Source organism: Pinus tabuliformis, chromosome Q (genome assembly GCF_031772625.1).
Source record: "Pinus tabuliformis cultivar Carrire ecotype Pingquan chromosome Q, CPIR1, whole genome shotgun sequence".
Taxonomy (NCBI): domain Eukaryota; kingdom Viridiplantae; phylum Streptophyta; class Pinopsida; order Pinales; family Pinaceae; genus Pinus; species Pinus tabuliformis.
Window position 1 is genome coordinate 42,498,314 of NC_142296.1, and position 72,089 is coordinate 42,570,402.

The 72,089-nt window shown below is 36.1% G+C and overlaps 1 pseudogene; it reads right to left on the minus strand.

Moving 5' to 3' along the window:
• Positions 1-23,784: 23,784 nt before the first annotated feature.
• LOC149218194 (fatty acid elongase 3-like pseudogene) lies at positions 23,785-25,415 on the minus strand (annotated as a pseudogene).
• Positions 25,416-72,089: the final 46,674 nt, after the last annotated feature.

Consider the following 72,089-nt stretch of genomic DNA (forward strand, 5'->3'; position numbering starts at 1 on the left):
GAGAGAACCTGCGTCCCCAGAGATAAATACATTTAGAAAGACTTTCTCTCTTTTTTTGGAGTTTGACATGGAGAGCAGAGGCATAAGACTTGCCTAAGAGGGTAGCATGACCGTTGATAGAGCTATACTAACTGTAAATAGTCATGGTGACATTTTTTAGTGTAACAGTATCCCGGGGAAAGCATCTCGCTAAAAACCCCAACTATCTGTATATTAATGATTGAGTCATGTAACATTACACATCATAATACTTCTCACAAGTATCTCCACCTCTGTTACACACAATACAGCTCAGATCTGATCTCCAAATCTCTTCCACTGCTTGCCTGCCTCCACTGCTCAATACCTGCTCAAGAACTGATGAGAATGGCTCACCAAACTTGTTTTTCACCTGCAAAATAGTCACTCACTCTTTGTTGGACATGAGCACAAGCTATAATGTGGGCAAATACGTGAGCAAACTCATTGGCATACTCAATCCCTTGATTGTGCAAGATCTGGTGCACAACTATAGTCACAACTGATAGCAATCTGATTCTCTACCACCTGTCCCTGTTGAACTGAACATGCACTGACATGCAACTGAGTTAACTGATATATTCATTAGTTGTATTATGAGTTAATAACTTGTGAATTAATTAATAACTAATTCACCCAACTCATCTCTAGTCTATTTGCCAGTTAGACTAAATACAACCAGTTTAACCAAGTCAAACTGAACACAACTCCATCAACTCCACAATCAACTCCACCAAACTCAACTGATTGAGTTCTAACTGAAGTCATGCATGCAACAACTCAACTGACTCATAAGAAAAGCGCATTTCCTTCTGACAGCTGCATGTGCCACCTCTGTAGCTCAAACTGAAGTGCTCCAAGAGAATAAGATTAAGTTTATAGTCCAAATATTATTGTGAGATAATAATATTTGACTTTTCTATTTTTGACAGCCAGTCTAAAAATAGACTTTGATCACTCACACTGTGATCACTCACACTTTCATCAAAAATAGAAGTCCATCTATTTTTCCCAACTTGATCAATCATCCATAAACAGCAACCTGCAATCCATAGACATGATCCATATGTCTAAAAATAGACATAGTCTAAAAATAGACTTGCGCCAAAAATAGCCTGCGGGCCCACTTAGTGAAGGCGACTCTTTTCACTAAGCTCCATCATCTTGTTGCAATCTCAACATAAGTCACACACCATTGTACAATTTGTACACTCTATTCAAGAAATACACACCTAGGAAAGGATGTGCCTTTTCTTGTTTGATAGTTTTAAGCTAACGTTTAATGTATCCATTTGATTTATGGTTAGCAAAAGACTCAATTCATTAAAATAATGTAAAGGTAATGCATTGAGTGAATGTGATACAAACATATTAAGGAGAAAATTGTCATTTGAAGAGAGCTAAAATGGAATACAAACCACATATCCATGGCATTATAAATTCCTTGAGATTATGCCAATCTACCTTAGCATCTTCTCTACACATGAACTATATCAATCATGGTTGAAATTTTGTAATATTTTAACTAGCAAAGTAGAGTTGATTATTTTGTTCCTCTTTCAAGGTTTGATCAATGCATTTATATTTATGTTTTTTCGTGTCTCATGCATGAGATATGAAGGAAGAGTGCATTGAATGCGGAGTCTTGTGGTTGTTGGAAATTAATGCTATAAAGATACTTTGGCTGCTAAGTTGTTGCATAAAGCTACAAACTTATACTGGAACCATTCTTGCAGTCTTGCATTTCCAAGTTATTGTTTTATAATCATGAAAGAAATGGTCCCTTATCACTTGAGGAGAGGTATTAAAATGCCATTGCAATTATCATTGGAAGATTCAATTCTAGAACTAGATTGATTTTAAAAGAGTATGTGTACATGTGAGCCTATCCTTGTGTTAAAACTACAAATAAGGGGTTTCTCTCTCTCATTGCTAAAGCAATACTACACTTGTTGTTTGTTGGCTTTAATGTTAGAGTAATCGCTTACATTGTTGTTGGATTGTTGGGAAATGAAACCTTTGAGTAGAGTCTTATTAGCTTCATTCATGTTGGAATGTTTTACTCTTTTTCCATAACTAAATTAATATCTATATATTTTAAAATTGTTGGTTTATATTTACATACATATATATAAGTGTTGGGTATCTTTGCCACATTTTTTTATGATTAGAGGATAGTTGGTATGGTTATTATTCAATCACATAAAGATATATTCATTACCTTGTTTTAATTAAATAAATTATGGACACAAGCATTGTTGTGGGAGTGAGTGTTCAATGTAATCTAGCATTTAATTGAGCAAAAGATATTTGATTGAGCATACTTTTATGTTTTTCCCATTACTAACATTTGGCTTGACTAATTTACCAAGCTTACAAAGAAAACCAACCTCACATGCCTTCAGAAAAATAGTGGGCATGAGATGTTGTAGAAAAGTAACACTTACAATTGCATTAAACATAGAAACCTTAGAAATCAATTATAAAAATGAAGATATTTGTATACCACGAAAAATAAATACCAGATATATGTTTTTGTAGAAAATCATGTGGGGCAGAAAACAAGTTATAAGTCTCTCATTTATGAATACTCTTTGCATAAAAATACCTCCCTACGACCATGTAAAGATTCTTAAAAAAAAAAACTTTAAACCAATTCCATTATACCTGATTTTAATTTATTTATTTTTTTTTTTTGGGTAAAAATCACAATTTTATATCCAATTTGAAAAAAAATATTAATAAAAAATTAATTCAACAATCACATTAAAAAAAAATGCTTTTCAATAATTATACCAATCCTATGATAAAGTTCAAACATCTCTAATAAATTCAAAACTTTTGAAATAAAGATATGAAAACCCTTATACCATAAATATAAACCAACCAACCCCTCGACCTACATCAATATATTCCCACAAAATAAACCATGCCATTGGATAAGCAAACATATCCTTAAAAAATATTATCACAAAAAGATTTGACTTTCAACATTACCTTGCACTAGCAAAATAGTGCCCAACATTGCCCCTCTTCTAAAGGGTTTTAGCTCAAGCCCTTGAAGCATCGGACTAATAGATGGAAATTTATGCAATCGACAAATGTCATCCCTTGGTTTTTGAGACCTCCTTCCACATAAGCATGTCTATCGTTTTGGTTTGGTTTGTCATGGATCTTTGTTGGGTTACCTTTGACTCTTAATTAATAATGATACATTTTGTGGATATTTTTACATAAATGGAATTCTATTTTTTCCTTTATAATTAAGTTGAGATTTTTGTTTGGTTATGTTTGACTCTTAAATAATAATGATATATTTTGTGGATATTTTTACATAAATCGAATTATTTTTTTCTTAGAATTTAGATTAGGATAGATTAGGATATTTTTAATGTTGGATGGAAGAATTATTTCCTTTTAGGATGTTCTAATCAGAATTATGTTTCATTATTAATACCTTTTGGTATAATTTAATTATTCAAATATGACTTTTATACTCAATTCTTTCTCATAAAATTTAAACTTAAATTTAATAAAAACTAAACCCTACACAAACTAACTAATTTAAATTTTTAATGAACAATAATATCATTATAAATGTTTTCACATAAATCAAAATATATTTTAAATTTTAATAAATTCATTTTTGTTAATAACAAACTTAAATGTAATGTTTAACATTTAACATTTTTAATCTAATGTCAACCCTATTTAAAAATCAATCAAATTATTATTATGTATAAACACAATATAAATTTAAAATATAAAGAGGTAACACTAAAAAAAGTATGGTAAATAAATAAAAATATAAATAAACGAGAAGTATGGTCAATAAATAAAATGTTTTTTTAAATTTACTCCAGAGATATGGTAAATAAATAAACTAGAGGTATGGTAAATAAATAAATCTTTTTTTTTTTATATTTACTCCATAAACTTATTTATATTTTTGAAAACTCAAAAAATAGGTTTTATTTAGGTGAAGCTAATAGGCCAAATACCATGGGACAAATAATTATCAATACCATGGGCCAAATACCATATTTATAAAAGAGGTATGGTAAATAAATAAAAATATATGAGATAGGATTAGAAATCAACATCTAACTATATACCAAACCTATGGGCCAAATTCCATGGTAAATAAAAGAGATACGATAAATATATATAAATATAAATAAACTAGAGGTATCGTAAATAAATAAAACATTTTTTTATATTTACTCCATAAACCTCTTTTTACTTACTAACACTCAAAAAAGAAGTTTTAATTAAGTGAAGACTATGGGCCAAATTATTGGGCGAGAGGCACTCTACAACCCAGTTTAGGGTGAACCTGAGAGCATTAGATGTGTGAGACTTAGATGAGTTAGCGTTACATGTGTGAGCGTTAATGGGTCAACTTTAGATGGGTGAACATTAGATGTGTGAGGGTTAGATGTGATATGTTATATGTGTAAACCTTCTACAACCGAGTTTAGGATGGACGTGAGAGCGTTAGATGTGTGATTGTTAGATGAGTTAGCTAGCGTTAGATGTGTGAGCGTTAGATGAGTTAGCCTTAGATGTGTGAGGGTTGGATGGGTCAACGTTAGATTGGTGAACATTAGATGTGTGAGTGTTACATGTGATATGTTATATGTGTAAACCCTCTACAACAATTTAGGATGGACGTGAGAGGGTTAGATGTATGAGTGTTAGATGAGTCAGCTTTAGTTGTGTGAGCGTTAGATGAGTCAGTGTTAGATGTGTGAGGGTTAGATGGGTCAACCTTAGATGGGTGAACATTAGATGTGTGAGTGTTAGATGAGTCACATGTGTGAGGGTTAGATGGGTCAACCTTAGATGGGTGAACATTAGATGTGTGAATGTTAGATGGGTCAACTATAGATGGGTGAACGTTAGATGTGTGAGCGTTAGATGGGTCAACCTCAGATGGGTGAACTTTAGATGTGTGAGCGTTAGATGTGATACGTTATATGTGTAAGTGTTAGATAAGTGAGTGTTAGATGGGTGAGTGTAGTGAAAATAATAATATTACTATAACAAAAATAATACGTTTAGGGTGGATGTGAGAGCCTTAGATGGGTTGAGTGTTAGATGGGTGACTGTAGTGAAAATAATAACATTACTATAACAAAAATAATACTTACACTATATTTAATCGAGCTCATACATATCTGATATTTACCAAATTACCAAAAAAATTCCCACTTTAACTCCACCTAATTTTTGGTAAAAATAATTCCACGGTAAATTGAATTTTCCAATGAATAGTCGGGGAGAAATTCAAATGGATATAAATAATAATTGTTTGGTATTTCAAATTTCCAAATGTTTTTTCTTTATAAACTAGTGATTTTATTTGACCATTAAAATTTTTCAAATAGATATAAATAATATTTACCATGGATATTATTAGCTTCTAAATAGAATTTTTTACAATACCATGGGCCAATACTAAAGAGAGGGAGGGAGATGAGGGAAAAAAATCATAATACCATGGTTTATCAATACCATGGGCCATCTACGCTTTTGATTATTATGTTATGGATCTAGGCTTTTAATTAATCTATTACAATACCATGGGCCAATACTATGGCTATTGGCATATCAATACCGCATTCCCAAAAACCATAACTTATTTCAAAATCAAAATATTTTACAAATACTTTATTTTAATTTAATTTAATAAAATAACATGTTTTAATTAAACCTAAAAGCAAAAAGGTTATAATTACATTTGAGGTATATCTAAACCCACCATCCTCACGACTACTAAAAACATTCCCATAGAGATTAATAAATTAAAGATGAGAATACTTTTATATATAGAAATATGAAATTTATATAATATAAATAATATTATAAAGAATGAGGAAAGATGCATTTTAACCAAAGATCCAAGCAAAGAGAGAAATAAAAGTGACTAAGAATGATAGAGGAAAGATAGTGCATGATTATTTTAAATTTTTTATTTTTGTATTTTCTTTGACATGATTGATCCAAAATATAGGTTTAATATTTTACAACCAATTATGTTTTTGTTTTTTTAGATACTTTCTTAAATAAAATACAATGGGATCATATTTGAGAGAGAGTGAGTGAGGTGGAGGGGGAATAGAGTGGGGGAGAGAGACATAGAGGTGGGAGAGACAGGAGAGAGGAAGGAAGAGAGAGAGGAGGGGGGAGAGGTAGGGGGAGAGAGATGGATTTGGAGGGGGAAGAGAGGGAGGGAAGAACAAAGACATTGAGAGATAGAGGTGGAGAGAGAGAGGGAGTGATAAGGGAGAGATGAAGATGGAATGAGGGAGAGAGGAGACGAGGGAAGTGAGAGAAAAAGATATGATACAAATAGGGAAAGAAGGGGAAGAGAGAGACATGGATACATAGATATGGAGGGGGGAGAGAGGGGGAGAGTGAGAAGTACAGAGAGAGGGAGATAGTGACAGAGTTGGAGGGTGGAGAGAGAGAGTGTGTGTGTGTGATGTCGGGGAGAGACACAGGGAGGTGGGAGAGAAAGGGAGAGAGAAGAAGGAAAAGAGAGGGGACTTGAGGGAGAGGAGAGAGAGATGGAGTTGGAAGGGGGAAAGAGAGGGAGGTAAGAACAAAGACATTGAGAGATAGAGGTGGAGAGAGAGAGAGGGAATGATAAGGGAGAGATGAAGATAGAATGATGAAGAGAGGAGATGAGGGAATGGGGAGAAAAGGAGAGGATAGACATGGGGAAAGAAGGGGAAGAGAGAGATAAGGAGACATAGACATAGAGGGGGAGAGAGGGGGAGTGAAAGAAGGAGAGAGAGGGGGAGATAGTGACAAAGTTAGAGGGTGGAAAGAGAGAGAGTGTGTGTGATAGGGGGGAGAGACAGAGGAAGGTGAGAGAGAAATGGAGAGAGAGGAAGGAAGAGAGATATGACTTGAGAGAGAGGAGAGAGAGGGGGGAAGAGAGAGATGGAGTTGGAAGAGGAAGAAAGACATAGAGAGAGAGATATACGGAGAGAGAGTGTGTATGTTTTGGGGGTGAGGAGGAGAGACAAGGGGAGATAGAGGTATAGATGGAGGGGAGAGAGAGGGAAGAAGATAGAGGCAAAGAGAGGGATGGGGGAAGAGAGAGAGGGGGGGGGGAGGAAGAGGGAGGGGGAGTGAGGGAGGGAGAGAGAGATAGAGATAGATATATATGGAGAGAGTGTGTATGTTTGGGGGATGAGATACAAATATAGATGGAGGGGGTATAGAGAGAGAGAGAGAGAGAGAGAGAGAGAGAGAGAGAGAGAGAGAGAAGAGATAGACAGGGAAAGGAAGAGGGAGAGATATATAGATAGATATATATGGAGAGAGAGTGTGTGTATGCAGGCTGATATAGAGATATAAAGAAGGAGAGACAGAGGGAGATAGAGATATAGATGGATGGGGCAAGAGGGGAGAGAGAGAGAGAAAGAGATGTGTTTAGGGGTTGATACAGAGAGACAAATAAGGAGAGATGGAGGGAGGTATAGATGTAGATGGCAGGGGGGAGAGGGAATAAGGGAAATATAGAGAAAGGGAGGGAAAGGTGGAGAGAGAGAGAGATGAAGGAGAGAGGGAAGGGGAGAGAGAGAAGGATAGAGGGAGGGAGATAAACATAGAATGAGAGGTTGAGAGAGAGGGAAGAAGAAAGTGACACACAAAGACAACTACAGACATAGAAGTTAAATCTAGAAAGTCATCAATATTTTGGTTTTTCACTAAAATTGATGTATGATTTCAGTGTAGTTGTTGATTTCTAATCCTATTTGATCGTTTGCACTAGATGCATTTATTTCAGTGTATGCATTGATTTCTAATCCTATTTAATACCTTACACCAGATGCATTGATTCCAGTGTAGATGTTTATTTCTACTCCTATTTGATTGCTTGCACAAGATGCATTGGTTTTAGTGTAGATATTCATTTCAAATCGTATTTGATCTCTTGCACTAGATGCATTGATTTTAGTGTAGATGTTGATTTCTAATCCTATTTAATACCTTACACTGGATGCATTGATTTCAGTGTAGATATTGATTTCCACTCCTATTTGATTGCTTGCACAAGATGCATTGGTTTTAGTGTAGATATTGATAGATGTATGATTTCAATGTAGTTGTTGATTTCTAATCCTTAATGGTCGCTTGCACTAGATGCATTGATTTTAGTGTAGTTGTTGATCTATAACCCTATTTAATACCTTACACTAGATTCATTGATTTTAGTGTAGATGTTGATTTCTACTCCTATTTGCTTGCTTGCTCTTGATGCATTGATTTTCAGTGCAGATGTCGATTTCTAATCCTATTTAATACCTTACACTAGAAGCATTGATTTAAGTGTAGATGCTGATTTAGACTAGAATTATTTGATTTCTTACACTGGATGCTTTCGTTTTAGTGTAGATATTGATTTCTAATCCTATTTTATTGCTTGCAGTAGATGCATTTATTTTAGTGTAGATGTTGGTTTCTAATCCTATTTGATTTTTTGCACTACATACATTGATTTTAATGTAGATGTTGATTTCTAATCCTATTTGATTGTTTGCACTAGATGCATTGATTTTAGTGTAGACATTAATTTTTGATTTGATGCAACTAAATGTATGATGTACATTAATTTCAAAATAATTAGATTAATAATGTGCATTGATTTTATTGTAAGCACATCTCTACCCCCTCCATCTATATCTATATCTCCCATTGTCTCTCATTCTTTATCTCTATTCTCACCCCCCAAACAGACACTCTCTCTTTCCATATCTATTTATCTCTCTCTCCCTCCCTTTTCCACTCCCTCTCTCTCTCTTCCCCTTCTTTCTCTCTCTAACACTTCTCTTTCAATATCTATATCTCTTCCTCCCTCCCTATCTTTTCCTCTCTTCGCCCCTCCATTTTGAAAATAGCAACAAGAAATGCTAAAAATAGCATTTCTATAAATAGCATTTCAGGATATACTCCAACTCTGTTGGAATCAAACATGAAGTCTATGTGAAGACATACAACAGTTATCCCTTTGATTGAGGAAGTTATCCCTTAATTAAAGAGATAAGAATGAGTTGTATTTGAGTTGAAATTAGTTAGCTCAGTTAACTGAGTTAAGTCCAGTTAAATTAGTTCCAAACAATTGGAGGAACTAATTATAAGTTCAGTCAGTTAATGCATACATGCATGCAACTAGTGTTCTCCAGATAATTGAATGTTCTCTCATAAATAACTCATGCATGTCAGTTCAGAGAAAGACCCAGTTGAGATTAAAGGAAGGGATAGTGTACTATCAGTTGGAGGAATTTTCCTATAAAGGAAACTCATCCATGCAGAAGGAATTATCTCCTTCAGGATTGCGCAGTTATTTCAAAGGTCAGTGTTGTGTGTGAGGTGAGAATCACACAGGTTGCAGCTGAAGGACCCAGGAGAAACTGCGCAAGGAAATAAGAGGTTTGGAGGACTGAAGGAAGGCATATGTGTTGTCTATTCTGTCTATGAGCAGCAGTGAGGGATTGTACTGAGAGCTGGATAGCTTGTGAGCTAAATCTTTGTGTAATCCTGAGATATTTCCACTTGTATGATAATATAGATAGCAGGGTTTTTAGCTGAGGCTTTCCCCAGTGTATTCTTCTATGTTTCATGTGTGATTGAATCTTCTTCTCTATTATATGTGTTCCGATTGATCTTGCTCAAATTGATTAAGCTTCCGCAAAGTTTGATTTTAGAAGTAGATATAGTATTTTGCTATAGTACATTGCATAATCAGTTTTAATCTACAGTGAAATTTCTACATGGTATCAGAGTGAGGTTTTGTAGAAAAAGTTCTACATGGTATCGGAGCAAAGGTGATCAAAGCAGTGAACAATATGCGAAGAAGAAAATTCTAAGTAAAAAAAAAGATTGGGTCGCGAGTTTGCAGAGCATATCTAAACGTTTTTGTGCAAAATTTTCAAAAACAAATAGTATATCTGGATTCCTTGCAAACAAATACCCAAATTCAAAAAAAAATTGGCTGAATCAGAGTTTGGATGAGAGAGATATCACTGATTTAAAATTATTTCTTTTTCCAAAAAATTTCGTGAAAACGAGAAGGATGAAATAGATTGGTGTGCTAGCCAAGAACCTGTATGCACTTGAGGTACAAGATGCATACAAAGCCTTGAGGAGAAAGGCAAAGGTTAGATACTTGGTCGTTGAGAGGGAGAGTAAATTACCTCTCAACATGCAGTGCTAGAAGAAGTCTCAGAAAATTATGGAGGATCCACAATTGGTGAAGCAGCTTCAGGAGGTTGTGGAGTAGCCACAACTGGAGAAGCAGAGAGGAGACCGAGTGGAGGCATCCACTCATGCAGAGACTTCCATCAAGGGATAATTTCGAGCCAAGTGGGTAGAGGGATCACATGCATCCATACCTCTAGGTGGGAGGTGGGGCGATGTGGAGTGATAGTCCCAAGAAGGCTGAAATAGGGGTAGGATCCTTGAGGTACCTAGCCTCTTTGATTAGAGCTTGCTACGAGAACCCCGATGAGGAGTAGCAGGACTGGCTAAGTGGGTAGAGACAGATGCAGATGGAGCAGCAGAGAGAGCTACAGTGCAGGAGTCCCAAGACAGCGCTGAGCTACTAGGCTGCAACAATGCGAGAGGCACAGCAGTGTTGCACCAGTGCAGGATGGCATAGAGAGGTGTGCAATGGTACAAGATGCAGGGATTTGTTGCAGTAGCGCAAAGGTCAGAGAGGGAGCACTTATCAGCGACAGAGAGAGCTTCAGCATCAGAGGGTGTTTCTAGCCCAACAAGGAGGTTAGTTGGGAAATCTGTTACTACTTCTCAGTAACTGAGTTATAGTGCAGCAGTGGGAAACACGATGCAACATGATGAGAGGAGGTGTAGTGCGGATGCAGTGTTGGGAGACAGGAGCAGCAGCAGCACGGATGCAGTAGGAGGAATCAATGTGATTGATGCAGCCAGAGATCAAAGTGACAGAGGCTAGAGCAATCAGATACTGAAGAGCACAAAGGTGCAGAGTTTTTAGTCGGCTGAGGAAATAGCAATCAGAGACTTTGATGACAGAGGCATCATTCTAATTCAGGTTGGATATTTTTGTGTTCCTAGAGTTGCTGGAGCAACAACACTTGAGAGAAGTGTTGCATGCAAAACATTCCAAAGGTTCAGGATCGGGTTCGAGTTGAATGTATTTCTTGTTAAGAGGGAGTGTTGAAAATAGCAACAAGAAATGCTAAAAATAGCATTGCTATAAATAGAATTTCAGGATATACTCCAACTTTGTTGGAAATAGCAAAAAATAGAAATGCTAAAAATAACATTGCTATAAATAGCATTTCGGGATAGATTCCAATTTTAATTAGTCCCTGAATTAAAATTGAGAATTAAAAATTGAATTTGGTCTCAGCGGTTGTTTGAAAATTAATTAATTAATTCATCTTGAGTTAATTAGTTGGAGAAAATCAAACATGAAGTCTATGTGAAGACATGCAATAGTTATCCCTTTGATTGAGGAAGTTATCCCTTAATTAAGGAGATAAGGGTGAGTTGTATTTGAGTTGTAATTAGTTAGCTCAGTTAACTGAGTTAAGTCCAGTTAAATTAGTTTCAAAAAATTGGAGGAACTAATTGTGAGTTCAGTCAGTTAATGCATGCATGTATGCAACTAGCATTCTCTAGATAATTGAATATTCTCTTATAAATAACTCATGCATGTCAATTCAGAGAAAGACCCAGTTGAGATTAAAGGAATGGACAATTTACTATCACTTGGAGGAATTTTCCTATAAAGGAAATTCATCCATGCAAAAGGAATTATCTCCTTCAGGATTGCGTAGTTATTTCAGAGGTTAGTGTTGTGTGTGATGTGAGAATCACACAAGTTGCGGCTGAAGGACACAGGAGAAATTGCGCAAGGAAATAGGAGGCTTGGAGGACTGAAGGAAGGCATATGTGTTGTCTATTCTATGTATGAACAACAATGAGAGATTGTACTGAGAGCTGGATAGCTTGTGAGCTAGAGCTTTGTGTAATCCTGTGATATTTCCACTTGTATGATAATATACATAATGGGGTTTTTAGCTGAGGCTTTCCCCAGAGTATTCTTTTTTGTTTCATGTGTGATTGAATCTTCTTCTTTGTTATATGTGTTCCGATTGATCTTGCTCAAATTGATTAAGCTTCCGCAAAGTTTGATTGTAGAAGTAGATCTAGTATTTTGCTTTAGTACATTGCATAATCAGTTTTCATCTACAGTGAAATTTCTACATCCATCTATATCTTTATTTCATCCCCAAAACATACGCACTCTCTCTCAATGTAAGCACATAAACATTATTCATGACATGAATTGACTTTTGTGTTACAGTAATTCAACCATAAATACAATACTTGAATTTTCATCCTAAATAAAATGTAAACTATACAAAACAATAGCTTGATTGATTTGGTGGAATAATAAGAATGTAGCCAATTGAAAATAGTTTACAGTTTTAGGAAATGTTGAATGATGGAAAATGGGAATAATAATAATGTAACCAATTACAAATAGCTTATAGTTTTAGGAAAAATACATTTCAGGTAAGTGATCATTTTGAATATTCGAAATACTTTCTAAATAAATCACATTTAGAAAAGTTTGGTGGATGTGTTTCGAACCAACCAATGTGGTTCATCATCGGGACAAGACGAAGAATTAGATCGTGGCACTAGGTTAAATAGGAAGATATATCATTCTAACGGCTATAAGGAAACGACTATAAAAGAAACGACATTGATTTCAATGTAGCTAGTGATTTCTATTCTTATTCGATTGCTTGCACTAGATGCATTGATTTCAATGTAGATGTTGATTTCTAATAATATTTGATTGCTTGCACTAGATGCATTGATTTCAATATAGATGATTTATAATCATATTCGATTGCTTGCACTAAATGCATTGATTTCAATGTAGATTGTGATTTATAATCCTATTTGATTGCTTGCACTAGATACATTGATTTCAGTGTAGATGTTGATTTATAATCCTATTTGCTTACTTTCACTAGATGCATTGATTTTAGTGTAGATGTTTATTTATAATCCTATTTGCTTACTTGCACTAGATGCATTGATTTCAATGTAGATGTTGATTTATAATCCTATTTTATTACTTGCACTAGTAATTGTTGATTTATAATCCTATTTGATTGCTTGCATTAGATGCATTTATTTCAGTGTAAATGTTTTGTTCTAATCTTATTTGATTGCTTGCATTATATGCATTGATTTAAGTGTAGATGTTGATTTATGATTTGGTGTAATTGGATGTATGATGGTACATTAATTTTAAAGTGATTGGATTAACATTGTGCATTGATTTCAATGTAAGCACAAAAAATTGTTGACAATGCAAATTGATTTTTGTGTTATAGTAATTCAACCTATTAATATTAGAGAGAAAGAGAGACAAGGTATGATGTTTACTACATTAGCTCAAGCTAAATATTTAAATGGTTTACGATTTAACCTGACCTTTTCATATAATCAATATGAAAAGATGACAAAAGTAACATTGGTGACAATAAGAATAGTGGAAGAAACTAGTTTGAGAATCATCACAATGAAGACTATTTGTAATTGACTATATTATTATTATTCACATTTTCTATCATTCAGCACTATTACATTGTCACTTTACATTCAAAATTTTTATTTCATCGTTAAAGTTATTAACAATATTTATCATCTCAACAAACTGAGGTAACTAAGAAAATTTAAAATTAAAATGACCAGATTAATCTAAGAAATATTTAGCATATTTAAAATGGTTATATTAATATTAGATGAATTTACATGTTATTAATAAAATTAATCATATGTTCGTTAGATTTCCTTTGGCCGCACATGACTAAAACCAGCCTAGATCCACCTTAACTTCGGATCTATCAAGTGCCGAGAGAGATCAAATCTCTCGAGGTGCAAACATCTTTTTTGAGTGCAAAACTTGAGGAAAGGTTTGCACATCGAGAGATTTGATCCCTCTCGACACTTGATAGATTCAGAGTTAAGATGGGTCTAGTATGGTTAATGAACAATAATATCATTATGAATGTTTTATATAAATCAAAATATATTTTAAAATTTCAATGAATTCATTTTTGTTAATAATAAAATAAAGTTGCAATAAATTCATTTATATTCATAATGAAAATATATTACTTGAATCAATTGATAAATTGATTCCCTTGCAAATCTCCCCTGCATTTTAAATGGTGTATTTACATCTCATTCATTAGCAAATTTCATATTCTAGATTGTAGTGTAACTAGGGGGGTATTATGGGGTACAAAGGGAGGTGCCCTAGGGAATAATGTAATAATGTGATGGGCTATATTTAATAAATAAAGTGGTTAACCCACATTATGTAAGGGACCAAAAGTGGTTACGAAATAATGTGATAAGCTCATGGTATTGAATGTATGGTATTTAGAGACCTATAGTAATGACCCGTGGTATTGTATGTATGAAGCCTATATAGAGGTTCGAGACTCTCCATTGAGGTTGTTAAGGATTATTGTATTGACAAGCATATGGCTTGTGGAGTGATCTCATTCCTTAAGGAGTGATTGTATGGTGTTGCCCTACCTCATGGGTTTTGATTAATAATGATTTGAAGATTCTATATTATGTTCTTGTATTTCTTGGGATTATTTGCAATATTGGAAATATTTTGCATTTTAATATATTTGCAGGTCAGATCTACTACAAGTGGTATTAGAGCTCTTTCTTAGGCAAAACGGGGAGAATATTCTTTTCAATTTTTGTAGGAATTTTTTGGATGGCAAGTTTGCAAATTTGAAATTTTTGCTGAAAAAATGAAAAAAACAAATAGAATATTTGAATTCCTTGCAAAAAAATACCCAATTTCAAAAATAAAATCGGTCAAATCGTAGTCTGGATGAGGAAGATATCGTTGATTTAAAATCAGTTGTTTTGCAGAAATGTTTCTGACGATAATTCGTGGACGATGGCTCTGCAATATCTTTTTTTAGTTTTTGTGGGGAATTTTGGAAAAATAGTTTCATATCTGATATTCTATTGAAAAATCACCCAAATTCAAAAAAAAATTGGTCGAAACGGAGGCCTAATGAGGGAGATATCGTTGATTTAAAATTAGCTCTTTTTTTAGAATTTTTTGTAACGAATAGATAGTTGCAGCGCGAGTCTGAATTTCCGAAGTGCCCAGATCAGGCTTTCAATTATATGAGAAGATGCAGAATGACTATTACATTTCTGAAAACAAGTTGTAATAAGGATTCTGAGCCATATCGACTGAGTTATGGCCATTTAAATTTGTTGCACAAAGTAAGTGATTTTCTTCAAAACCCTTGCTCTGTTTTAGGGATTCTAGCAAGATGAAGTTTACAGGAAAAGATGATGGCCCTACTATTGAAGAATTTATACAAGATTGCAAGTCTAAATCGTTTACAGGAAAAGATGATGGCCCTACTATTGAAGAATTTATACAAGATCGCAAGTCTAAATCTTTAGACTTGCAATCTCGTATAAATTCTTCAATAGTAGGGCCATCATCTTTTCCTCTAAACTTCATCTTTCTAGAACCCCTATAACAGAGTAAGGGTTTTGAAGAAAATCACTTACTTTGTGAGGCAAATTTAAATGGCCATAACTCGGCCAATATGGCTCAAAATCTCTATTATAGTCTGTTTTCGGAAATGGAACGACCATTCTGCATCTTCCCATATGATTAAAATCTCGATCTGGCACTTTGGAAATTCAAACTTGTGCTGCAACTGTCCCATTGTCACAAAAAAATATTAAAAGAGTTGATCTTAAATCAGTGATGTGTCCCTCATCCAAACTCCGTTTCGACCGATTTGTTTTTTGAATTTGGGTGATTTTTCAATATGATCTCAGATATGCAATTATTTTTCCAAAATTCCCTACAAAAACTACAAAACTTTATTAGGGAGCCATTATCCATGAATTGTTGTCAGAAAATTTTCTCACAAAAAACTAATTTTAAATTAGCGATATCACCTTCATCCGAACTGTGATTCGATTGATTTTTTTTTTTTTTAATTGAGTATTTTTTTGCAAGAATTCAGATCTGCTATTTTTTTTGCAAAATTTTTACCAAAACTTTCAAATCTGATTTGCAAACTCGCTGCCCAAAAAATTCTTGCAAAAATTTTAAAAAATATTTTCCCCACTTTGCCCAAGAAAGAGCTTTGATACCACTTGTGGTAGATCTGACCTGCAAATATATTAAAATGTAAAATATGCTCAATATTGCAAATAATTTCAAGAGAAATACAAGAACAAAATATAGAATCTTCAGATCTTTATTAATCAAAACCCTTGAGGAAGGGAGACACCATATAATCATTCATTAAGGAAAGAGGTCACTCCACAAGCCATATGTTTGTCAATACAATAATCCTTAACATCCTTAATGGGGAGTCTCTAGCCTCTATATAGGCTTGATACATACAATACCATGAGTCATTATCATGGGTCTCTAAATACCATACATCCAATACCATGGGCTTATCACATTATTTCTTAACTACTTGTGGTCCCTTACATAATGTGGGTTAACCACTTTATTTATTAAATATGGTTCATCACATTATTACATTATTCCCTTGGGTACCTCCCTATGTACCCCATAATATCCCTTAGGTGTACTACAATATGGAATATGAAATTTGTTAATGAATGAGATGTAAATACCCCATTTAAAATGCAAAGAAGATTTGCAATGGAATCAATTTATCAATTGGTTCAAGTAATTTATTTTCATTATGAATAGACATGAATTATTGCAACTTTATTTTATTATTAACAAAAATGAATTCATTGAAATTTTAAAATATATTTTGATTTATATAAAACATTTATAATGATATTATTCTTCATTAAAAATTTAAAAATTTAGAACTTTATTTTATTATTAACAAAAATGAATTTATTAAAGTTTAAAATATATTTTGATTTATGTAAAAACATTTATAATGATATTATTGATCGTTAAAAATTTAAAAATTTAAATTAGTTGGTTTGTGTAGGGTTTAGTTTTTATCAAATTTAGGTTTAAATTTTATGAGTTGAGCATAAAAGTAATATTTGAGGAATTAAATTATACCAAAAGGCATTGATAATGAACCATAATTCTTAATGGTGATTGCTTAGTTACCTCAGTTTGTTGAGATGATAAAAACTGTTAATAACTTTAATGATGAAAATAAAAATTGAATGTAAAGTGACAATGTAATAGTGTTGAATGATAGAAAATTTGAATAATAAAAATATAGTCAATTACAAATAATCATCATTGCGATGATTCCCAAACTATTTTCTTCTACTATTCTTATTGTCACCCTTGTTACTTTTGTCATCTTTTCATATCGATTATATGAAAATGACAGGTTAAATCGTAAACCATTTAAATCTTTAGCTCGAGCTATTGTAGTAAACATCACATCTTGTCTCTCTTTCTCTCCAATATTAATAGGTTGAATTACTATAACAAAAAAATCAATGTACATTGTCAATATTTTTTGTGCTTACACTGAAATCAATGCACAATGTTAATCCAATCACTTTAAAATTAAAGTACCATCATGCATCAAATTACATCAAATAAAAAATCATCTATACTGAAATCAATGCGTCTAATGCAAGCAATCAAATAAGATTAGAAAACAAAATTTACACTGAAATCAATGCATCTAATGCAAACAATCAAATAAGATTAGAAATCAACATTTACTAGTGCAAGTAAGCAAATAGGATTATAAACCAACATCTACACTGAAATCAATGCATCTAGTGCAAGTAAGCAAATAGAATTATAAACCATCATCTACACTAAAATCAATGCATCTAGTGCAAGCAATCAAATAGGATTGGAAATCACAATCTACACTGAAATCAATGCATTTAGTGCAAGCAATCAAATAGGATTAGAAATCATATACATTGAAATCAATGCATCTAGTGCAAGCAATCAAATATTATTAGAAACCAACATCTACATTGAAATCAATGCATCTAGTGCAAGCAATCAAATAGGATTAGAAATCACCATTAAGAATTATTCCACCATTAGCAATCAAATTATTGTTTTGTATAGTGAACATTTTATTTATGATGAAAATTCAAGTATTGTATTTATAGTTGAAGTATTGTAATGCATAATTCAATTCATGTCATGAATAATGTTTATGTGCTTACACTGAGAGAGAGTGTGCATGTTTTGGGGATGAAGTAAAGATATAGATGGAGGGGAGGGGGGCAGAGAGAGGGAAGAAGAGAGAGGTAAAGATAGGGAGGGAGGAAGAGATATAGATATGGAGAGAGAAGTGTTAGAGAGAGAGAGAAAAGGGGAAGAGAGAGAGAGGGAGTGGAAAAGGGAGGGAGAGAGAGATAGACAGATGTGGAGAGAGAGTGTGTATGTTTGGGGGGTGAGATAGAGAGATAAAGGAGAGACAATGGGAGATAGAGATATAGATGGAGGGGGTAGAGATGTGCTTACACTGAAATCAATGCACACTATTAATCTAATTACTTTGAAATTAATGTACATCATACATTTAGTTGCATCAAATCATAAATCAATGTCTACATTGAAATCAATGCATCTAGTGCAAACAATCAAATAGGATTAGAAATCAACAACTACACTAAAATTAATGTATGTAGTGCAAACAATCAAATAGAATTAAATATGAGTGTATCAATTGATTCAAGTAATTTATTTTCATTATGAATAGAAATGAATTTATTGCAACTTTATTTTATTATTAACAAAAATGAATTCATTCAAAGTTCAAAATATATTTTGATTTATATAAAACATTTTTAAAATATATTTTGATTTATATAAAGAATTTATAATGATATTATTGTTCATTAAAAATTTAAAAATTTAGAACTTTATTTTATTATTAACAAAAATGAATTTATTAAAGTTTAAAATATATTTTGATTTATGTAAAAACATTTATAATGATATTATTGTTCATTAAAAATTTAAAATTTTATAACTTTATATTATTAAAAAAATGAATTATTAATGCAGGAAGGTAGACCATTGACTTTCACCAATCAACAACTCCGTGGCAAACATGTGGACCAATCTACTTCTGAGAAAGAAATGAGGGCCATCTTACCTGCAGTAGACACCTGGCGGCCATACTTGTTGGGGAGACATTTCCAAATCTGCACGTACCATCACAACCTAAAATATTTTCTAGAGCCACGTCTATCGTCGCCACAACAAATTAAATGGCTTGCCAAAATGTCGAGATATGATTATGAGATAATTTACAAGAAAGGGCGTGACAATGTAGTGGATGATTCTTTATCACGCCAATTTGAGGATGAGAACACCCTACTACCAATCTCTCTACCCATACCAGATTGGATTAAAAAGCCCGACAAGGAATGGTTCTCCCACCCCTCTTTTTTCCAGTTCATTAATAACTTAAGAGAATATCCTAATTCCTCAACAGACTACTCTTGGAAGGATGAGATTCTTTGCTACAAGGATTGAGTAGTTATATCACTGGCCTCCACCCTCAAAACACAAATTTTGGACAAGCTGCACTCATCTTCAATTGCAGGGCATTCAGGCTTTAAAAAGACTTATGCTCATGCATGTCGTTCTTTCTTTTGGACTGGCATGAAAAACGACATTCTTACTTTTGTAGCTGAATGTGATGTGTGCCAACACAACAAATGGTAAACAGTCAAGATACCAGAAACCCTACAGCCATTTCCACTCCCTTTAGAGCCAAGAAGGCCTATTGAGTTGCATCAGTCCAGAGAGCCAAGAGGTCATGCTCTCAAATATAGAATCTCAAACCTTACTCTCAAATATAGAATCTTTAGATCTTTATTAATCAAAACCCTTGAGTTAGGGCAACACCATACAATCACTCCTTAAGGAAGGAGATCACTCCACAAGCCATATGCTTGTCAATAAAATAATCCTTGACATCCTCAATGGGAGTCTCTAGCCTCTATATAAGCTTTATACATACAATACCACGGGTCATTACCATGGGTCTCTAAATATCATACATCCAATACCATGGTCTTATCACATTATTTCTTAACTTCTTGTGGTCCCTTACATAATTTGGGCTAACCACTTTATTTATTAAATACAACACATCACATTATTACATTATTCCCTTGGGTACCTCCCTCTATACTCCATAATATCCCCCCTAGGTATACTACATAGATAAAATTGTGGAAAACAATTGACACAAAGCACAATACCAATACCATTGATGAAACAATCCCTCATTTGAACTCTCTAATCTCTATTATAAATAAATGAATAAGAAATCCTTCACGAAATTGTTTGTAGAAAGGTATCGAAGGAAAGGTTAAAAAAAAATTGGAAACATTTGCTTGAAGTTTGCTTAGATATACTACATGCTATGATTAAGACAATTCTAGTAAGCTCACCTTCTCTAGACATTTTTTCAAGAGCATTTTGGTGAATTTGAAAATCATAATAGAGGCACTAGCTAGAAATTGTTAAAGCATATGGGCTATGATGGAAAAGTTTTATAAAAGAGAAGGTAAGGAAACCTAAGCCCCTTAATAGCTAAACTAAGGGTCAAATGTGAACCCCTAGGTTTTGATTTGAGAAATGAGAATACCACAAACACAAAGATCATATTTGTGAAGGAAAATGGCATGGCATAATTATCCCTACTTGTTAGGAGAAAGAACAACAACTAATGAGGGTGGTAGCACACTACTACTTCATGGTTCTTGTGGTAGATTGTAAAAGGGAAATGAAGAGAAAAGTGTAAAGACTCAAATTCCACCAACACTTAAAAGAAGTGGCAAACAAAATAGTTAGAACATGAAAGAGATGAAGACCAAGATGCTTGCATCAAACATGATATCCTTTGTTTTTCATTGTTGCAAAAGGAAAGGCCATAACATTGCTAGTTGTTGGTACTTAGAGACATGTTTCTTTTGTGGAAAGAAGGCCCATTATGAGGTATCTTGCTAGGAGAAGCAAGCCAAATCACTTTTAGAGGAGGAGTGGCAAGAATAATTCCCCAAACCAACAAATTTAGAGGCACAACAAGGAGATGAGTATGTTAAACAATCCATATAATAACACCAAGAAATTTTTCCACCATTGCAACTCAAGTCGACATTAGAAAGAAAAGTGTTGGTAACTTCATCCAAAGCTTCACCTAGGGAACCACATAGCTAAGAGAAGAGTGTGGAGAATGAAGAATAAAGGAAGTAAATAATTGTTTATGTCTCCAACCCAAGGAGTAAAAGTTGTCCAAAGAGTTATAGTAAAACGAGAGGTCCATATCCCATCGAAGAGGACAATGGTTTGATCTCAACAACCAAGGTAAACCCACTCCAATGGTTACTTGTAATCTTCTAAAAGAGCATTACCTTTTTGGAGATGTATCAAAGATTGGTGCATGGAGGCCAATGACACTCGTCCATCCTTGTACCTTCCAATTTTTTAGGCATTCCCTTGGCTTTGTGACTATAACTTATTGATGATTTCCACCTACAACGTTACATACGTGGGGTTTGTTGAATGCTTTGGGTGGAAGAAGACACTATGATTGCACACCAAGGAAGTCATTCAAGCAATGTTGTTGTAGGGATACAATGTTGGTAGCATGTGAAACAAAAAAGAATTGTTTTCATGCCAAAAGACAATTGGTCCTAGCAAAAGAAGGTAGCCACACATCCTCATGTGGAATTACTATGTTATGGCATAGGTTGTTGGAATCACACTAAACAAGAAAACCAAAATTCGACTTGGATTCATTAATTCCAAGATAGATTATCTTCAAATTTGAGAATGTAAGAGATGTACATGTTGAAAATGAGAATGAATTATTATGAAATAGTTTGGATCTAAATATTGGTTAGAGCTAAGAGTCAATGAGTAGAGCATTAACCAAACTTAAAGCCATAGCTAGAACCAAATCTATTAGCCATAATTAGAGTTGTAACTAAGAGATAAAGCTAGATCCATATTCCAGAGAAACAAACATAAGGCATATTTATCTAAACTTTTGGAGAGAAAAAGGCCTCTCAATGGGGAGGTGTGATTGAAATGGATAAGCAATTGTTTAAGACTCAATACTTGAAATTGTAATTTGATCATTAATAACAATGCAAGTGTTAAAAGAGAAAAATATGGAAAAGAGAGGGAAAAAAAGAACTAAATGAAATAGAAAAATGAAAATAAGATAGGGACAAAAACTAGAAGGCCCATCTCTTGGCCTTCTCGTTACCACCCATCTCTCTTATATTTCCTTATAACTTACTTTGAAAGGATTTTTTGTCCAAAGAAGGGAGCATGCAGAAAAATCCATGTCTTGCATTGTAACAAGATATTTCCTAAATATTGATAGAACAATCATTTGAACTTTAGCAGATTTCCATAATAAACAATATGTTTTTTTGTAACTTATTGCGTAAATTATGTGCATGCTACTTCCATAGCCTATTGAGATTATATATAAGTCACACACCATTGTACAAGTTATACACTCTAATCAAATACACACCCTAGAAAGGATGTGTTTTTTCTTGCTTGATAATTTTAAGCTAGCATTTAATGTATCAATTTGAATTATAGTTAGCAAAAGGCTCAATTCATTGAAATCGTCTAGTCTAATGAAGTGGAGGAGTTGCCTGGAAAGTTATGGAAATTCCGGTCATATTTAGAGAGAATCCGACAAGGATTTTTGTAAATCCAACTTATAGTTGTTAAACTTCAAAATTTTAGGTGTCCTAGACGTTTTTGATGGTGTTGAATCCATTTCCATCATCAAAAACATGATTCAAAGATTGCCTCTACAAGATTTTTTGAAATTTTTTTGCCCGGATTCCAGCCACTTTTGGCCATCCGGGCAATTCCTCTGCCTCATTAGACGACTCGCATTGAAATAATGTAAATGCAACACATTGAGTGAATGTAATGCAACATATTAGGGAGAACGTTGTCATTCAAAGAGAGCTAAAATGGAATAAAAACCACATATCCATAGCATTATAAAGTCCTTGAGATTGTGCCAATCTACGTTATCATCTTAACTATAGCAATCATGGTAGCAGTTTTGTAATATTTTAACTAGCAAAAGAGGGTTGATTAATTCGTTCCTCTTGCAAGGTTTGAGCAATGCATTTATCTTTATATATTATTTTTTTGTCTCATGCATGAGATACCAGGGAAGAGTGCAATTTCATGTATGGAATGTTGGAAATTATTGCTATTGTGATACTTTGGCTGCTAAGTTGTTACATGAAGCTATAGCTTTATAGCGGAACCATTCTTGCAATCTTGCATTTCTTAAGTTATTGTTTTGTAATAATGAAACCAATGGTCCCCTATCACTTGAGAAGAGGTGTTAAAATGCCATTTCATGGGAGGCTTCATTTATTTGAAAAGAGTATGTGTATATGTGATGCTGGAAATGAAACTTTTGAGTACAGTGCTATTTGTTTCATTCATGTTGAGTGTTTAACTCTTTGTTCATAACTGAAGTAATATTTGTTTATTTATCAATTGTTGGTTTATATTTACATATATATGTAAGTGTGGGATATATTTACCATTGATTATTATTGTGTAAGTTTTGATGATTAGAGGATAGTTGGTATGGTTATCTTTTAATCACCTAAGGAGATATCCATTACCTTGTCTCAATTAAAGAAATTATGGACACAACCATTGTTGTGGAAATGAGTGTTCATTGTAATCTAGCATTTAATTGAACAAAATACATGATGTGACCTATTGAGCATACTTTTGTGGTTTCCCCATTGCTAGATTACAATACCATTGATGAAGCAATTCCTTATTTAAACTCTGTAATCTCTGGAATAAATAAATGAATAAGCGATCCCTCACCAAACTCTGGAATCTCTGGAGTAAATAAATGAATATTCATATGTAAAAATCCAGTCCTGGATCGCACAAATTGTTCACAAATTTGTGTTCCATGATTCTAAGTCTCTCAATCCAGTTTTCAATCTTTCAACTCAGCTTTCAATCTTTCAACTCAGCTTTGATCTGCTGAACTGACTGATCATACTTACCAGGCCCTTTGAAATGTTGCTTCCGATTTGAATTCCAATTAATGAAAAAGAGAAAAGAATAGGCGCAGGCGTTGAAAACCCAGGAGGCCATGCCATTGCAACCCTCCCTCATGAAATGCAACCTCAACATCCAAAAGAACCCTGCAACTCTGATCAAGAATTCCCCCAATTGGCATGTGGCTACCAGCTTTGGTCGATAGACCGGGCGCCAAAATTGGTAAATGCCCAAGATCGCCTTCGTCAGGGTGCTGGTCAGAATCTCCAAAACCTGCAGAGATTGCGAGAATTCCAACCAGAAAAAACACACCCAGACCGGTGTCAATCGATGGAGAACGTGAACGAAGCCGACGGGCTCCCGGCGCAGAATTCTGATAAATGTAATCAACAGTTCATAGTATTTGGTGAGATAGAAGAGATATGACCAGAAAAATACTCGGCCAACAGAGCGAGTTCCGAGAGGGAAACAGAGCACCCACTCTGCAGAACTCATGGATTTCCTCCAAATCCATCTCGTCTCCTTAATTTCCACAGAGGTTGCCACCAAACACCCCACAAAAATGGCGACCCGAATCGCTAGTAGTCCCAAATTATAAAATGCTGGAATTGGGCCCAAGGGCAAGGGTTTCTTCCTGAAAATGAGAACCATTTTGAGGAACAAAATGGCGAAGATATATAGAGAAGTAGAGCCGAGCAGGAACGGCCATGAAGATCCCCAGGCGTTGTGATCCCATCTAAAGTGCACAATTAAGGGATGATCCGCGAGCCAGTATGTGGTCAGGGTACGGGAAAAAGGACAAGAAGGGCCAGATTTCATCTTACAGGTTCGTTAATTTACTGGATTTCAAATTCCGTCCACCCAGGCGAGTAGGTATAGCCATATCACAGGGTTCTAGAGATTCAGAGAGACGTGCAGCCTACGGATTTGACCAGGCAGGCACAGAAGCTTCCATTCCTCGTCCTTCGTTCTGTCAAACCCGCTCAGATTCTACAATGGCGTCGCTGACACATGCAATTGCATCACACGAAAACCCCCAGTCCGAGACGGCCGCGTCGATTTTGCTATATTTATATATATCACTGATTTCTGTGGAAGTTTTCAAATGTGGATCTGGTCTGAGTTTAACATGTAAATTTCTTCCATTGCCTGTCATCCAGGTTGTTTTTTCCACTTCTTCGCTTTTAGACGGTAGGCTTCCATTTTAATCAGGAGTGGTGAGATGATCAGTCAAAGCTCCAGAACCATGACTTTTACCAAAATCTCGGAACAATTCCAATATAATTGAGACTTGGTACTCCTTTAACTGATTTTATATGACGTGCTCAGAACCCCAAAATTTCACACATCAAATATAGAAGATAATTTTCTATCCAAATATAAATTATTTGTTATTTAAAATATATTTTTGAATGTATAAATGAATTTAATTGAGTTGTTTTTGTGAGATTTTTGGGCAGTATTTTCGATTTAATTTTTCTAAAATTTAGCAAAAATTTATTGAAATCACAAGCTTGATGGGTAACCCGTGCACAATCGAAATGCCCTAAAATTTTTCAGGGTGTGGAATCCATATATATATAGTAAAAAACCAGTTTAAATAACACAAATCAATATTTCACCTCAAAATTTTCAGCCTGATTCCGGCAGAAAGTCCAAAAAGTGGCACTAAAGACAACTCCAATTCAACACCATAAGGGTATTCAAATCTATAGATTAAACAATTTAAACTCAAGTTTTTTAAAAAAATTGCTAAATTTTGGTTAAAATTAACTTTCAAAAATGTCATACGCTTTTAACAAATAACTAATAGATGTAATAGATTTTTTTGGTTATAATACCTAGATACAATTTTAAATGAGATTGTGATTTTTATTATTTAGAATGTGTTAATAAATATATAAATAAAGTCAATACCCTAAAAATCCATAAAATATTAAAATTTTAAGGATCAAATATTATAAATTTATAATTGAGATAAAATGTCTAAATAATAATATTATTATTATTCTTCAATTTTAACCAACAATAATATTGGTTACAATGTCTAAATATTAATATTATTATTATTATTATCCAATTAGGATACCCCTTTGTTTGTGGGACAAGGGGCTCACATCCAAACACCAAATTGGTGGATGAGACCCCCTTGTTTGTGGGACCAGGGACCCACCTCTAGACACCAAATTAGTGTATGAGACCCCCTTGTTTGTGGAACCAGGTATGAGACCTCCTTGTTTGTGGGACCAGGGGACCCCCTTGTTTGTGGGACCAGGGACCCACCTCTAGACACCAAATTAGTGTATTAGACCCCCTTGTTTGTGGAACCAGGTATGAGACCTCCTTGTTTGTGGGACCAGGGACCCACCTCCAGACACCAAATTAGTGTATGAGACCCCCTTATTTGTGGAACCAGGTATGAGACCCCCTTGTTTGCGGGACTGGAGACCCACCTCTAGACACCAAATTAGTGTATGAGACCCCCTTGTTTGTGGGACCAGGGACCCACCTGCGTGCAACAATTTGACTGCTAAGTCTACGAAGGAATACATACTCTACCCCTAGTTTTGAACCCGTAACCTCTTAGGAGGAAACACATGCTCTTAACCATTAGGCCCATTAGGCCCTACTCATTTTGTTACATGGTGGGAAAACCTATCATAACTTATTTGTCAAAAGAGAAGTGAAACAATCATTATTGGTTGCTATCCACCCATACACGCTAACTCATCACCATTATTCTAGGAAAATCCTTCTTTCTGGGACTTGGATCATTAAAAAAATTAAATTCTTAACTAACCAAAAACATACTCTAACCCAAAAAAAAAACCATTTTATTTATTAATTAAACTACACTTAAAAAAAATCCTCTTTCATTTTTATTATATAAATAACATTAAAAAAACAATTCTTTCATTTTTATTATATAAATAACATTAAAAAAACAATTTTTTACATTGTAATATATTTTAATAAAATAAAACGTTAGTTGGATTTAACTTGGAGTTCCCCATTTAAGTATTTTACCTAACCTGTTATGTTATTATTAACTCATATGATCTCAACAAACAACCCCTGAGTTCTTATTTTATTAATTTTTAAATAAAATGTTATTTGGATTTAACCTAGGCTTTCTCATTTAAGTTTAATTATTTTATATAACATGTTGAGTTCTTCTCTTGATAGGGTGACAACTCACGTCTTGAGTGATTTGGCGTTTGGCAGTGTCACGTCCCTTTCTTGGTGGTAGTCTCCTAATCACATATAGGCGGGTGTGGCATCGCTACACTTTTTCTTTTCACCAATACTTAAGTGTATGGACTATGCCTAACACAACACTTAAGTAATTTTCCAAGAAGTGTTCAACAATGCAGTGGAATAAACATTCATCAACAGTTATATTTCATTACTATGCAACGGAAATCACAATACTACCACAAGTACACCCCATATATACTTGGAAGGGGCAACTCCCGTAAAGTCTGTCCAATTCAGTTTATAAGATGACTTCAATAATTCACAATTATAAAATTTTACTACCAAGTCGTGCAACCAACCGTTCAGCTTGCACCCTTGAACAATTTAGCAAATCCATTAGGCAACTGTGCATGTTGGACCTCCAAAATGTCTTCACAATGTCATACACTTTCACCTTCATTCCCACTTTATTGCCTCATTTCATCACCTTGTCATTACATTAGCCTCCATTTTCATTACCATATGGGTTTATATTTGTATTTTCCAAATTTATTAATTTCAAGTATTTAAAGTGAATTTATGATTAAAAGTTAGAAAAATAAAATGTATTTACTTATACCTAAAGGTAGAATGAGTTTGGTAACATGTGTAGTTGATTTGGAAGCTTCCAAGGAACTCTTATGTGACCTCCAAGGTTCAGTTTTGAATTCTCAAGATTGGAAAGAGATTTGGAATAGGAGCCAAATATATCTCATGGAGGAAAACCATGGGTATGTGTCTAATTGGTTGAGACTTTTATGGATCTAAGGAGAGAATGGTGGATCACCAGTAATAAGGTAGTCAAGGATAATTTTAGGGGCGAATGTTCGCCCTTTGGCGAAATTAAGGGGTTTTAAATTTTTAGTGGGCGAATATTTTGTATCATAGTACATTAAATCACCTCAAGTAGCCCACCTTATTTTAAGGGAGAGGGTAAAAAAGGTAATTAGGACTTACAACCTTCCATTCGCCCATTTTCAAGAATAGGTTTTATTTAAGTGAATACATTCACCCATTTTCAAGAATAGGTTTTATTTAAGTGAATCCTATGGGCCAAATACCATATTTATAAAAGAGGTATGGTAAATTAATAAAAATATAAATAAATGAGAGGCATGGTAAATAAATAAAACCTTTTTGATATTTATTCCATAAGTCACCTTATATACATGTAAGGGTGTAAACAAATAAAAATATAAGTAAAGTGGACGTATGGTAAATAAATAAAACGTCTTTTTATACTTACTCAAAAGGTATGGTAAATAAATAAAAATATAAATAAACTAGACATATGGTAAATAAATAAAACCTCTTTTTATATTTAGTCCATAACCCTCGTTCTATTTATGAAGGCTCAAGAAAGAGGTTTTATTTAAGTGAATCCTATGGGCCAAATACCATATTTGTAAAAGAGATATGGTAAATTAATAAAAATATAAATAAACGAGAGGTATGGTAAACAAATAAAACATTTTTTTATATTTACTCCATAAGTCACCTTATATTTACGAACACTCAAAAAATGGGTTATATTTAGGTGAAACCTATGGCCAAAATACTATGGGACAAATACCATGGACTAGATTGTTATTAATACCATGCAAAAAACCATTATGAACCCTAATATTAGAATTAATAAAAATAAAAATGGCACATGGTATTGACCCATGGTATTCACCAAAATGGCACATGGTATTGACCCATGGTATTCACCTGGAATGTAGCCTATTTAAATGGGGGAATTAAACCAGCATGTAGCCTATGCTAAGATTCACTAGGACTTTACAAAGTTTTATTATTTAGTGAAAGACTCGCCAAGATCTTACAAGATTTTATAATTGAGTAAAATATTCTCCATGCCTGGTGAGAGATTCGCCAAAAAATTAAATATACATATTATATTATTGATAAAATCGCCTTCCATTTTTCCTATATACCATGGAGATTCACCCATTTATTATATTTATAAATTTAGGCGGGTTCTTAAAATTTTCCCTGAAGGTAGTTGTTTAATTTTTGTGTAAATAAGAGAACATTCTCCTTTTATGAAGGGGGAGAAAAAGGAAGAATTTGTAACGTGAAACTTGTAATATTGGAGAGGTTTAGAATCGTGGAAGGAGATGTAAAGTGAGGATGTAATGAGATAAGTTAGTGATAGGCTTGTAGCGTAGAGTTTGACTTGATAGTTGTATTTTCTTCTTTTTGATGTAATTTGTGAATTTATAGAATACATGATGTTCCTTTGATTTTCAATGGTATGTTTTAGTATAGCATTTCAATTTTTGCAAATGTGTGCTTTCAATTCTCGCAAATGATTTTTACTTTTGGAAATGTGTGGTGTGCTTTATGGCTTTCTAGAATGGATTTATTTTTATGTCAATTGTCATTTTTCATTTAATAGATTAAGATTTCTCTTTCGAAATTGGAAACTGATCTCTCGCACATATGGTGCACGTATGCCTCGCAAGTCCACTGACCCCACGGTTGACAATTTATGTTAAGGAATTTAAGCAATTAAATTACCTCTACATTTTGGCGTCGTTTCCAGGGAGGCGCACATGGGGATCAACCTTTGATTTCAAATTCTTTTTATTTTGAATTTATGATTCACTTCAAGTTTTTAATTTAGAATTTCATTTTTCATTTTTTTTACCTGCAATTTCATTTTTTATGCAATTGCAGTTTTCATAGTTACAATACAATTTCATTTTTATTTTACACAATTAATTTTTCATTTTTGATAAAATAAATAAATAAATAAATCATAAAAAAAAATCCATTTTGCTTCATAGAATTAGTTTTTATTAGATTTTGACAAAATAAAAATCAACGTTGACAAAGGTTTTTTTTAGTTTTCAAATTTTTTATTTTTCGGTGGTGTTGTACAATCTACCCCATTTTTCTAATAATTTCCAAATAAAGAGAGATGCTAGGTGTTAGATACTATTCTAGAAGTTTTAGCAAAAATACATTGCCATCTCACGTAATGAACATATAAACTTCAATCACGCTACGGAAACTTTGTGATTCTGCTTGCTTTTGTATGAATAGTTTAGATTGATCTAGAAACTAGCCAAGATCTGGTCAAGATCTCACCGCTTGATTAATCTAGCCAAGATATTTGTCTCTGGCACCACCAATAACATCGTGGAATAAATAAACTCGAGTCATATTAGCTGGCTGCTCGATCTTTAGCACAGTGCAAGAATCCCCTCACCGAGTCAGCAGATAATGATCTTAAAGAACTCGGATTCCAAGCAATTCTTGGCTTCATAAGTGGTGTAAGAAAAGTTTGATGTAGCAGAGATATTGGTAATAGAAGATACTGCCTAGATTTCTCCCAGTTCTCCCAATGCTTACCAGTCAAGACGCAAGATTTTTTTTTTATGTTGTCCTTCAGAGTTGGGTTTCAAAGTTCATGAGAAGATGTTTGGTTCTGTTTCCGGTTGCAATAACTTTCTACATCACATAGTGGTTTATTCATTTTATTGATGGCTTCTTTAGTCCAATATATAAACTATGGACGAACTCCATTCGTTGTAGAAGAAGGAATCCTGATTTCGTTGTATTGAGCTACTTCCGAGAGGGCTTCTCCTTACTGCAATCCAAACCTACATTCCACTCCTCGATGCCACAAGTTGAGAGCTGAATTCAATTCATTTTGGTTGTTTTGGCGAAGATCGAGGAAATATTGTCAAGGGTTCCAGTGAACGGTGGCGCTTGTGGTGAGCAGCGAAATCTATTTGGAATGTTGTACAATGTTTGAAGTGGTTTAGGCAGAAATCGATGCAGCAGAGATATTAATGGTTTAAACCATCGACCATAGTAGATGTCTCCATTATCCTTTGCAAATACTCTTTTGAAGAACTTCTGGAAGTGAGCCCTCCTCTAACCAAACTCTTTTACACATGATGTGCCCAATTTTTGCCTCTTTTCGATGACTTTGATGACATCCATCTGCATACGTGTTGTCTTGTGCGCTACAACTCCGCTAGTCACCCAATGGGTGCTAACTTTCGATCTTCTCCATATACGTGCGCTGATTTTGTTCATAGTGCTGGAAGATATGTTGATTGTGCTTCTTGATCTCAAACAACATAACCTTCTACCTTCCTGCATATACAACCTATTTCTTTAGAAAATAGGAAACTTTTGGGCATACCTAAATATCTTTACCCATCATTACCTTTTATATCCTTATAGCCACTACTTTTTCCATACCAAGTGAATAACCGTAACTAGGCGAACCAAATTGTTATAGATTTGATATGAAAATATATGAGAAATAGAAATAAACCCAAGAAATAACAAGATCTAAATATAGATAGAAATGATTCACTTTATTGATCAAACCCTTAAGGTAGGGCAACACCATATATTCACTCCTTAAGGAAGGAGAACACTCCACAAGCCATATGCCTATTCATACAATAATCCTTCACATCCCTCAATTTGGAGTCTCTAGCCTCTTTATAGGCCTCATACATACAATACCATGGGTAATTACCATGGTTCCCTCAATACCATCTATCTAATACCATAGGCCCATTACATTATTACTAACTACTTGTGGTCCCTTACATGATATGGGTTAACCACATTATTTATTACTATGACCCATCCCATTATTACATTATTCCCTTGGGTACCTCCCTTTGTACCCCATGTTATCCCCCCTAGGTATATAACATTCCAACCCCTTAACATGTTTCGTCCCCGAAACATGAGAAGAACACAAATAATAAGATCTACTCAAAAGAGTAGTCCACTGGTACCATGCACGTGCATCTAGCCATCCAAGAGAAAGGTGAACCCTCGATCTCACTGGTGCCTCACTTGCTTGAGATGGAAGTTGACCGTGGTAGCTCTTCTGTGTTGATGTGTAGTAGGTGGATCTTCGCTTCTCTCTATTTGTCATGTGGGGGTTGTTGTCCTTGTGGCTAATTGGTTGCCATTTTGTTGGTTGTTTTCTTGCGGGGTGATGTGGGTGATGATATGTTGAAGTTTTAACCCACGGTGTATTTTTATTTAATTCACCCTGCTGTGGTGCCTGTTGTGGTGTCTTATCTTCCAATATTACTTCAACCACTGAGCCCTCATCTGATGTATCAGCACCTGTATCATTTTCTGCTTCAACCTCTGTTTGTGTTTGATTGTCGATCATCAATGGTTCATCATCTGATATGTCAGTCCCTGGAACATCTTCTGCGTCAACCTTCAGGGACTCTACTTGTTTATTGATGGAAATATCCTGTAATGTAATTTTCTTCTTTTTATACCAAAGCTTCAGGAATTTTTTCTACACATTAATATTGATAGTACCCACGGATTCCATCCAAGGATATCCTAAAACAACATCCATATTATCCATCTCTGAAGTATAAAAATCACCATGCAACACATACTTATCCATAGAAATCTTCAAATCCTTATACACTTGAACATCCTCATCATCCACTTGTGTGTTTTCAATGTGTTTTGTTGGAACTTGCAATTTTTTTACCAAATTAACATTCATAAAATTGTGCTTGCAACTAGGATTTATAGATACAACGATTTTCTCCTTCTGAATCAATCCATGAACCTGCAATAAGGAGACACCCGTAGAAAATAACCCTTTATGTGTCTCATTCTCCTTTTTTCTAGTCCGAGACCATTTGTTTAAAAGGACTCTTTCAAATTCTGCATCTGAAAGTTTGGACAACTGCTTGTCGTCAAGTGAGAAATACCATTTGTAAGCCTCATCTTTGAAATTAAGCCACACTGAATCCTTCCAATTTTTTGTCCATACTGACTTAGTTTCCTTTATGTATTCTTCAATAGTAGGGCTATCATCTTTTCCAGTAAAATTTTCCATGAAGAGAGTTTGAGAAAAATTCACTTACTTGGCGAAAATTTGAAATGGCCACAATTTCGTCAATATTGCTCAGAATCTCTATTATGACCAGTTTTTGGAAATGGAACAACCATTCTGCATCTACCCATGTGATAGAAATCCTGATCCAGACATTGGAATTTCATATTTGCACTACAACTTTCCCGTCGTCACCAAAATTTCTGCAAAAAAGAGCTGATTTTAAATCAGCGATATCTCCCTCATCTGGACTCCGATTCGACTGATTTTTTTTTTAAATCGGGCATTTTTTCACATAGAATCTAGATATGCAATTATATTTTGTAGATATTGCACCAAAACATACATATCTAATCTGCAAACTCTTCGCCCCAAAAATTTCCTGCAAAACATAAGAAAAATTCTCCACTTTTTTGCCCAAGAAAGTGCTCTGATACCACTTGTTATAGATCTGATATGAAAATATATGAGAAATAGAAATAAACTCAAGAAATAACAAGATTTGAATATAGATAGAAATGATTCACTTTATTGATCAAACCCTTAAGGTAGGGCAACACCATATATTCACTCCTTAAGGAAGGAGAACACTCCACAAGCCATATGCATGTTCATACAATAATCCTTCACATCCCTCAATGTGGAGTCTCTAGCCTCTTTATAGGCCTCATACATACAGTACCATGGGTCATTACCATGGTTCCCTCAATACCATCTATCTAATACCATAGGCCCATTACATTATTACTAACTACTTGTGGTCCCTTACATGATATGGGTTAACCACATTATTTATTACTATGGCCCATCCCATTATTACATTATTCCCTTGGGTACCTCCCTTTGTACCCCATGTTATCCCCCCTAGGTATATAACACAAATTGTGTTGAGTGATCCTCGACTCCTGAGCCTCTTTCTTATGAACGAAGTAAAACAGATCAAGAGGATGCCTAAGCTGAACGAATCTTCAAGTATATAAATGATGGACGAATCACTTTCTTATACGGGATTGATCTTTCCCCTTATGCTTGTTAGTGGATCCGATGCTTGGAGGAGATTTTGTATGTGGAAGTTTATACAATCGAAGGTATAGAACGAACACTGTTGCTCTAAGCACCTCGTTGTTCAACGACAAGTTGAGCTACGGAGGGTGCTACGAGATTTGATGTAGGACAAAGGCAGATCCATAGTGGTGCTTCCCAGGCATTTCTATCATTAACACGACCACCACTTTTTTCCCACCAAACTACACTGAAGCTAATGAAAATGGTGGGTGGAGAAACCCACCTCTAAGCCACTTCAACATGGCCATGACATCTTTTCATCAAATAGCCCAGGTCAAAGCAGATATCGTACCTGTACGCTACAGAAGGGTGTACTGTGAAGAGTGGAGGAATCTGATTCACAATGAATGGACAATGACGATGATGATGAAGACTATAGTATTCGTGAGTATGTTGCGGTTTGATTCTCGTTCGAGCATGATCCAATTACTACCGTAAACTACTGGCTTAAATACATGGAAACCAGATCTTGATTTCGATGGTTATTTCAGTGCCAATAAAATTTGGTTTGTGAACAAAAAAGGGTAGAAACTGGAGACCATGGAGGCTGGATGGATGGTGTCTCAACTTAAATATGGTGATTATCGACCAAGGATATTTTTTTATTGGACGTCGAATAGCTACCTAAACGGTTGCTATGACGATGAATGTCCCAGATATGTGTCAATCCACCCAGTTGTCAGGCCCGGTTCAGCTTTGCAGCCGATATCAGAGTCTAAAGTGGAGTAAAGCGAGAATACGTAAGAAAAGCTTCAGAGGTAATTCAATACCATTTGAAGTTTAATAGTGTCTATGAAAAAGAATGAACAGAGGGTTTGCAATGGCGCAGGCCATGAGATCTCGATTGTTTCTGGTTGTTCTTAGGACAAGGCTCGCACCTTCTGTCAATGTCAATTCTGCCTCCTCCAAACGTTCTTTTTCTTCAATGGGGCATGATGATGCGTATGAAATGGAAAAGTGGAAAAAGATTACCATTGCAGGAATCATTACATGCAATTCCCTTGCCATCTATTCTCTATCTGGTGAACACGAGCATCATGAAGAGCCCCCTCCTTATAGCAACCTGTCAAATTTTTACAATGCAACTTTCCTGGCTCAGGGTGTGGTGCTCGAAGCACACAAACACAGCGAGAACACAACCATCAAGGAGAATCCGTCTCAATGTCAATGATCTGATTAGACTTCGTGCTAATACTCAACTTCGAAGGAACTTTATAATTCGTTCTGGTGGTATAAAAATGTTTGAAGGAGAACGATAATATCAATGCACCAAATGCAAGCACAATGGTGACCCTTGTACAAAGATGTTCGATGTGACCTTGATCTAGTATTGCTTGCAAATCATATAAGGCGGACTAATGAGCTCAAGTCAACAATTGACATCTCAGAGGAAGTAATTGGGAAATTTGAACAATTCTGGGTGCACTTCAAAGACAATCCAGTGAAGGGAAGAAATATAATCTTGCAAGCCATTTGCCCACAAATACATGGCCTATTCACAACAAAGCTTGCAGTTGCATTGACTTTGATTGGAGGTGTGCAACAAAACGATGCTTCTGGAACAAAGAGTCATGGAGAGTCTCACTCATTGTTAGTGGGTGATCCAGTATAAGAGGACTTGATAGAGAAACTATACATGAAGAAATGGAACAACAAACAAATCTCTCTGCCATTTTTCAACCATTGAAGGTTTTACAGGTAAATAAGCAAAGCGAAAATTTCTTGCCTTTTTAATAAAAATTGCTCTTTTTCATTTTCCAATAAATATTAAATAAAACTAGTAGGGTATTTGCTAGTTTTCTGAAAGAGGTACTATTTAATTTGAAGAATGGACTGATTATTTGTTCATGACAAAAATGCATAGTTGTGTGTACTTAACTTTCTGTTCAAGATTTTAGCTACATAAACTATGCACATTCCACAGTCGAAAAACAATTTTGCGGATTTGTATTCAACTCAATGATTTATCTATCAACAATGCATTTTAATTAGAAACTCATGATCAACATGCCATATCATCTGTCTACTTCATCTTTCACATCAACATCATGTTTCCATGTCACACTCACACATGACTATTTTCATTGTTTCACAAAAATTTCAAATAAGTGTAACTTTCTCATACGACATCGGTTTTCGACGATTCAAACGTCAATGGAAATATCTAGATGAGATCTACATAATGAGAAAGCTTTCATCTAAATTTGAAACAGTGAAAGAATGAATAAATTTCCAACAAGACATGACAAGTAAACCAAGGCACTAGTATTAAAACAGGTAAAAATCCATTCGATTTTCTTTCATGAATTTGTTTTATTAGTACAAATTATCAATTTTCTTTTTGTGTAAATGTCATAAATAGAGATATTGATCACCTCTCTCTTGTGATAATCTTACATTTCATTGTAGAAAAATTACTAAGTTTTTGCAGGTTCCAGGAAGATAAATAGATGACCATAAGCAAAACAGTGTCTCTCAAAGACCACATTTCTTTAAAAAAGAACATGATCAGAGTAACATCAAAGATGAGATATCCAAGCATGAGCACATGATTTTGGATAAATAATTTCAAATCAGATCCATCACACCATTTGAAAGCCTCTTAGATACCAGTTTTACCATCGCATTCCTACTCATTCAGTCAATAAAATCTTCATCTCATTTTCCTTCATATTCATTATACTTTCCTGCCTCGCTTTCATTAACCTGTAACCTAGTAATAAAACCATTCAGCTCCCCTACAAATTTTATTCATTCCATTTCCCTTTTCATTTTGTCAAATAAACCTTGATCCACTGCAAAAGTTTTCATCCATAGTCCTTCAAAATTATTGTTTTATGCTCACGTTAGATGATGGAGGATTCATTAAGGCCTCCCTTCTAACAATTCTTGGCCTATCGACATCAGCACATTATCTAGGTTCAAGGCTAGAGTCCTTATTAGTACCTTGAGGCTTGTATGCCTTAATGACAAGTTCTCTCATTGACAATCATGGGAATACATCAGTGTCCCTTGATTATTGGATCTTGCAAGTGGCTCGACATCATCTCATCTATTCACACTTCGTAAGATGTACATAGGTACCTTGGCACTCATTGACATTAATGGTGAGTTTGCCTTGCATTGGTTAACGACATTCATTAATGGTCGGTAATCCAATGACTTCCCTTCATGCTCGACAAAAACACGTTTATTCGCATGATTAGAATTGTACCATCGGGTTTTGTCGCAGGTGAAGACTATATCACTTCGACATTTTGTAGCGCATACAATAGATTTAGTAGCAAAAATAAAGATTCCACTTTCACGACTTCATCCACCATTTATGCAACCAAGAAGCAGAAGAAATTATACATTTTATTCCATGATCCAGCAACAACCACAACTTTTCTACATATGCACAATTTATCCACTTCTTAGGTAAGTGAAGGTATGTTCTTTCCTAGCTTTTTATCATATAATTCCTTTAATACTGAAATTATAATTTTTGGAAAATGCTTCATCATATTCCCTTTCTCATTTCATAAAAAATAAAAATACCTTTAGCTGGGGTGAGGGGATACCAATTCATGTTCATACCTCATATCGCATTCATATTTCATCACCTTTTATATCACATGTCATCCTAACCAACATACTTTTCCAAACAACTACTATTGCATTATGATTCAAAAAGTTATATGTTTTGCAAATGATGATCGAAGAATGAGCACATTAGATGGTTGATTAAATGATTTCAAAAGTATTTTTATGCAACACGAAAATGAGAAAAGTATTGTTACACAAGAACCAATACTAATAAAATTTGGTTGCCACACAAGAACCAACCAAAGTAATATGTTGCAATCAAATGTTTTTCAAAAGAACACTTTGCAAAAGGAACAAAGTTATCAAAATATTATGCAAAGTAGAAAGAAGAATCAACATCATCCAAAGTTCATATAGAAGCAAGACAATTCAAAAGATCAAATCATGATCAATGCAATAGATTGCATGAGGACATGCAATAACTTCAGTTGGGGGGTATGTTGGGCCTCCAAAATGTCTTCACAATGTCATACACTTTCACCTTCATTCCCACTTTATTGCCTCATTTCATCACCTTGTCATTACATTAGCCTCCATTTTCATTACCATATGGGTTCATATTTGTTCTTTCCAAAGTTATTAGTTTCAAGTATATAAAGTGAATTTATGATTGAAAGTTATAAAAATAACATGTATTTACTTATACTTAAAGGTGGAATGAGTTTGGTGACATGTGTAGCTGATTTGGAAGCTTCCAAGACACTCTTATGTGGCCTCCAAGGTTCAATTTCGAATTCTCTTCAAGATTGGAAGGAGATTTGGAATAGCATTCAAATATATCTCATGGAGAAAAATCATGGATGTGTGTCTAATTGGTTGAGAATTTTATGGATCTAAGGAGAATGGTGGATCACCATTAATGAGGTAGTTGTTTAATTTTTGTGTAAACAAGAGAACATTCTCCTTTCATGAACGAGGAGAAAGAGGAATAATTTGTAATGTGAAACTTGTAATATTGGAGAGGTTTAGAATCATAGAAGGAGATGTAAAGTGAGGATGTAGTGAGATAAGTTAATGATAGGCTTGTTGCATAGAGTTTGAGTTGATAGTTGTAGATTCTTCTTTTCGATGTAATTTGTGAATTTATAGAATACATGTTCCTTTGATTTTCAATAGTATGTTTTAGTATAGCATTTCAATTTTTGCAAATGTGTGCTTTCAATTCTCACAAATGATTTTTACTTTTGGAAGTGCGTGGTGTGATTTATTGCTTTGTAGAATAGATTTATTTTTATGTCAATTGTCATTTTTCATTTAATAGATTAAGATTTCTCTTTCGAAATTGGAAACTGATCTCTAGCACATATGGTGCATGTATGCCTCGTAAGTCCACGAACCCCCGGGTTGACAATTTATGTTAAGGAATTTAAGCAATTAAATTACCTCTATAGTGCCCAAGTCATGCAACTTGTGTTTCCCCTTATCCGCACTAAAAACCCCAATTTAAGTCTTGTCGCAAACCATAACATGCTTGTTTCATGTCTACCCGAACCAACACACTTCACCCGTCGTGCAACACCTATTGTGTAGCCTGGGTGCCTTAGCAAACGACCTGCACATATCATAGGACTACCCAATACTGTGTTGCAGCTCTCGTTCAGACGTGCACAATCGAAACAGTGTCACCGTTCAACCTGCCCGTCGACCCTCCTGTAATGTGGTTCCCCTGACCCGACCCGATTGTCACAACTCTCTCCACAAACTCGACCTGACCACCTGCAAACTCAACCCTTCGACTCTTGTTTCCCTGCGATCTTCCTCGTTGTCCTCTTCGCTCAGCTTGCCTTCACATTGTTATGCGATGTGTGTCAAACTCCAATGGTTCGATGGTAGAAGTGACACTCGGTCATCTCCCATATATACCCACCATATCACCATGGTAATACTCCAAGGGTCATGACCCTTCATTCAACTAAGGTTTGGCCCAACCTCCAAATAATGCGTCAGCTTGCACATTTCGTATGTTGTCCCAACCCATATAATATCCATGTCATTGACCTGTTTTATAAGTTGTTGCCACTCAATTTGGCCTAGCCACCGGCTCGCCCAAACTCCACACTCGATCGCACACATGTCCACTACTACCGCTCAGTCCACTAGTCGCTCCACGGGTAGTCCATATCAAAGGTGGGCACGCCCAACTGCCAAACATGTTGTCTCGCCCATGGGTAACTCACCTAGGCATGCGCCCGCTTGAACACCCAACTTGGGTTGCCCATCGCACACTGACATCACACATCTCATCACACGACTCGTCACATATAACCGACATCCACCCCTACTAACCTGAGGCGCTTTTAAGCAAATGCAGGCGCTCATCGCACTTCCATACCGACCAGACGCTTTTAACGACGATCTTAAATTTTTTACTCTCTCGGGCGCTCACCAACTCAAGGCCCTAACATGCGGGGTCTCTTTGTCCTCCCACACATGCTACTTGGTGTTATGAAACATGCATGTTACATTTCTTTTTGCATTGATTGTCTAGGTTTCCAGAGACGCCGAGTTATAATATTGTTTGAGCAAAGGGTGGCATGCATTGTTAGTTATGGAAGGGTATGGGATTGTTTTTTGTGGGAGTTTATGTGTGTTTTTTTTTCAGGGTGGCACATCGGTGGTGTAATTCCCTATGAGCCAAACTAGTCAGAGGAATTTCAATCGGTGTTGTCGTAATTGCTAATGCGATTCAAGAGGTTGTATTTGAGTAGGTGTGGGATCCAACATTGAAGGGGCAACCTCTTGATGATGATGGCAGTGTAGTCATTTCATTAAAATTGTAACAGATGGACAAAGTTGGAGAGGCAGAAAATTGGAGGTGCCCTTTACATTCATTCACTCTAGTAAGTTATAGTTATTATGAATTAAAACAAGGGTTTGTATGCTTGTTTTGTTGGAATGCACTTTTGTTAGGTTCGTTGTGGGAATTATGCTCGGCCATAGTGAGGAAGCTCTTTGAGAGGACGAGGATAGGGCCTCTGTGTGATGCAGGTAAATTCTAAGTGCAAACACAAACAATTCCTCTAGCCCGAGAGAGCGGGTCTAGTCACAAACAAACAATCTATGGAAGATTTCCTTAGGCTAGAATAAATTAAGAGGGCCTACCTCTTAAAACGCTATTCCACTTAGTGATGATCCTATTTCCTTGCTCCAACTAGCTTTCATTTCCTTCCTTCGCACACCTGAAACAAGCAAACAATAGCAAACAACAAACATAATAGCGTACAATATTGTATTCAGCCTACTTAACAGGTCAAGGAACATTACGCCATAAAGATGTAAAATGACACTTCATGTAGGAAATCAATCGATAGTTGCATTTATATAAATAAAAAAGAGATTACAACTGGTGCCTTAACGTTGTTGGTCTCCTCTGACGTATCCAAGTTCCCACACTTCTGCTAGCACTTCATTGACAACCCTAACAATAGATATTTTAAGGCCTCTTTCCCTCTAGTCTCAAATCACACCCAAGAACACTATTCTCCCTCAAACATACACTAGAAAAACTTCAGACTATAGATGTCTTGCTGATTATTCTAACTCCAAACTAAAAACTAGCTTTTGCTTGGGAAAAAGAGAAGTTTTTATAGCTTGGATGGATGGGAGATGGTACCTCTTCTCATGCGAGAAGGCCTTATCTCTTGGATTAGTTCCATCCTAATAGGGGAAAGGAGCCCAACCTAACCTCCTCAACTCCATCTAGCCTAACCATTTACCAGACTTCCATTACGAAGCTTCTAGAGTTGGAAGCTTCGGCTCCATATTTAAAAAACTTTCCAAAAGAGGATCGGTGCAATTGAGAAAGGGCTCAGTCTATCTGATCGGCGCTAGAGATAGTTGTAACCCCTACATATCGGTGTGAGGAGGACAAAGGTCATTAGCGCCAGTCTTGTAAACTAGGGTAAACAGAAGGTTTTTGGGAAATGCTGCAAAAGGGAATTGTTTTGCTCATGAAGAGGGACACAATGGGAGTTTCTTCATGATAGGAAAACATGTCAGGTACACTGTAGAGGTACTCTGGGATCGTGGATGAGGAGTACAGGGACAATGATAAAATGTTGTGTAACAGATGCCCCCTAAAACATGAAGGCCGAAATAGAGTGAGGAGTGAAATGCTTTACAAGTGCGTGTGGGGAACCAGAGTCCGTCGTTGGAGAACCTACAAGCAAGCATAGATACATATACATCACTAAAAACTCTGAATAATAATACATGAATTGTGGTATGGACGCAACCATCTAGAGAATGATCATGTAAATGGATACAAGGCATGGGCACAACCATCCAGCAGAAAGGATCATAATGAAACCAAGGTATGGTTGCAACCATCCAATAATGAGAAGGATCACATATAACAACTCATGGTATGGTCATAGCCATCCATCTGAAAGAGACATGTATATTAACAATATCATGTCACATCACCTCACAACCTGGACTTGTGTAATCTTAGCCCAAGGTCTTGCGCTCCAAACGACCTGATCAAAGTACAAATCCTAACATGCGAATGAATGTGTTGAAGTCGAACATGCTAATAAGTCGCTTGATTACTGGTCAATAATGTAAACCATTAACAAGCGCGATAGAAACCACCAATAATGACAATGGCTCTCAAGGTACTAGAAACATAGTTCACAGAATGTGAATAAAGGAACTGATGTTGAACACTTGTGAAATCACCTGATCAAAAGCCAATGATGTGAACTTTCGTCGAGTGCGAAGAACTTGCCATTAGGGCATGCAAGCTCTAAGGTACTGGAAGGGAGTCTGGCAGCCAGCTTCCTGGATAATGAGCTGAAGTCGACAGGAAGTCATCGTGTCGAAGGAGGGCCATGATGTATCCCACATCATCGACACGATACAAATGGATGCAAATGATTTCAGATGATACAAAGGATCAGGAGTAAGTGTAACTGTAGAGGGACTGACTCTTGAACATATCGATGACACAATTCTAGAGTTTGGAAACTTTTGGATCCATAAGATCGGTGGTCATGATGACATGGCAAAGATCAAATGGAAGGAAAAAATGAACGGCCCAACCCAGGAAGGTTAATGATGAAAGGAGGATACCCCAACCCGACATGAAACAGATAGTGTCATGTTCAAGAGTGAGCTACCAACACAACGAATAGAATTTCCAAATTTTCCCCCACCATTTCTAGTAGGTACCCCAATTATTTTTTATCGCAAGCTTGAAGGGGATAACATGTGCTTGCACTGTAAGTTCATCCTTTAGACGAATCCAACCTAGTAAAATTGATGATCCCTAGGAAGGAGAATATCATGTTCATCATGGTGACGAATCCAATGTTGTTTAATTATTTAACGAGTCTGACAAAGGTGTAACTCAGTATCTTTTTTCATGTTTAGAGAGTTTGAAAAAGACATGGAAAAGAAAACTCCACATGGTCCCTTTTCGTACATTTGTGTCTCTCGAGCCCGAAAAGGTAGAAAACAATACTTGAGAGAATCACTTGAGCATTTTAGTCAAGGGGTACCTTTTTCATAAATAGTTTATCCCAACCCGAAAAAGGGGTAAACATATACTGGGTAAACGATGTTTCACATCCGTTAACGAGTTCAAAATGATAAGAGCTCGGCAATATTTTCGTGTTTAAAAGGTCGGAAAAGAGCTGAAAGAAGACCTCCCCATTTTATTTTCTTTAACGAGTCAAAAGGGAAAAATACTCGTCGATCTTTTCATTTGAGTTTTACGAACCAAGAAAAGAGCTTAAACATGGCTCAAGTATCATCATCAACAATCCGTCACCTGTCGCTGCACAAGAAAGGTAAATGCATTATGCAGTTCTGAGGTAAAATAGGTCAAAAACACTTTATAAACCCTAATCTTTTCATAAAAATGAATAAAAAAGGGAAAAAGTAATTATTTTTTTACCATTTTACCTTTGTGTGAAGAGCTTTTTACCCTTTTGTACCCTAATTTTTCTGGAGCATATTGCAGGAGATACGGGAGGTCATTCGTCGAGCTGTCAAGTGCAGGTAAGAACCAAGACCTTAAGCTCCATTTTCATGCTATTTTTTCTTGTTTTTATCCATTTTTTGGGTTTCATGGGGAGCTTCTAGCAAAAAAAATTCACCCTCAGTCGACATGATTTCCAGGCACGAAATCGCACCGATTGGGGGTGGCTAAAACTACCAATCGCACCGATTGGGGGTGGCTAAAACTGCCAATCGCACCGGCACCATGAGAAAAAATTTACATGTTTTTTTTCTCAATTTAACTACTTGAACCCAAATTTCTCTGTCAAAAGATAATCATTGACTTCATTAAATGGTTTTTGCAGGAAGAAAATCGTTGAAAATAGTGGATTGGAAAGAACGAGAGCATGAGGATATTGATACTCAAGAAATAGCTGATCCAAATTGCTTGGAGGATTTGAGGAACTATGGGCTCCTCAAGTTCTTTCTCACACCGGGGATGCGGGCTCAACCTGAGTTGCTACGGTACCTGATTAGTCTCTTGGACACAAATTGGGAAATTTTTATCATCGGTGACCAGGATCTGGAGTTGGAGACTTCAAATATTTATTTCATCATAGGACTGTCCTGGAGAGGGGAACCAGTCAACCTATATGGTTCAAGGCTAATTGGGGCAAGTGTGTCCATGTTACTTCCCGAACATTTCCCAAAAGCTCTCAAATCCAAGAGTGGCAAGATCGAGATCGTGACTGTTTAGGATCTTGTGTTGAGAGTGTTACTGTTGACCATCAACAAAGTGGCTGGGTCCCAAGAGCCACATGAGACTAACAAGTTGAAGTTCCTATATGCTATCGAGTGCACAACGCTCACTATTTTTAACTGGGTGGAATCTATGAAGATCAACATGAAGTGACAGCTATCAAAAGCTAAGGTGGGAAACTTGAAGTAGTTTTGCTTTGGGTCTGTGCTAGTGACCTTATTCATGGAGCGGGTTTCATTGTTCCAATACCAGTTGACTGAGGTGGATCCGCCGATGCCACGAGACCCACAGATGGTCCATTGGAGTGAGTTGATGCCCAAGGTTATGGGGGTCCAACAAATGTCCTACAAGCCCGCATTTTTCTCATGGCTATGATGACAACTAATCGTAGTGGAGGATTGGCCTTACAGCAGTATCGAATTCCGCGGAGATCCAGATATGCCGCTCCCAAAAGGGGAGGATTTTGATGATGGAGGCAAAAACAAACAATTTTTTAGTTTTTTGATGCATTTATTGTTTTTGAAATATATATGTATTCATGACACTTCAATATTATGAATGCAGATGTTGGACCAAAATGCTCTGTTGGGATGTCCCAGATTTCTAGGCGCATCGCTTGGCAGTTTGACGTCACTCCTTATCAGGAGGGGAGTGAGAACAAGGAGAAGATTGCGTGGAATCTCGAGGGTTTGAACCATGGGATCCCAGAGTACGCTCGGATGGGTGATGTCCCACGCCAGTACTAGAGACATACAGTGGGGGTGTCAGATCGGATCCACTAACTACTGACTTGCATAGTTCAAGCAGTTACATTCTATCACGAGCATCATGTTGTTTAGTGCATAGGTCTAGCATTCCATATTTTTTTAGGCCAGCGAGCCACCGACATATTTTGGACACACATATTATTTTTTTTGGTGTCTTGATGTATGACAAACATTATTGACACATATATATCTATATCACATATATGACATATATATCTATATATATATATATATATATATATATATATATATATATATATATTTCCCTACTTACTATGATACAAATGATTTGTTTTTTATTTTTACATGTTTCGCAAATGCCTATCCAACACCTAATTAGCTAATGCATATGTCAATGTATTAATATGTCTAGGAATACAATGATATGTGATGTAATCAAAATTTCTCTCCAATAGATGAATACGTAGATACATTCTCGATATCTGAGGGTTTCTGATGGAATATTGCCTGTTGAGTTGAAGAACGAGTAACTGTGAATCAAGGTTGACAACCAAATCTTGGATGCCAAGAGCAATAGCTTCTGACAAAAATTCAATAATTGCCCTATACCCAGCAATGTTATTAGTTGTTTGACCTAGAAAAATCCCTTGAAGATAAATAAACTCACCATGGGGTTCATAAATGGCCCATGCTGCAAATGATAGGTTTCGAGTACTTCGGCAAGCACCATCAGCGAAACCGATGTGAGGAGACATCGACATCTGCAAAGAAGGAAAAAACTTAATAAGCAGGAAAGTTGATTGCAAAAAAACACACCAAACCACACTGCACAAAAATGAATGACACACTTATTGTACAAAAGTAACCATGCAAGATGACCTAAGCATAGTACTTTCTGAGAGAGTCCATGCTCAAACTCGAGTAATCACTCAACACAGATGACCACCAGAGTTTTACCATTGACATGACGAGTAGGCATCGACTCAGCCAAATAATAGAGTATAACTCGTACAAGGCTAGGCCCCCATGCCCCCTGGGCGAGGGAGGGTTGCGAGTCAGATGACAACCCATCAGAGCAGGATCTTTAAAGAGTCCTGCCCCCACACTCTCTTAAGGACAACCAGTGTGTTTGACATATAGAACATTGCCATCAGAGGAGGAAGAGGCAAAAAAAGACAATTGGTCAATTGTGACTATTTTCCCTTGATGGGGAAAACAAATCACGTGGAACAAGGAGGAGGCTATAGCATGCATGGCACGGGTCCAACTCCATCTAAGTAGAAGATTATAATTGAGATTAGCATCAATGATATCTACCTCGACATGCATTGTCTTTCCCTCCAAAGTAACGGAAAAGTTGGGTAAGACATTGAATGGTCGTGAATTGCGCCCGTCAAAAGTTTCCAAAGTGTTAGGGGACTAGTTCAGAGGGACTAGTTCAGAGTAGGAGAACCAATTTCCTTCCAATAAGCAACAAACATGATGCAGGTGGAAGCACCTTCATCAATGACAATTCTATGAATGGTTTTCTCATTGATGATGACTTGAATGAGAAAGGCAATCTGATGAGGAAGATGCAGAACGTGGTTTTCTAGATCAAAACATATAAGACTAGTATCAACAGGATCAATACCCCCAATAGCCGACAATAATGATTTCCGTTGAGATGGATAAATTTGAAGTACCTCAAGGGAAGACATAGCCAATGGAACCTTAGCAAAATCCTCAACAATATTATAGTGTTGAGTGGCACGAGCATTGGGATTGTACGAGGACTTTCGCAGCACACCTCGAGAAGGTGGTCGAACGATGGAATCAAGGTTAGGTCGCTCTATATGAAGAGGACCAGAACTTGATGGGGTAGAAGAAGAAGGGGTAGCTTCTTTGTATTTCCCTATTATTGGGGTAGGAGTTTGATAATATTTTGATCTAGTAGCCACATTAATGGGTGTACTCATCATGAACACTTGTGAACCTGAGGAAGCAGATGATTGAGGCTAGTCTACCATTTTGGTTTGTTGGGATGGAAATGGCTCTTTTAGGACAGCTGGGGTCCCTTTGAGCAAATGACCAACTTCATATCATTTGGAAAAATCCTTAGTATAGTGGTCCTCTTCACAAATGAGGCACGAATACTTAGGCTTTTGTTGGGAAGCATCACCAGCAGACGACTTAGGAGGACCCGGTTTTGGGGCATTGACTTTACCTTTGCCTTTGAATTTCTTCTTACCTTTCGAGGATTTGTCCACTGCGGTAGACTAAAAAGCGTGGACCTCTAAGGTTTTACTAGGGCCATGTGGATTCTGAGAGGGACTATTGGAAGAAACATTCTAGACCAACTTCTGTTTAGAAAAAGATTTTGCATAGGCCTGGGACACTGAACCAATTACTGCAACAAAAGGAGGTGTAGCCTGTGACTTTGATGTCGTTGGATCGGATGATGGCCTCATACCATCGGTAATAACTCATACAAAGTGCCAGACTAAGAGTAAAAGAGATCTAAGTACTGGGCATGAGAAATGGCTTGCTCCTCCATGGCGCACGCACCCATAGAGATATCGCGAGAAATTGGAGCGACGAATGATTTGGTGAACCATTCAGTTAGTAACTGATCAGAAATCTCGAATTTGATTAGACGATGCCTATGTCTCCATTCATGGATGTGATCGGAGATGTGGTTCGTAGTATTTTGCTTGAGCGATGTGAGTAAATAGGTGTCGGTTTCATAGCGAATAGATAATTGGAAACGCGTGAGGAAATCCATGGCTAAAGAGTTGAAGTCATAATAAGTACTTCGAGGGAGCTCGATGTACCACTTGGCTGCAGTGCTTCTGAGAGTTCATTGGAAAAGATGGAGACAAATAGAATCGTTAACCTAAGAATTCGAAGAGCACCAGAGGTGATATGTCATTGCATGGGCTTGAGGATCTTCTTTTGATTTCCCATCAAACTTCAGACAATCGCTCGGGATCTTGGATGGGACCGAAGGCCAGTAGGGCGAATGAAGAATTGGATCATTCGTGAGTTGAGACACATCTGGAAGCTCTAGTGTAGCCAAGAATAGAAATTAAGTATTGAAAGGCATTGGAGGTCGATAAGCGGGTCCAACCAGAGGAGCCCATCCCTCCTGGTAAGGATTTTGTCCCCATAGTGGAGGGTTCTGTCCATAGGGCATTTGGTTTTACCCCCACTGTAGGTTACCTTGCCCGTAGGGAGGATTCTAACTTTCAAAGCCTTGAAATTGTCCAACCATAGGTTGTTGATAAGCAACATACAGTTTAAAAGGCTTTTGAGCCTGTTGAACTTGGACATATGGGTTTTGCACCTGCTGTCCATGGGAATACGGGTTTTGAACCTGTTGGCCCTGGACATAATGATTTTGGAATTGTTGTCCTTAGACAAGAGTATTTTGGACCTATTGCCCTTGGACATGAGGATTTGGGGCCTGCTACTGTAGGAATTGACCTTGACCTTGTCCTTGCAAAGGTTGACCTTGTTGATATGAAAATAAGGGTTGCTACTGCTCGGGTTGGCCTTGCTGCTACGAGGGCTGACCTTGCGGCTGCAAAAGATGTCCTTGTGGCTGCAGAGGTTGGCCTTGCGAAGGCATAAGTTAGGAGGTTTCCTGAACATACTGCATTTGCAGCTGCATGGTTTGCTACAACTACTGTGAGGGTTGCCCCTGCGACTGTTGTAGTGGTCCTTGCTACTGCATCATCAGACCCTGCTGCTGCATGGATGGCCCTTGCTGCAATGAATGTTGCCCTTGTTGTTGTATAGGTTTTCCTTGCTGCTGCAAGGGTATTTGGACAGTTCCCGGATTGAAACCTTGAAATTTTCCAAACTGTATCTGGCCATAGCCACCAGGAATGGTGGTCGAACCAAGCTAAATGTACTATCCATGCTGAAGGACATAAGGTGGGTTTATTAGTCCTTGGGAACCATATGGAACATAAGGAGTTGGGTATTGAACCTGAGCCTCATAAGGTTTTTGATAATGGAATTTTCTTGAACCAGATGAACCAACGGGATTGTGGACCTATTGGTACTAGACATTACTTGATCCAGCAGGACCAACAGGGTTTTGAATAACACTAGAAGAAGGTTGGTTCACCCCAACCATGTGAGCATACGAGCTACTCACATTAGTTGTGCTCGACACCATAGAGACATTCGGATTCTGCGCCCTAGGTGGTGGTACAACTTGTGCATTTACTAGAGGGACCGAAGGACTGACAGAAGCAGGACTCTAGACCATTGGTTGCACTCGATGGGTGACTTGGATTGACGAGACAAGAGGGTTCAAAACAATGGGCTGCACCTGGACTGAAGTAATTGTAGAAAGCATTGTCTGTTGGGGGGTCATATTCTAAATGAACGGACCCATGGTAGGCATCACGCCAGACACCCAAACATGATTATGATAAAGCGAAGAGGCACTAGGTGTACTTGAGACCAACTGTGCTAAAGTCACATAATTAGGAGGTAATTTCAGATAAATACTTATGGGAATGATTTCCATGTATGGGAAACCTTCAGGAGGAAACTAATCTTCTTCCTCTTCAATAGTGTGTGGAGTGGAAATCTCCAAGTGACTCGGAGAGGAGACTAGAAGTTTGCATTCGGGTTACATGGGTGGAAACAAGCGACGACAAACGACCGAAGATGTTCGAGGGGATAATTCCATAGGAATACCCAGCTAATCATACAGACTGTATGGACGTTGCGGTGATATCACAACAGGGTCGAACAAAGGATTCAGAGGATAAACAACCAGTCCAAGTTAACTGTCAGAAGTCAGCTGACTCTCAAGGGTCTGGATAGGGTTATTTGGAGATTTTGGGCCAACATCAGAAAGTGACCCAGTATTTGAGGGAGGTGGAGGATGAGATGACAAAGGTTAAATGCTCAAAACAATTCCAAGCTCAACACCTTGGTCCTCAAGTGACTGTGGTAATTCAGGAAACAACTCCTCAGACAATCTTTCAAACGGAGGAGAGGAAGAGGAACTAGGTGAACCAGACGGTTTAGCCATGACGGCTTCACCTCAAATAACAAGAATAGAGAGATAAATTCTAAGGCTTTAAATGTACTTTAAAAGGGATACTCACGATTTGTTCTAGAAAAGACTAATAGGGATGTTATGAGACCGTGGGCGACAATTTTTTAAGACGCATAAACAAAATGGTGCTCTTTCATGTTTTAAGGGTTGCGAAAGAAGCAAAGGTGACTTTATCACTTTCAATTTGAAGCGAGCTCAAAAGGACAAGTGCTCGGATGATATTTTAAGCTTAAAGAGTCAAAAATATCAATTGACTACTCTGGATGATCTAGGTAAAAAGGATTAGCAGGTAACCGTGAACTGCAGAATACCTCCTGGCGAATCGAGAAGTACGGGCAGGCAATCTCCCCGAATGTTGTGTTTGGTGTATCACATTTACAAGGCAATAGACTCAAATTCCTATGGATAAAGGATTGCATCTTAGTGGGGTCTCCCTTTATATACTCAACAGAATGGGAAGCACAAGTCCGTACTAGCGATGTCTAGTGCCGAAGCAAACGATAGCTGCTAGGTTTAAAGACACCGGAACACATCTCTAACCTAGACCTTCTAGATGTGATCGTTAGGTTTCAAATGTGCCTTAGGTTAATTGAGTTCATTTTAAAGTTTATCTTGAATTATGTCTCGGTTTTTGGGCCTTAACGATGTGACTCGAAAAATCCTGTACGCATCTAAATGAGACAAGACTCTTTCAATTTGATGAATTATTTACACTAGAGAGGGTAGAAAACACAATCAAATGCAAACAACCAAGCAACTGAAAGAAAAATTATTTTTTCACTACTTTACTTCTTGAGAACAAAATAAAGAAAAACTCTTCCCAATTCCTATTTTCCTAACAAGTGCACTTCAAGTAGTGCTTTCAAAGGTAAAGAGAATTCTTTTTCTTTTCAAATGAAAATGCAACTCTAGCCTTCAATGATGCTAACTAACGTAACATATTGATGCAGCAAACTAGAATTGTGTACTCTTCATGAAATGACAAAAAGGAATTTTTTGTAAAACACTTCAATGAAAAAATTTTCGGGACAATCAATCCTAAAACAGATGAAAAGACACAAAAATAACTTCTTCCAAACTAATGATGCAATGACTCTACCAAAAAAAAGACAAGCAACATGATCTATGCCGGAAAAGAGACGTTTAAACAATCAAACGAAACTTTTCAAACTTGAATGATGGAGATCAAAGCAATAAGAGGACTACAAACGAAATGCAAGGAGTAAATTCACCAACAACTTGACTCACTGAGTTCACAATCAATGGAATGGATGACAACCTAGATGTCCTAGAGCCACTAACCATCCAAAGACTCAAGAAATCAAGCAAAAGAAGGCAAACCAACAAGCACATAAACCAAGCCAAATCAAGCTTTCTAGTCAGGGAGAAATAGCCTAAAACAAGCTAAGAGGCAGAAATCAAGAGAGCAAGACACACTGGTTGAGATCTAGGGTAAACCCTAATCTCCATCTACAGGCATCGGTGCAACTGCCTAACTGAAAACAAGTGCCAGAAGGGGGTCGACGCAACTGTTTTTGAGAAACTCGATCCGATCAGCGTGACTGTTTTAGAAAAAACCACGCTGGCCGAGGATTCAAAGGAAAAAATAAAAATTTCCTCAAGTAAAAACCAGATTTGCTACTATAAATTTTAAACTCGGAGCAGTAAACAAGGCAAAGAAAAGAACACTAGAGGGAAATGGTGATACTAGAAAAGAAACACAAAACCATGAAATTACAATCAATCAAACAGAAGGATTGGTTCCCCAACAGAGTTGCCAATTTGTGATGTAGGTATATTCTAAGTGAGGATACAAACAATTCCTCTAGTCCGAGAGAGCAATTCTAGTCACAAACAAACAATCTATGGAATATTTCCTTAAGCTAGAATCAATTAAGAGGGCCTACCTCTTAGAATGCTATTCCACTTAGTGATGATCTTGCTTCCTCGCTCTAGCTAGCTTTCATTTCCTTCCTTCGCACACCTGAAACATGAAAACAACAAACATAATAGCATACAATATTGTATTCAACCTACTTAACAGGTCAAGGAACATTAAGCCATAAAGATGTAAAATGACACTTCATGTAGGAAATCAATCAATAGTTGCATTTATATAAATAAAAAAGAGATTACAATCGATGCCTTGACGTTGCTGGTCTCCTTTAATGTATCCAGGTTCCCACACTTCTGCTAGCACTCCATAGGCAACCCTAACAATAGAGATTTTAAGGCCTCTTTCCCTCTAGTCTCAAATAATACCCAAGCACACTATTCTCCCTTAAACATACACTAGAAAAACTTCAAACTATAGATGTCTTACTGATTATTCTAACTCCAAACTAAAAACTAGATTTTGCTTGGGAAAAAGAGAAGTTTTTATAGCTTGGATGGATGGGAGATGGTTCCTCTTCTCATGGGAGAAGGCCTTATCTCTTGGATTAGTTCCATCCTAATAGGGGAAAGGAGCCCAAACTGACCTCCTATACTCCATCCGGCCTAACCATTTACCAGACTTCTGTTAGAAAGCTTCTAGAGCTGGTAGCTTCGGCTCCATATTCAAAAAAATTTCCAAAAGATGATTGGTATGACTAAGAAAGGGCTCAGTCGATCCAATCGGTGCTAGAGACAGTTGTAACCCCTACATATCAGTGCGAGGAGGAAAAAGGTCATTAGCACCGGTCTTGTAAACTGGGGTAAACAGAAGGTTTTTGGGAATTGACGCAAAATGGAATTGTTCTGCTCATGAAGAGGGACACAATGGAAGTTTCTTCATGATATGAAAACATGTCAAGTACACTGTAGAGTTCCTCCAAGATCATGGATGAGGAGTACAGGGATAGTGACAAAATGTTGTGTAACACTCTAGCGGCTAGCTTGCTAGATAAAATTCAAGGTGACGATAGTGGATATTGGTGCACTTATAGTGTTTGTAAGGTGGTCCTATTTGTGTCACCCTATGGGGTCTGGAGAGTGGTGTGTTTATCTAGGGATGTAATTGTAGAAATTCCCACTGTAGATCAATAGATTATGCAATATACTAAAGCAAAATACAAGATCTACTTCTACAACAAACTTGTGGAAGCTTAATCGAATTGAGCAAGATCAAATAGAACACATATAACTGAGAATTAGAAATCAATCGCACATGAACACAAAAGAATACTCTGGGGAAAGCCTCAGCTAAAAACCCTTATCTATTTATTATCATACAAGTGGAAATATGTTTGGATTACACAAAGAATCAACTCACAAGTTATCCTGCTCTCAGTACAATCAAACAATACAGCTCACAGACTAAATAGACACAAGATATGCCTTCCCTCAACCCTCCAAGCCTCCTACTTCCTTGCGCAGTTTCCTTGGGGTCCAATGCTGCCACCTGTATGAATTGGCCTCATCACACACTCACCAAACCCAAAAGTAACTGCGTAATCTCCAAGGAATGAATTCCTTCCACATGCAAGAGATATCATCCAAGGAATATTCCTGCAATTGATAGTACATTGTCCCATCATCTGATCTCAACTGGGTCTCTGTCTGAACTGACATGCATGAGTTATTTATGAGAGAATATTCAGTTATCTGAAGTGCAGCAGTTACATGCATGCATGCATTAACTAACTAAACTCACAATTAGTTCAACAAACTATTTGAACTAATCTAACTGGACTTAACTCAGTTTACTGAGCTAACTAATTACAACTCATCCTTATCTCTTTAACTAAGGGATAAATTCCTCAGTCAATGGGATAACTGTTGCATGTCCTCACATAGACTTCATGTTTGATTTTCTCCAACTAATTAACTCAAGATGAATTAATTAATTATTAATCAAGCAGTTGCTAAGAACAAATTCGAATTTTACTTCTCAATTTTAGTTCAGGGACTAACTAAAATATGAAGGTATCCCAAAATGCTATTTATAGCAGTGCTAATTTTAGCACTTCTATTTTTAGCATTTCTTGTTGCTATTTTCAACACTCCCTATCAACAAGAAAGGGATTATTAGTAACCCCAATCCTGTCTCTGTGGAACTCAAACTTGCATTTTGACAATGCCTTAGTGAAAATATCTGCATCTTGTTCCTCGGTTGAAACATACAGCAACAACATGATCCTCTTGACCACACAATCTCGAAGATGGTGATACCAGATATCAATGTTCTTGGACATGTCATGAAAAACTAGATTCTTAGAGAGTTTGATACAACTCTGATTATCATAGTAGATCACAGTTGGATCCATCCTCTAACCAAACAATCCCACTAGAATCTTCCGCATCCAAATGGCCTCGCATGCAGCCTGACTAGCAGCCATGTATTCAGCCTCTGCTGAGATAAGTGCAACTGTTCTATGTTTCTTGCTGTACCAGGAAACTGCAGTTGAATCAAGGTTGAAGATTCCACTAGAAGTGCTCTTCCGATATGATGGACTCCCTGCCCAATCTGCATTTGTGAAGCCCTAAAGCTTCACTCCCTCTATCCATCTATACCACAATCCATACTGAGATGTGCCTCTGAGGTATATTAGCACATGCTTTGTTGCCTTCCAAAACATCTTGGTAGGCTGAACCATAGCTTGACTCAGCTGGTTCACCGCAAAGCATAAGTTTGGGTTGTGTATTCACCAGATACATAAGTGAACCCACAAGCTGCCGATAAATAGTAGCAGGCACTACCTCACTAGAACTAGCATCCTCCTTCCTCCAGTTCCCAGCTAGAGGAGTCTACATGGACCTGCACTTCTCCATGTGGAACTGCCTGAGTATCTCATTGCCGTACTTGCCTTGATACACAAAAACTTCCCCATCTTTCAGCCACACCTCCATGCATAGAAAGTAGTGCATAAGACCCATGTCTTTCATTTCAAACTCTCTTGCAAGTTCCTCCTTGCAAGACTGGATCAGCTGATCATCACCTGTCAAAATCAGATCATCGACATAAAGAACAATGATAAATGGCTTACCTTCTACCATGATGTGGTAAAGGTTTACATCTGCTTCACTCTTGGTGACACCCAACCTGGTGAAATAGCTGTTGATCCTGGTGTACCAAGCATGAGGTGCTTGCTTTAGCCCATACAAAGCCCTCTTGAGTCGGCACACATGTGACTCACGAATGAAGGTCTCGAAACCTTTTGGTTGCTAAATGTACACCTCGTCCTCCATCTTCCCATTGAAGAATGTTGTCTTCACATCCATCTGATGGATCTTCCAACCCATATGAATTGATAGTGCCAACATCGATCTAATAGATGAGTACTTTGCTACAGGAGCAAAGGTCTCATCGTAGTCGATCCCCTCGACTTGTGAGAAACCACAGGCAAAAAATCTTGCCTTATGTTTCTCAACACTACCATCAGCTGCCTGCTTTACCTTGTAAAGCCATCTAGAAATCACCACTGACTTGTCCTGAGGTCTTGGGACAACATCCCAAACACAATTCCGAACGATGGAGTCGTACTTCTCCACCATTACATCAACCCAGATTTGTTGCTTCACTGCCTCCTCGAATGAAGAAGGCTCGGACTCTACACACTCCCCAACCAAGGCCATGTAACCAGTGTACCGCTCGGATGACCTCCTCTGTCTATGCTAAGCAGATGGTTGTCCCACATTCTCCCGCGCATCCAACATCAACCTGTCAGCTTCACTTGAGCATTTTTGCCCATCTCTGGGAGACTCAGCATGAGTGGATGTCTCCACTCCCAGGTCCTCTGCATGTGGCTACTTTGCATCAATCTAAGGCTTGTCCTCCTTAGGAACTAAAAGTTCCTCCTCTGCATGCAACTTGAGCTCCCTCTCAAGTGATACTCGCATGGGTTTTTGCTCATCAAACTTTAGATATCTGCATACCACTATCCTCTGATTGGTAGGTAGGAACACTCGATAGTTGTGGGGTGTATCCGTGTACCCCACAGGTATTCCCAACTCAACTGTTGGATCTAGCTTCTTCCGAGAATCTTTGGTCACATGGCAATAAACCTATGATCCAAAGATTCGGAAGTGACTCACATCTGGTCACTTCCAGAAAAGGCCTCCATAGGTGTCTTCATTCCCAATATACGGTGCGGGCTTCTGTTCTGCAAGTATACTATTGTATTGCATGCCTCAGCCCACAAATGCAGTGGTAGGCTTTGGTCATGCAACATCACTTGAGCTGCTCCCACAATCGATATGTTCTTCTTTTTCGCCACCCCATTCTACTATGGGTTATGCGGTGCCGTCAACTCCCGTTTAATTCCTTCTGTAGTGCAGAATTCCTTAAACTATTGGGAGACATACTCTCCACCATTGTGTCTACGCAACACTTTTATTTTCTTTCCAGATTCTTTCTCTTCCAAGGCTTTAAACTCACAAAACCTCAAGAAGGTTTGATCCTTAGTTTTCATAAAGTAGATCCAACATCTACGAGAAAAATCATCAATAAAAATAACATAGTACCTTTGTTTAGCGGTGGAGGCTGTAGAGAATGGTCCACAAACCTCTGTGAGAACTCGCTCTAGGATTGCTCCAGCTCTACTATCTCGATCAGGAAAGGAAGATTTCACATACTTACCCAAAGTACAACCTTTGCATGTATTCTTCTGCTCCATTTTTCCCTTGGGAAGTCGTGTAGAAATCTGCTACATGATCTTCAAGGCTCCATGGTGCAAGTGGCCCAATATTCTATGCCATAGCTCGCCAACATCTTGGCTCTGCACCATCTCAACTTTGGAACTCAATGCAGCACAGTTGTCTACCTCCAGCTTGTAGAGATTCTTTACTTGAATCCCAATTCGCTTGGTCTGTCCAGTGCCGATATGCCTCAGGAATACCTTTCCTTTACTAAATACTACATCATAGCCTTTATCTTCTAGCATAGCAACAGACACAAGATTCTTCTTTAGACCTGGTACATACTTTACATCAGCCAGGGTGAGAGGAGCTCCATGCTCCCTCTGAAACACAACCGTACCTTCACCTGAAACATGATACTTTCCATCATTGTCCATCTCAATCCGCATCTGGAGATCCTTCTCCTCCAGGGTACTAAAAATATTCTTGTTTCCGAACATGTGGAAAGAGGCTCCATTGTCCAAGTACCAAACACATCCCACCATGGATGAAACCATGCATGCGATAAGAGAGAAATCCAACTCAAACTGTGAGGCCAGTGCCTCACCATCAGATCCCTTTGAGGATCCCTTCTTGGATTTCTTCTATGGACAATTCGTAGCATAATGGCCCACTTCATGACAATGAAAGCATCGCACTTTCGATTTGTCAAACTTCTTCCCACCAAGGGAAGAACTAGATTTGGAATGGGACGCCTTCCCTTTCCCCTTCCTCGCCTTACTCGCTAAGGCTATATTTTCCTCATCATCTTGCTTTGATGAGGATCCATCTCTGGTGCTTCTTCTTATCTCCTTCTACATTAGATCTGACCAAAGTCGTTCCCAATCTGGCAGTTTTTCTCTACCATTTACCAATTCTTAGTAGCTATGCCAGCTCTTAGGAAGACCGAGGAGTGCAAGACTCACCATGTCATCATCGGTTGTCGTGATCCCTACACTTCCAAGCTCATCCCTGCAGGTGATGAGCTTGTTCAGATATGTAGAGATCGTGTTGCCCCTTTCACACTTGATTTTCTGAAGCTTTCAATGTTTTCCACATCGAAAACAGTGTCTCCTTCCCATGGAGACTCGAGACTATGTGGTCTTGAACTCCCTCCAGAAGGATTCTCCTTTCTCTAGCCACACATTTATTCCATTCTGCCAATTCTGTAGCATTAGCCGCTGCCGGTTTGGGGACTTCTTGATCAACGAAGTCCTTTAGACCGCTATCCTCTAATACTGCTTCCATGCGATCCTTCCAGGCTATATAATTCGAGTTGCCATCAAGGGCATACTTGAGTCTTAAACCGCTGAACGCCATTGGTGAAATTGAGATGTGATAAGAACTCGATTTCTATAATCAGGAACCTCAAACTTCAAACTTCTCCTTTCTTCTATACTGTTCTTCGCTTTGATCACCTTTGCTCTGATACCATGTAGAAATTCCCACTGTAGATCAATAGATTATGCAATATACTAAAGCAAAATAGAAGATCTACTTCTACAACAAACTTGCGGAAGCTTAATCGAATTGAGCAAGAGAAAATAGAACACATATAACTAAGAATGAGAAATCAATCACACATGAACACAGAAGAATACTCTGGGGAAAGCCTCAGCTAAAAACCCGGATCTCTGTATTATCAGACAAGTGGAAATATGTTTAGATTACACAAAGAATCAACTCACAAGCTATCCTGCTCTCAGTACAATTGAACAATACAACTCACAGATTGAATAGACACAAGATGTGCCTTCCCTCAACCCTCCAAGCCTCCTATTTCCTTTTCAATTTTCCTTGGGGTCCAATGTTGCCACCTGTGTGAATTGGACTCATCACACACTCACCAAACCCAAAAGTAACTGCGCAATATCCAAGGAATGAATTCCTTCTGCATGCAAGAGATATCCTCCAAGGAATATTCCTACAACTGATAGTACAGTGTCCCATCATCTGATCTCAACTGGGTCTCTGTCTGAACTGACATGCATGAGTTATTTATAAGAGAATATTTAGTTATCTAAGTGCAGCAGTTACATGCATGCATGCATTAACTAACTGAACTCACAATTAGTTCAACAAACTATTTGAACTAATCTAACTGGACTTAACTCAGTTAACTGAGCTAACTAATTACAACTCATCCTTATCTCTTTAACTAAGGAATAAATTCCTCAATCAATGGGATAATTGTTGCATGTCCTCACATAGAATTCATGTTTGATTTTCTCCAACTAATTAACTCAAGATGAATTAATTAATTATTAATCAAACAATTGCTATGAACAAATTCGAATTTTACTTCTCAATTTTAGTTCAGGGAATAACTAAAATAGGAAGGTATCCCAAAATGCTATTTATGGCAATGTTAATTTTAGAACTTCTATTTTTAGCATTTCTTGTTGCTATTTTCAACAGTAATTTTCCCTTTGGTCATGAATAGTGAGTTACGACGTGCTCGGTCATTTCCCTAGGTGCTTAGTGTGGAGAATGCAGAGGTTGTGATTGTTATGGCTGCTTGGGAGGTGCATTAGGTGTGGTCCCTGTTGGGTAGCCAAGGCGACAAGGAATATTAGGGTTCCATGATTTGTGAGTGGGGTCGTGCTTAGTGGGGAGGGGGTCCATGGGGCCATGGAGTCGTTCACCCTAAATCCAATCGAGACTTGAGGAAAGAGGTTGACTAGATAGTTGAGCTCTCTCTTGGTAGAGTCGAGATGCCTTCTCCCTATTACACATTGGACAGACACCTTCAACAAATTACAATGCTCTTGGAGCAAATGGCTCAGGCTAGAAATGAGGAAAAAGATGAAGCTATAAGGTTCATGAATGACCTCCAACATAACCAATGACGCATGATGGACATAATGGCTTCATTGCGAAGAGGGAAAAAATGAATCCATGAAATTTTACTGAGACTGGAAGGTAGAATGGAGAATATGGAAGCTCATGTCCATGAGGCTTTCCATCCTCCTTCGTCTCTAGACAATGAGCAAGGTGGCATAGTTCCATCTCTTTGTCCTAGTCAATGATGAAAATTGATTATTTTAAGGTGCTTGAAATTTTTTTTTCCTTTTGGGTTATCTGTTTATGGCTATCTAGTGTCACTGGCTTGTTTTTAATGTGGTTTTGTTTTCATATTTGGGCCAACAAGTCTAGTAGGAATGAGGCCAATAATTTTGGTTTGTGGAGCCTCTCATGAATTACCATGAATTTGAATTAATAGAAAAAAATGATTTACAAAGAAAAAAAAAACATGTTAAGTTCTTATCTCCTAGGTGGTATTTCTTTATGTTGAGATTTTATGTAATGCCAACATATATCTATCTTAATTTCAGATTTACTAAGTGCCTAGAGGGATCAAATATCTCAAGATGTAAATATTTCTTTGAATCCAAAACTTAAGGAAATGTTTGCACATCGAAATATTTAATTCCACATGACTCCTCTTTTGAAGTTAAGATGGATCTATGTTGATTTTGAGTAACATATATATATATATATATATATATAGTTGACATTGAAATATTTTATTTATGATTCACATTCTACCCATAAAAATCTTAATACATTCCTCAATCATATTAGGAAGTAGAAAACATATATCCGTAGGAATCTCTTTCTTTCTATATATATAAATATTTTTGTTATAAATATTTTTTAAAATGTTACATATCAACTCCATATAAAATAATAATAAATTACAATTCTCCAAAAAAACCTATTAATGACGCGCGCGCACACACACACACATATAACATTGAAATCTTCCGAAAAAAAAACTTATTAATAAAACAAACATTCTCTCTCTTTATATCTATATATATATATATATATATATATATATATATATATATATATATATATATATAATCCATATTAAACACTCTCTCTATTTTCGACATTGAAATATATATACAACATTGAAATCTCCAAAAGACCTTATTAACAGAACAAAAATTATCTTTATTTATATATATAAAACCTCTCTATCTCTCTCTGACATTGAAATATTTTATTTATGATTCATATTGTACACATTAAAATGTTAAGACATGCTCCAATTGTATTTGGAAGTAGAAAACATATATCCATAGAACTCTTTCTCTGCATATAGTTATTTTTGCTATAAATATTGTTTATAATGTTAGTTGTGTGTGTGTAATTTTTGTTATTAAATTTAAAATGTTACATGAAAACTTTATATTAAAAATGAATGAATTACAAATATCCCTAAGCACCCTGTTAATGGTGTTATCATCGAGCTGGAGCAGGTTGGGCTGTGTCAACCTTCAACCTAGTGTAACTATTTCAAACCAAATTTTGATTGGAAGTTAGCCCTTCCAATCTGAGAGGGATCTCTCATTATATTTAAAAACACAGATGGCTAACACTGGTTTTCTATGTGATTTTTGCAAGTGAAAGGGTGTGAGTACAACTACCATTGGGCATGGAGTCAATTAAAGAAAATCAATTACAAACAACATTGTTTTGTGGAATTTGAGGCATTTTTAGTTTACTAATGTGAATATGGACATTTGTAGTAATCACAACAAATTGAAGGAAGTTGGAGCAATGTAACATTGAATTCCAAGTGATCAAATAAGCGATGAAAACTAATAACAACATAGAAGCAAGATAGGATGGAACTCAAACCGAAATGAATCTTAGGTTAAAACAAAGTATTGATAAAAAAATGTATTTCTATTAATTGAAAAATATACAACAGTGGTTTCTTCACATCCTACATCTCCTCTCAGAGTCGAAATCTCCTTATTTATAAAGGAGAGATCCCTTTTACAAAATCTTCCACCTGCGCTAGATTTGAACAACGACTATGATATCTAATCCTATTTGAGTTACCAAACCTTGAGCCATTATAGCGATATTATGTTTTAATAGAGTTTGAATACACATGGGAGTCGCATAAACATATTCTATCCAAAAATTACAATTATTTAGGAAAATGCGATTGTTTGTAGCGTGGCACTGTATTTGTGGAAATTCATACATCTGGCCCTTTGAATCCTATTGTGATTTTTCTAGGTAAAACGTGTTGAAAGTGTCTCACTACCCTCTTTGTCTTTGTTGCCCTGTTTGTCTCGCTGGCCTCTATTCTCCTTGTCCACCTTTCACTGCGTTCTATTTGACGACTGTGTTGTTGGATATACGCTGAAAATACCCTCGTTGTCCTCTGAGCAGAGGTGAAATGGACGCTTTAATGCTCGTTGACTTGGGTCTATTGTTATCGCAATTGGAATACAAGAGGGGGGCCTTTTCCCATATTCCATAATGTTCACTGACTATCCAGATGCGAAACTTTTAATAAACATGACACATAGAATATTGCATTTGGAACTAGGACTTCACATATCGCCATCGGGAAGGAATAAGGGGTGTTAACACTGATTTATGGTGATTTCCAATATGATGGACCTGAAATTTCACACAACCATAATGCATAACTTTTCAGGTCCATCACAATCACAAGTCGGAAGGGAGTTCGGCGGAGAAGGGATTTGTGACTTGAGTGATCCCCGATTGCGATATCACAATGGGCGGGGGAGGACTTATCGCAATCAGCGAGGGGAGACACATCGTAATCAGCGAGGGGAGACACATCGCAATTGGTGGGGGGACGGAACTTTATGCAATATCGCAAACAGTGGGGGGGCGAAACTTTATGTGATATCGCAATCAGCGGAGTGATGGCTATCGCAATCGACGAGGCAGAGGAGAGACTTACGATATTGCAATTGGCAGGAATGTGATATCACAATCGTAAAAGGAAAAGGAATATGGGGTGGACATGTATTGCAAAGGAAAATGGCCGATAGCGATATGTTTGTGGGTCCCAGCCTTTAAAAGGACTACGACATGTTTTATGAATGTTTTCAAGTATTTCAAAGCGGAAAAGGGAAAACACGGCTAGAGTTGAAAATGGTTAGAGTTGAAAATGGGGAAACGTTGTTAGAGTTGGATTATGGGTCACTGCGGCTAGATTTTAAAAACAAAGGATGAAATGGGATTAATGAAAGAAATGGGTTTTAGAGAACAAAGGAATTTCTCCAAAACAAATTAACTAGACCTGTCCTTCCTCTTTTAATCTCCAAATGCAAAGCACACCAACCTCTTTTAGAAAAGCAGCAGATAGATGCAAAGATCAGTGGTGGAAAACCTTATCTAAATGACTAATAAAATTAAAAATCATTTCTAGAAGTTATCTCTTTATATATAAAACCTATATTAAACTTTTTTAACTAATAAAATATTTTACAAGAATTAATTTTCTCCTCATATATAAAATTTATATTAAACATTTTTAACTAATAAAATGTTATCTATATCTATATCTATATAATTATTTTATTTCTATATAAAGTGGATATAAAATTAGGGTGGAAATTGAAGTATTTTATTTGTGGTCCACATTGTTTTTCTTTTAATTAGACAGACTGGAAGGTAAAATGGAGCATATGGAAGCTCATGTCCATGAGGCTTTCCATCCTCCTAGGTATCCAAACTATGAGCAAGGTGGTCTAGACTCTCCATCCTAATCAGTGATGCAAATAGGTTGTTTTAAGGTGCTTGGAATTTTTTGGTCATTTTGTATTATCAGTTTATCGATATCTAGTGTCACTAGCTAGTTTGTAATGTGGTTTTGTTATCATCCTTGGGCCAACAAGTCTGGTAGGAATGAGACCAATAGTTTTGGTTTGTGGATCCTCTCACAATGTACCATGAATTTGAATTAATAGAAATAAATGATTAAAAAAAAAAACAATACATGTTGAATTTATCTCCTAGGTGGCATGTCTTTATGTTGATATTTTATGTAATAGCAATATAGATATATCTAAACTTAAAATCTACTAAGTGGATGGATCAAATCTCTCAAGATGTAAATCTTTCTTTCAATGCATGACATAAGGAAGGGTTTACAGATAGAAATATTTAATTCCTCTTGACTCTTCATAGATTCAAAATTAAGATGGATCTATGTTGATTTTAAGTAATATATATCCATATATGTGTGTGTGTGTGTGACAATGAAATATTTTATTTATGATTCACATTCTACACATTAAAATGTTAATACATACCCCTATAATATTTGGAAGTAGATATACATATATCCATAAGACACTCTCTCTTTCTATATATATAAATATTTTTATTATAATATTTTTTTAAATTTTACCTATCAACTCCATATTTAAAAAATAATGAAATGCAAATCTCCCAAAAACAACACCCATTAATGGAATAAAAATTCTCTCTATATATAAAATCCATATTCAACTGTTAAACTTTTATATCTATATATATATATATATATATATATATATATATATATATATATATATATATATATATATATATATATATATATATATAGATATAACATTGAAATATTTTATTTATAATTCACCTTTTACACACTAAAATGTTAATACATGCCCTGATTATATTTGAAAATAAAAAAGTTATATCCATAAGGCTTTCTCTATATAATTATATTAATTATAAATATTTTTTAAAATGTATATATATATATATATATATATATGTTACATGTCAACTTTATAATATTTTATTTATAATTCACATTTTACACATTAAAATGTTAATACATGCCCTAATTATATTTGAAAATAAAAAACTTATATCCGTAAGACTCTCTCTACATAATTATATTAATTATAATTATTTTTTAAAATAGTATATATATATATATATATATATATCAACTTTATATTATAAAAGAATAAATTACAAGCCTTCAAAAAATACTTATTAATAGAACAAAAATTGTCTTTCTTTATATATATAAAATCCATATTAAACTTATTTTAATTAATAAGAATTTTATGGATATATATTTTCTACTTCAAAATATGATTGGAGCATGTTTTAACCTTTTATTGTGTAGAATGTGAATCATAAATATGACATTGGAATATTTTATTTATCATTCATGTTTTATACATTAAAATGTTAAGACATCCTCCAATAACATATACCTATAGTACTTTTTCCTATATATAATTATTTTTTTAAATGTTATATATGTGTTTGTGTGCATATGTATAATTTTTTCTATTAATATTTAGAATGCTACATGCCAACTACATATTGAAAAAAATGAATGAATTACAAATCTCACTAAACAACCTATTAATGGAATAAGAGTTCTCTCCTTATATATAAAATGTATATTAAACTTCTTTAAATAATAAAATATTTTATAAGAATTTTCTTTCTCTTTATATATAAAATTTATATTAAACTTTTATTTATGCATATTTTTTTCCATTATTTTATTTGTATAAAACTAGATGTAAAATTAGGGTGAAAATTGAAGTATTTTATTTATGGTCGATATTGTTTTTTAGTTATTACTATTTTTTTAACTTTGTTATTGTATGTGTTGTTTTATTGTTTTTAAATATATTGTTATGTGACATCTCCCTCGTACTAGTTGTAGAGTGTCTCTTAGCGCAACAATTAATATTTCTTATTTTCTTGTATTTAATATTTTTTAAATTTCAGGGATGTGGCTGATTTTGATATTTGACATCTTTGGTGCATTACATTCCATAGCACAATGTGAAGGGGATGCAAAATAAGATGTAATGTTGATTTTGATTATATTTTTTGGTTGAATTTGTTCATAATTTGGCAATGAGTTGTTGGAATCATAAGTTTGTGTGATGAAATGTGCTCGACTTCCTTCCCTTTGCATTGAATTGCCGAGGTTTCTGGAAATGCCAAGTAATAAAAAAATTTGAGCAACGGGTGGTATGCATTGTTGGTTTCAAAAGGGTATAGGATTGTTGTTGGTGGGAGTTTATGTGTGTTTGTTTTTGTAGGGTGGCACACCAATGGTGTCATTTCTTGTGAGTCAAACTATAATGCAAGTCAAATGAATTTCAATCGGTTTGTCCTAATTGCTAATGTGACTCAAGAGATTGTATTTGAGTGGGTGTGGGATCTAGGAGTAAAGATGCGACCTCCTAATAATGATGGTGGTGTAGTCATTTCAATAAGATTGCAACATCTGGGCAAAGTTTGAGAGGTAGATAATTGGAGGTGCCCTTTGCATTCCCGCACTCTGGTAAGTTATAGTTATTATGAATTAAAATAAAAGTTTGTATGCTTGTTTTGTTGGAAAGCACTTTTTTTGGGTTGGTTGTAGCAATTATTGTAGGTCATAGCCAGGAAGCTCATCGAGAGAACGAGGATAAGGTCTCTAGTGGCTGGATCGCTAGATAAACTTCAGGGTAACGACAGTGGATATTGGTGCAATTGTAGTGTTTGTAAGGTGTTCGTGCTTGTGCCAACCTGTGGGTTCTGGAGAGTGGAGTGTTTATGTGGGGATGTAATTTTCCCTTTGGTTTTGAACAATGAGTCATGAGGTGCTCAGTCAGTTCCCTGGGAGCTCAGAGTGGAGAGTGCAGAGGTTGTGATTGTTGTGACTGCTTGGGAGGTGCATTGAGTGTGGTGCTTGTTGGGTAGCCATGGTGACTGGGAATATTGGGGTTCTAGTCATTGTTGGGTGTGGAGCCTAATTAGCTTCTTTATTTAGAGGTATCACCACATTGGACCCTAGTTCGTAATGTGGCGGCAATGCTGCCCATAAATGTGCACCGCTAGGGGGGTCCAGGAGGGGCGATGACAAAAATTATGGGGTAGAAATTTGGGTTGTTCAATTAGGTATAAATCTGGCGGTAGAAATTATGTTTAATTTAGGGTTTTTCCCCTAGAAGGCAACCCCTCGCTATATATGAGGGAATTGTATTGCATCTATGTAGATGCATATTCTGAGCAAGGAAGAGAGAGGAGATTGTGTGAGAGCTCAGAGGGAATCACATCACATCTGTTGTAGGTTGTATCTCTTCAGTTTGTTGGATAATAAAAAAGGAAGGATTGGCTATTTCGCTGTGGACATAGCCCAAATTGGGTGAACCACATATATTTGTGTCTCTCTTGCTTTATGTGTTTATATTTCTGCAATATATTTTATGTGTTCCATTTTTCTGTAATATATAATTTTCTAGCATGATTAGTTAGTGGGGTCTTGTTACCGTGGAAGGGGTCCACAAGGCCATGGATTCATTCATCCTAAAGCCAATCAAGACTTGAGGGAAGAGGTAGACCAACAAGCTGAGCTCTCTCCTAGTAGAGTCGAGAATCCTTCTCCCTCTAACACATTGGATAAACACGTTCAACAAATTACAGTGCTCTTGGAGAAAATGGCTCAGGCTAGGATTGAGGACAAAGATGAACCTATAGGGTCATGAATGACCTCCAACAGAACCAATGACATATGATGAACATAATGGCTTCGTTGCAAAGAGGGAAAAAAAATTCTGTGAAATCTTATTGAGACTGGAAGTTAGAATGGAGAATATGGAAGCTCATATCCATGAGGCCTTCCTTCCTCCTTCGTCTCCAGACAATGAGCAAGGTGGTCTAGTTCCATCTCTTCATCCTAATTAGTGATGCAAATCAAATATTTTAAGGTGCTTGGAATTTTTGGTCCTTTTGGGTTATCAGTTTATGGCTATCTAGTGCCACTAACTTGTTTGTAATGTGGTTTTGTTTTCATATTTGAGCCAACAAGTCTAGGAGGAATGAGGCCTCTCACAAAGTACCATGAATTTGAATTAATAGAAAAAAATCAATTTACAAAAAAAAGCATGATGAGTTCTTATATCCTAGGTGACATGTCTTTACGTTGATATCTTATGTAATACAAACATAGATCTATCTTAATTTCATATCTACTAAGTGCCTAGAGGGATCAAATATCTAAAGATGTAAATCTTTCTTTGAATACAAAACTTAAGGAAAGGTTTGCACATGGAAATATTTAATTCATCTTGACTCTTCTTTCAAAGACATGATGGATCTATGTTGATTTTGAGCAACACATATATATATTTAGTTGACATTGAAAAAAATTATTTTTGATTCACATTCTACTCTTCAAAATATTAATACATGCCTCACTCATATTAGGAAGTAGAAAACATATATCCATAGGACTCTTTTTCTTTCTCTATATATAGTTATTTTTGTCATAAATATTTTTTTAAATGTTACATATCAACTCCATATAAAAAAAAATTAATGAATTACAAATCTCCAAAAAAAATCCTATTAATGAAATAAGAATTCTCTCTATATAACACATAGACACACACACACAACATTGAAATATTCCGAAAAGAAAAACTTATTAATAAAACAAAATTATCTTTCTTTATATATATAAAATCCATATTAAACAAACTCTCTCTCTCTCTCTCTCTCTCTCTCTCTCTCTCTCTATATATATATATATATATATATAGATAACACATTGAAATCTCCCAAAAAAAAACTTATTATTGACATATTGTATTTATGATTCACACTCTACACATTAAAATGTTAAGACATGATCCAATTATATTTGGAAGTAGAAAACATATATCCATAGAACTCTTTCTCTATATATAATTGTTTTTATTATAAATATTGTTTACAATGTTAGTTGTGTGTGTAATTTTTGTTATAAATATTTAAAATGTTACATGGCAACTCTATATTAAAATATGAATGAATTACAAATTTCCCTAAGCAACCTATTAATGGAATAATAACTCTCTCTCTCTTTATATATAAAATCTATATTAAGATTTTTTAACTAATAAACTATTTAAAAAAAATTATTTTTCTCTTCATATATAAAATCTGAATTAAACTTTTTTAACTAATAAAATGTTATCTATATCTATATATAGTTATTTAATTTCTATATAAAATTAAGGTGGAAATTTATGGTCGACATTGTTTTTTTAATATTTGCCAAAGTGGAAGATAGAATGAAGCATATGGAAGCTCATGCCCATGAGGATTTCCATCATGCTCAGTCTCCAAACAATGATCAAGGTGGCCTCGTTATGGCTCTCCATCCTAATCAGTGATGCAAATAGGTTGTTTTTAAGTGCTTGGAATTTTTTGGTCCTTCTATGTTATCAGTTTATGTCTATCTGGTGTCACTAGCAATTTGTAATGTGGATTTGTTATCATCCATAGAACTCTATCTCTTTATATAGTTATTTTTGCTATAAATATTGTTTATAATGTTAGTTGTGTGTGTGTAATTTTAGTTATTAATATTTAAAATGTTACATGACAACTTTATATTAAAAAATGAATGAATTACAAATCTCCCTAAGCACCCTATTAATGGTGTTATCATCGGGCTGGAGCAGGTTGGGCTGTGTCAACCTTCAACCCAGTGTAACTATTTCAAACCAACTTTTGATTAGAAGTTAGCCCTTCCAATCTGAGAGGGATCTCTCAATATATTTAAAAATACAGATGGCTAACTCTAGTTTTCTATGTGATTTTTGCAGGTGAAAGAGTGTGAGTACAACTACCATTGTGCATGGAGTCAATTAAAGAAAATCAATTACAAACAACATTGTTTTGTGGAAGCTGAAGCATTTTTACTTTAGTAATTTGAATATGGACATTTGCAGTAATCACAGTAAATTGAAGCAAGTTGGAGCAATGTAACATTGAATTCCAAGTGATCAAATAAGCTATGAAAACTAATAACAACATAGAAGCATGATAGGATGGAACTCAAACCGAAATGAATCTCAGGTTAAAACAGAGTATTGCTAAAAAATGTATTTCTATTAACTGAAAAATATACAACAGTGGTTTCCTCACATCCTCGTTCTCCTCTCAGAGTCGAAAATCTCCTTATTTATAGAGAAGAGATCCCTTTTACAAAATCTTCCACCTCGGCTAGATTTGAACAACAATTATGATATCTAATCCTATGTGAGTTACCAAACCTTAAGCCATTATAGGGAATTATGTTTTAATAGAGTTTGAAAACACATGGGAGTCACACAAACAGATTCTATCCAACAATTACAATTATTTAGGAAAATGCAATTGTTTGTAGCGTGGCACTGTATTTGTGGAAATTCATACATTTGGCCCTTTGAATCCTGTTGTGATTTTTTTGGGTAAAACGTAATGAAAGTGTCTCACTACCCTCTTTGTCTTTGTTTCCCTCTTTATGCACTGGCCTCTATTCTCGTTGTCCACCTTTCACTGCATTTTGTTTGACGACTATGTTGCTAGATATACCCTGAAAATACCCTTGTTGTCCTCTAAGCAGAGGTGAATGGATGCTTTAATGCTCATTGAACTGGGTCTGTTGTTATCACAATCGGAATACAAGAGGGGGGCCTTTTACCATATTCCATAATGTTCACTGACTGTCCAGACGCAAAACTTTCAATAAAACATGACACATAGAATATTGCATCCGGAACCAGGACTTCACATATCGCCATCGGGAAGGAAGAAGGGGTGTTAACACTGATTTATGGTGATTTCCCAATATGTCGGACCTGAAATTTCACACAACCATAATGCATAACTTTTCAGGTCCATCACAATCGCAAGTCGGAAAGGAATTCGACGAAGAAGGGATTTGTGACTTGACTGATCCCTGATTGCGATATCACAATCGGCGGGGGAGGACTTATCACAATCGGCGAGGGGAGACACATTGTAATCAGTGATGGGAGACACATCGCAATTGGTCGGGGGATAGAACTTTATGCAATATCGCAAACAATGGGGGGCGTAACTTTATGTGATATCGCAATCAGCGAGGGGATGCCTATCGCAATCGACGAGGCAGAGGAGAGACTTACGATATCACAATTGGCAGGAATGCGATATCACAATCGTGAAAGGAAAAGGGAGATGGGGCAAACATTTATTGCAAAGGAAAATGTCCGATAGCGATATGTTTGTGAGTCCCAGCCTTTAAAAGGACTACGACATGTTTTATGAATGTTTTCAAGTATTTCAAAGGGGAAAAGGGAAAACACGGCTAGAGTTGAAAATGGGGAAGCACGGTTAGAGTTGAAAATGGGGAAACGTGGTTAGAGTTGGAATATGGGTCACTGCGGCTAGAGTTTAAGGATGAAATGGGATTAATGAAAGAAATGGGTTTTAGAGAACAAGGGAATTTCTCCAAAACAAATTAAAGTAGACTTGTCCTTCCTCTTTTAATCTCCAAATGCAAAGCACACCAACCCCTTTTAGAAAAGTAGCAGATAGATGCAAAGATCAGTGGTGGAAAACTTTATCTAAAATGACTAGTAAAATTAAAAATCATTTCTAGAAGTTATCTCTTTATATATAAAACCTATATTAAACTTTTTTAACTAATAAAATATTTTACAAGAATTAATTTTCTCCTCACATATAAAATTTATATTAAACATTTTTAACTAATAAAATGTTATCTATATCTATATCTATATAATTATTTTATTTCTATATAAAGTGGATATAAAATTAGGGTAGAAATTGAAGTATTTTATTTGTGGTCCACATTGTTTTTTTTTTAATTAGACAGACTAGAAGGTAAAATGGAGCATATGGAAGCTTATGTCCATGAGGCTTTCCGTCCTCCTAGGTATCCAAACTATGAGCAAGGTGGTCTAGACTCTCCATCCTAATCAGTGATGCAAATAGGTTGTTTTAAGGTGCTTGGAATTTTTTGGTCATTTTGTATTATCAGTTTATCGATATCTAGTGTCGCTAGATAGTTTGTAATGTGGTTTTGTTATCATCCTTGGGCCAATAAGTCTGGTAGGAATGATACCAATAGTTTTGGTTTGTGGATCCTCTCACAATGTACCATGAATTTGAATTAATAGAAATAAATGATTTGAAAAAGAAAAAAAATACATGTTGAATTTATCTCCTAGGTGGCATGTCTTTCTGTTGATATTTTATGTAATAGCAATATAGATATATCTAAACTTAAGATCTACTAAGTGGATGGATCAAATCTCTCAAGATGTAAATCTTTCTTTCAATGCAAAACATAAGGAAGGGTTTGCGGATAGAAATATTTAATTCCTCTTGACTCTTCATAGATTCAAAATTAAGATGGATCTATGTTGATTTTAAGCAATATATATCTATGTGTGTGTGTGTGTGTGTGTGTGTGTGTGTGAGAGAGAGAGAGACAATGAAATATTTTATTTATGATTCACATTCTACGCATTAAAATGTTAATACAT